The sequence below is a fragment of the Hyalella azteca genome, unplaced genomic scaffold (assembly GCF_000764305.2).
Source record: "Hyalella azteca isolate HAZT.00-mixed unplaced genomic scaffold, Hazt_2.0.2 contig8032, whole genome shotgun sequence".
In the NCBI taxonomy this organism is placed as follows: Eukaryota; Metazoa; Arthropoda; class Malacostraca; order Amphipoda; family Hyalellidae; genus Hyalella; species Hyalella azteca.
In genome coordinates, this window is record NW_025938138.1 from 112,135 (window position 1) to 184,223 (window position 72,089).

The following is a 72,089-nucleotide window of genomic DNA, read 5'->3' on the forward strand; positions in this document are numbered from 1 at the left end:
GGCACTAACTCCCGCACGATGATTTCAAACTTTCTTACGAAGCGACGGACCACGGTATTAATCGTATAAAATCATTGAATTTCGATCTTTTTCCTACTTCTAGAGCCTAACTTGTGACTAGCTGCCCCTCTTATTTTTGCCATTCCTCATACGGCACCACCACTCTCTGCCCGTTGACTACGATTCCTTCAGCCACTACTAGCAGCAAGGCACTTTACGTAGAAGTGGCTGTGCCTGACCAGTACCTAACTAGTCCCATACCGAGGTGCCAAGCTCTGCCGCTTCTTTATTATCTAGGAGTCTATGACAGCACGGGCATTAGATATCTTTGAGGGGTAGACGTCTACTACTAGTTGGCGTTAACAGATCGCTACAAGTTTGTATTAACTGAACGATGGGTGAATTTGCAGCTAGCACTCAAGGTATGATCGCATTCAAGAACTGACTAAGCGTGTTGATATAGCAACTACATTTGAATTGGAAGCACTTCCGGCTCGTAAAATATTTACCACGACGACGTATGCATGTTTTTTTTTTACCGGGAACTATATCTATTGTGGTTTTTCGTTTCGGCGTTTTCTATTTTCAGCTTCAAACTGACTATAGAAGAGCTGACTGTGCCTTAAACCTGACCGTTACTGTCCCGACACTACGAAAAGACCGTTACTGTCTCGAGACTACTGTAGTGGGCTTGTTGCCGGACCGTTTTTCTGTTCTTGAAACTCAGGCAGCTTGCTTGACGCAAACTACGTCGATCGACGTTTGTTTTTGACTGGCAGGACAAATTTGTGAGTATTCGGTTTGGCGTTCGCTAAACTAAGCTTTGAGCTGACTGTAGATGAGCGTCACTGTTATATGACCCAAGCTGAATCTGGCGCCGGCCAGATTCATCTATCGGTTAACGCCGATAGCTAACGGCTATCTATGGTGCCGTTAGCTTACTTGACTAAGCGACTGCTCGGCCTGCGGTCCGCTGCTGCAGCCCTTAATCCATCCGTCTCTGAGAAAATAGATTAACTCATCGCGACATTCCTCGCGCCTCTCAAAGCTCGCATGCCTTATCGTGGATGCCGTGCTGACGGAAATAGGCGTCCTGTTGCCACCTATCGAGCAGTGCGTGACAACGGTGTGTTCGTTATCACAGGCGATAGGCCGTTGCTACGGCGGAAACCATTTGCGACAAACTCAACGTCTGCGAATGCTGCTGCTGAGCATTGGCCTATGTCGACCCGTGGTCCTCAAAACCTGCTTAGTGTTCATGTTAATCGCCACTGTGTGCAGCCGTGTCGCCAGTTATCGTTCGGCTGCCTCAACATCCGTTAGGTGAATAACAAGGTTGATGAGTTTCTTCACACTTGTCGCTCGCACTCGCTAGATGTCTTCCTGACCGAGACCTGGCATGACGCTGACTCTGTTGGCATCGCGCGTCTTCGCGCTGAAGGACTCAGGGTAATCGAGCGCACGCAGCCCCGCATGCAACCCGACACCCTGGCGACGAATTAAGGTGGAGTAGCTACCGTCGCCAGTGGGGGGCTTGCAGCTTGCCGTTCTTGACATCGGCCTCCTAACCCATCACTTTTGAACTGCTATGTGCTAGGCCAGCTAGGGTCACCTCACCTGTGCCTCGTTTACGGGCATTGCAGTCACCATCTACCGTCCTGGATCGGTTGCTGTGTCGCGCGATTTTTTCGTCAACTTGGAACGATGTCTCCACCGTGACTTTAGCCTGATTATGTCCTTATCACCGGCGATTTGAATGTTCGACTGAATCGCATCGAAGACCTATCGGCTCGTCATCTGAACGACCTTCTGGTCACCTTCGGCATGGTTTGTCACGTGACCTTGCCGACGCATGACATGGGCGGACTGCTGGACGTTGTCATCACGCGTGCTGACCTTTAATGTCTGCCTGTCGACATCATCGAGATCGCAATATCCGACCACGACTACTTTAGTGGACGGTGCCATGTGTGCGCCCGGTGCCAGCGTACTCGACTGTTACCTGTCGTCCGTGGCGCGGTCTCGACGGCGATGTCTTACGTGAAAAGCTGCAGTCGTCCTGACTATGTCGCTCTGACTCATGGTTGGCACTATCAGTAAACGACCTAGCATTACTCTACAACACCGAGATAACCTATGCACTCGATGACCTGATTCCTGCACGCACAGTTATGGTATCCCAACAAGTCTCCTATCCATGGTTCGATGATTGTTCCATGGTCCAGTCTCGAAGCGGGGGATTCGACTGCTCTAGCGGGCTGTCAACCGGGCGAACTGACGCGGCAATCCTGATGCTGCCGCTGATGTGGCCTCCACCTGGCAAGATGCACGGCGCAATTATGTCGACCTTCGTTCTAAAAGAGGGGGCGCCAGAGGGTCGACGCGCAACGCAGTTATCCTCGCGCGCTGTGGTGTTCGCTTGTTAAACTCATGGAAAAGGTCATACAGAGGCTTCGGGTGACCTAAGCGTGGAGGAATTCCATGCGGTTTTTTAAGATAAAATTTCTGCTGAGCGAGCAACGTCAGCCGATGCTCCGCCGGCAGCAATTGCCCCGTACCCGTTTGACTGCTTGCTCCAAGAATTCACTCGCGTTACAGCTGACGACGTCATCGCTGAAGTGCTCGCGCTGCCCAACAAGCGATGCCAGCGCTGCCAACGTCGTTACTTGAGGGGAATGTTGTAACCCTAGCACCATTTCTGGTCGAACTTTTCAACCGCTGCCTCACCGACGGTGTTGTTCCGAAGAACTTCGAATCAGCTTACATTACTCCTCTATTAAAAAAACAGACCTTAACGCATACGATCCCAAATAATGTCGAAAATCTTTGAACGCGTTGTGGCTAGACAGCTAAACCATCTTCAGCAGTCCGGTCTGAGGCCTCGTCTCCGGTCTGCATACCGTCATCTCCACGATGGAAACCGCTGTGATGAAGGTTCTTTCAGATGTTCTACGAGAAGTAGACCGCAGCGAAAATGTGGCACTCACTAGCTTTACTCTACCTGGCGGCCGCGTTAGACACGGTCGACCCCGCCACTTTGTTGCGTCGACTTGACGTATCGTTCGGCCTGCGCGGCACAGTGCTGCTGTGGTTCTAGTCCTATCTCGACAATCGCTTCCAATGCGTTTGACGCGGGAACACTCTTCTACGCCATTTTTGATCACTTATGGCGTACCACAGGATCAGCAGTTCTCGGCCCGATCCGCTTCCTGTTATATACTGTCGACGTATTGCCACGGTATTGCATATAATTGATTCACATAGTTTGAATCCGCATATTTTCGCCGAAGACACCCAAATTTATGACTACGGTGCACCGGCTAACGCCGCAGCGTTGCAGTATCGAAGATCTGCCTGCATGAAAGCTGTCTCAGACTGTATGCGCTCCAACAGGCTCCAGCTCAATACATCAAAAACCGACTTTATTTGGTTTGCGACTGATCGGCGCCAGCATCAGCTTTCAGCCAACCCTGTTCGCGTGGGCGACGAGTTAGTCATGCCTGCGCCCGCAGTTCGCAACCTGGGAATTCTGCTGGACTCTGAACTTTCAATGAACAAGCAGATTGCCATAGTCACCACCGCTTCCTTTGAAGCTCTGTGACGAATACGTAGTATCAGCCGATGTCTTTCGAGGCCGGTCTTTGAGGCCCTTGTGGTGGCACTCGTTCTAACCAGATTGGACTATGATAATGCCACACTTTATGGACTTCCGACCATGGCACTTGATAAACTGCAATCTGTAATGAACGATGCTGCTCGAATCGTGTGCAATGAGCATAAATTCGACCAAGTGAGTGATGTGACGCCGATATTGCGCGATCTCCACTGGCTGCGCATTCAGCAGCGCACGCAGTTCAAGGTCGCTCTTCTGACGTTCCGATGCCTTCACTGTCTGGGGCCTCCTCATCTCTGTAAGGCCTACAGCGCGTTTCGGATCTGCCGTCTAGAAGACGATTGCGCTCGTCATACCATCTACACGCCTATCTACCGTCGGCGACAGAGCTTCCCCGGTCGCCGCTGCTAGAACCTGGAACAGTCTGCCGGCTTCCGTAACTTCGGCTCCTTCGTTGCAAATGTTTCGTCGACGCCTAAAGACGGAACTATTGTAGAGCCTATGAATCTAGTGCTTAGTCATTTCATCCGTTCCCATTACTTCTTGTGTCTATTTATTTTTCGTATGCTATTAATCATATGCATGACGTGCCCTCGAAGTTCGTTTGAACCAGACGCCACGATAAATGCTTCGTGGAATAATAATAATAAACTGTGTCGTAACAAAGAAGCGATTTTGTAGTGATCTTGGCAGAATATTCTCGATTTCTAAATCCACTTGATGAAGAAAAAAATCAGAGTAACCAAGGTGTTGAATTTATAATTAAGAGTAGCATCCCGTAGGCCGTAGCAGTGTGCGAATTCTATGGGTTACGTGCAAGGATTTGTGTGTGTTATGCAGTAACTGCATAAGGAGTCACCGTAGAACAAGCCGACATCTACGCCTTGCCGCGTCTGTGCTCTAATTAACTTTAATCTAGTATAGAATAGAAATGTCGGCATTGAAGAAATAGGCCCATGGCCTGTTGCCGATTCTTGTACTTTTCGAAACTTATTCGACAAGGGATCCGGCCTTTTGAACCCGATCTTTCCATGACTGACGATTGATTGAGATAGCTGGTGGACTAATTGCAATGTCCGTAAGGTGCTAGGCATTTTAAGACCGAAGATACGCTCCTGCATTGCTTCGTCTAGTCTATTCTTGAAGGCTTTTATAATCGGAGCGTCAACAATGCTATTGCTATCAGGGAGGCTGTGAATCCGATGTTCCACATTTGGTGACTAGAAGCGAGAAGAAATGTCGCAGGGATGTGTCATTGTTTCTGAACGCAGATTTTATTTGAACCTCGGCACGTAAGATCATTAGATATGGGGCTCGACCAGGATGTAAAATTCATGCATCCATTGGATTAGAGTAATTGTTGATTGCCTTTTGTATCAAGATTGCATTCGGAAAAGTTAGTTGGGTAAATCTATAACTAGGTGGGTACAAGGTAAAATGATCGTGCCGAGTGTTTCGATTCAAGTAATGGAGGAATTGGATCTTAAAACTCGTAGTTGGTGAGGAACTAAGGATTATCTGATAAAGCACTACTTAACCTAGCTAGTAAGAAAGGAGCAGATGCGATAGAAGGGGAGAAGGAAAAATACCGCGAGAGAAAGGGAGCAACACCACTGTTGAATTGGTTCTTTCTGCGAACAAAATGGTCAGATCCTGTTGCGATGTCGGCATTGCATAACGGATTTGCATCGTCGAGGGTCATTTCATTAATTGTAACCTTACCTGCTGATATTACGTACGAAGAGATGAAGAAAAAAATTGTAAAGTTTTGGCTCTATGGCGTATGACTACCAAATATATTTCAGAAACACGAAGCAGGGCAAAGAAAATTTCCGTCAATATATCCTGAGAGTGTCGAACACTAATGTCCATTCGTTGGTATCAAGTGAGTGAAATAGAACAAAGTTTCAATTGTATTAGAGAACTATTGCTGAAGGATCTCATTATTAGGGCAGTAGAAAGCGTAGACTAATTATAGATCACAGTCTGAAAAGATAATTACGGTAGCAGACAATTTTTAAGCCATCCATCCTTATGCTAAGTGCGGTTATGTTAATGACAAGGGAACAGTTTATAATGTCTCATCGCGAGCATCATGCTAATGATAGAAAATGCTACAATTGTTCCATTCCTGGTAATATTGCTAAAAACTGCCGCAAGTTGAATACTAGCATAGACAACATGTATATTGTCAGCGTTACCTACCCACTTTGTCATTAGTCTCTTACGTCACCTTCTGTGATGTCACTGTGGTGGGTCTCACTCTATATAAAGCGCTTCAAACTCACCAGTGTCACCACCACTCAGTCATTGCCAAAGCTTCGTAGCTGCAGCCCGTCCGCAGCGTCCACTACGTCTATTCTATCGACTCTGGCACTCGCTACCAACTCGCTTGTCGTAAACTTCGCCTTCTTATTTGCTTGTATAAAGCTTCATCGTACCTTATCCTGTAATCCAATCTACTAATATTTACTACCAATGAAGTGCCCGTCTCATCATTTATTCATGCGATATTAGATATTGGAGAATTAATTGGAACCCAGACCCTCGGTAAAAAATTATATTAATTAGCGATACAATTTAATTGATTTTTCAAACTAAGGTTGTCACTGAACCGACAACATGACGATATACAATAAGGACAATATGAAAGTATCAATTTATTTTTTTATAACTGAGCTTCAACCGAACTCAGACATTTATATTTAAAACTCAGCCTAAATGTTGCTCGAACAAAACGTGAATATTCAATGTTCGTCAAAATTAGTCTTGAGAGAGAGGTGGGGCAGAGGTTGGGTTGTTTGGAACATGCATGACGGTTGAGGTGCAAGGTGTGGAAGCGAGCTGAGATACTATGGGAGTTGTAACCATAAAGATCCGTGTGGTGCTAACGCCACCCGGAAAGCTGAACGTGCTTGCTGCTGGATTCAGGAACGAAAACAGAGGTATATCAACAGGGGGCCAGTTAACGAGACCAGCACCACGAATGAGACCACTGGAGGAGCACCGGCTCCTTCAATGTCACAGGCTGGCCCGCTAGACCGGCTTCTAGCAGATTTTCGTCGAACATGCTGGGCTGGTCGCTGGATTCGCTGTACAAGTCGCAATCCAAACATCTCTCGAGTCCGGATCTCACTGACTCAGCTGCCATAGGCTTTATAACGGTGCCCGTAATCACGCAATTGGCACTTCGGTGTTCATGTTTGGCCCTTCAAGCCAGGATGCGTCTTGCTTGCTCCTCTTTAAAGCTTCTTAGGTTGTTCCTGTTGCGGCTGTTGGTGTTGCTGTAGCTCTTGATGGTCGGGCATACCAGGTGCAAGCATTGTCAGTCATACCGTTATTTTTTCCAATTTGGTTCAGCGGTCTTACTAGGCTCACAAACTACAACTACAGTCAGACCGGCACAATTTGTCCAGTGCGAAATTGCCTCCCGAAACCAAGCGCAGTTCGGGCCGATGCACGTCTTGCCTTCCAGGCAAGTCTTGTGTGGGACTAGAGCACAAAACGATCTTTACTGTCTAGCAATCGCGCTGGTTGCACTGAAACATTAGAAGAACGTTACCGACCTAAATCGCTGAGACAAGGCTCGAGCACGCCGAATTCGAATGTTTGCAGCTGAAATGCTTGCAAATTTTTGTGCGTGGAAAGATCAAGAGAAATCTTCAAAGTTTATGGCCCGGCTCCACAAACACGTGATACACTAGTGACTAGACGTATACTTAGGAAGGAATGCCTGCTACTTTTACCCTATAGGGACCGAAAAGGTACATTAGGCATATCTACCCTAAAATCACGGTAGGGGCTCTGATTCAGCTTAAAGGTTCCCAAGCTTACTATACGGCAATTGATGCACGTTTTCTAAAGTTCTTTTAATCTCACAGACTTAAAGCTCTTTTGTGTAAAGTCAGTGATTTTCTTAACCGCAGAAAAGGAGTGAGGAATCTAACATTCGCGTCGCACCTCGGCGTATCTAACACAAAAGTGACGTTGACACTTCTGCTGTCCCTGCCTAGTAATGACCACTGGCTCAGGGATTGTCGACTGAGTTGGCCACCTGCGCTGCTCTGGCGCACGGCGACGTCAAAGCCGTGACCTCGCTGAGGACGGTGTACAAACTTGCGTTTCTGTGGCGCTATGTACGTCTCTAATAATTTTCTGTGGCAATGCACCATTTTTTGGACAACACCATAGGATAATCGTAGCTGCTGATCCACCTTTTGAATTTACTTTCAACTCTTTATGGAGTCCGTGCTCATCTTTGAAGACGTTGATCATCGAAACGACGTTCGGCATGCTCCTCGGTGCTTTGTTCTTTTGAACTAAAGTACGCGAACACGTCTGGAAAGTTTTTCCGATGATCAGTCATTATGGTGGATCTATGAGCCGCGACTGACAATTTAGCACTCGTGCGAGGCTTCAAAATGCTGAAACTTTACCGGGTCTCTTGCGATCAGCGCTGCCTTCAAATTATCTGCAAATGTTAATACAAACTTCATCGTGTTCACGAGGGTTTTGAAAGACTAACCCGAATCCACAGCGAGTAACGGCTCGCTGCACGAGTCGCCGGTAACCGTTAGTTGTAAGTGCAGGCGTGATTTAAGGGTGAGGAACAATTATTTTTGGCATCTCGTTGGCTAGGTCAATGCCTCCAAGTTTGGTCAACTGAAATAATTTGACTTGTTTTCGGAATTTTCTGCTCCCACACCGAACAGAAAACAATTTTCGAAATTTGCGCAAGACGGTTTTTCACGAAGCTTGAACGCTTTAAGCTGTCCAATTTAGTGATATGTAGATTCAACCAGCTCAAACAGACAAAGCTATCTGAATAAAGTTTAACAGCTCTAATTTTGATAGGAACAACACAGGTCTCGCCTGCTAATTCCTCGGAGGCATTTGAGAGGGTCGCGGTGCCCAATGAGATCGCCTGTAATTCTAGACACGGTAGTCGTCTGGTTTAATTTTTTGCTGATTAGGTGTCATTACGTTTGCCCACGTATCTTGCGATGGAGATTTGAGTATTTGCGGTGATCTGATTGGCAATATTGACCCATCCGAGCAGCATGTCAGGGTTCAATTTGCAATCCCAATAAAGCACAGTGTCACACGGTAATTGATGCCCAAATAATCTTGTACGATTCAACGTGGGACCATTGAAATTGAACCTCAAAATTTGATGCGCTTGAGGAATGTAGTTGTCGCTTAGTGGTGGCCGCCGCGTTCAACTGAAGTTTAGGGGCAGTAATGCAACCAGTTGAGCGGTTCCATTGGAGGCCAAGCATATTCACTGTAACTTGAGTCTGAATTTGAGACTTCTCGTCAACGATTTCCTGGACGCCAGGATCGTTAATAGTAAATTGTTGCAGAGTGAATCAATAAGGGGAGAAAATTGAAGGAATGACCAACATTTTATTCAGCTCTGCTGAGCTGTTGTAAGCGATGGCACCATAATCCATGTACATCAACTCGTAAACACCGCGCTTCATGTCAATGAGTGCATCATCGTCTAGAATTAGAATTTTATGCAGGGCAAGCATGAGCAATGTTGGGGAACATTTCAATACAAATGGGGGCCTCTTACATTTATAGTCTACCATGCACGGAGAAACCGTCTCGTTCAGCGTTAACGTACCACAAGAAGCATAATCTATTTTGATCGTAGGAGGCAAGCGCTATTTGAGGAAAGGCCTTAACTAAATCAAAACAAAGACATTTTCATCAAATCGTAGAATCAACAGGCGGGCACCAATTTTCCTGTTAAGAGCATGGTCTGGCAAACTTGCACTGGTTGTGGTTAAGCGCCAAAAGCCCACTATGCGACTGCCCACATAAATTAGTCAAATAAACTACTGGGCATTTCGTTGAATATTTGTCAGGTCCAAATACTGGCATGTGAGCGAAAAATCTCACTGACGGATTTTCTTCCAAAAATGCGTTCACAACGTTAACTCTCAATGATAACCCAAACGCTCCTGTTCTTGGATATTATCATTTGCCATGGACAGGGTGTTTTTTTTTCGCAAACTTCTAAGATTACTACCAAGAATTTGCTGGGCTAGTTTCAAATTATGACCAAGATGGGCTTGAATATGAGGTCTCGAAGTAGTAGGTGCCCGCTCAATACCCATCACTAGGCGCTTTAGACGTTGATCGAGTCCGATTTGTTCAAACACAGTGCTAATCTCATTTTCATATTGAAAGTAATATGTGAAGCACCATCTCTTGGCTCGGTGATGCGGCATATTTCCTGAAGATTTCTGCACAACTCCTATCTTATTGAGGGCCACTTGGTCATTCCACAAAATTGGCATAGTTATTCGCCCACTGTCGTCTGGAGTGCTGTTCGAAATGATTCTCTCTACCGACGCATTTTAAAGCCCGCCCGATTCCCCGTCTCTACATCTGCGCTCTCTAAAATTCCCGAACACAATACGTCTAGCGCTTGCACAATCGGCTTTTCGAGTTCTGACTCGATCGTAACGCTATTCAGCGACACCTTCCTGGTGCACCAATTAAATTTGAGAATCGATCCCTCTAGTAAACCGCTGGATGTTTCATCGCCAGAAACATCCGCGGGTGTAGTCACTTGCCTAGAAGAGGTTAGCGCCGGACTGTTATGATCACCATGAAACATGGGTAACGCACCAGAATTCCGCAAATTCTGGTCAATCAAACCAATGTGCAGAACGGCGCAAGCTGAATCAAGGTATACCGATCGACTATGCTTACCATAAGCGACGGTTTTGCACGGTAGGCAGTGACTGGCGCCAGCGCCTAGAATCAAGTCAATGTTTGAAATTTGGTCTCTGCCACCAATCAAATAATCATCGCCCAGCGTATAATATTCATCAACGAAATTATGAACAGTAGGAAGTTCTGGCAGAACGACGGCTTCCAACGCGTGAAGTTTCGAGGCAAAAAAAAATTTCATTTCTACCAGTTAAGTATCTACACTCCCTGACGAATTAAAACCGTTAATGGTCAGGGGAAAATCCTCTTCAGAGCCCTGGGCTTTTCTCCATCAGCTACATTACATGAAATGAAGTTAGTTTAATGACACCCAGAATCTTCAGGTCCGCGTATCTCACGACCATTGTTCAGCCAAGCCGAAAATGTTGGCAGAATCACCGCATCTCCAAATCGCAGGTGCAGAATTTGTGAATGCACTAGAGCCGCGCAACTAATTTTTTCATTTTGTTTAGCCGAGGGCTGCGACGCAGATAGCCCGGACGCAGTCTTTGCACTAGGGAGTACACTCCTAATACGCTTCGCATAGAGGAAAGTAAAATGCTGGCCTGCACAGTGCTTGCATGAACGTTTGAATGCAGCTGCTTTATTTGTGACTCGCTGAACTTGGCTCAACTAATGCCTGTATAAAATGTGCGAATCCAAGTTCAGCGATATTAGGTATTTGAACATGGGGTGTGAAGACTCCTTACCATGCTTGGAGTACAAGATGCAATTATATATTGTAGGTGGTGGTCGGCGCTTGTTTGACGGGCTTTGGTCTACCCCAAACGTCTACCGCCGAGCTCGCAGTTATATCCTGTAAAGAAGAGAAGACTAATTGCTATTGGTGATGGTGATAAAGTGTTGCTTCATAGATTCATTCATTCCGCTCCAGATGAATTACTGAAGAATCATTTCCGAATCTATTTGCAGTGTCTTAGAGACATCCATAATAACTCATCTCCCTAATAAAGGCATATGGATCTCCGCCATCCTTCAGCTTGAGAATCTTTCGATTATCTCGTACTTCTGGGTAAGAAGGGATGCAAAAGCTTAAGTGAGGAGATCCTTGGCTGCATCATATGACTGGTTGGCCTCTTCGAGAGATTGAATTAGAGTTGAAACTTCCCCGCTGACCTGATTCCCCAGAAAGACAAATTTTTCATAGTTTGACAACGTATACTTGTTCATTAAATTCCCAAATTTGGCAAAAAAAGTCTTCAGAGGATCTCATCTTTAGAATGGCGGTAAGTCGGGAGAGTAAATTGAGGTAACCTTAGCTGGTTGCTTACGCGGTTAATTTCACAAAATTGCTCATGGCCAGATGCGGAAGTTGTAACCTGCAGCCTGCCCTCTAAAAGCCTTACGGCAGCAATTAGCTTTGAATCGTAAGCATCGTAATCTTCCAACTCTGTCCAGCACCCCTTTGTCTTTTTCGTAAATCCACAAGCCCGTGGATACATTCTCATTGGCTAAATCGAGTTTCAAACGCAGGTCCTGCAAATCATCAACCTCTTTCCTTATTTCTTGTCTAGAAAAATTATTGAGGTTGGAGTCAACTGTGCTGCGCAGTTAATGTCGCTTTAGAATAAATTGAAGACTGCACAGCAGACCACTAAGAAAATCAAGCACCTAACGAATTTGATATTTAATCAATAAGAAGAAATGTCCAGTCAACATCCGCAAGCCGCCAGAGAGTGAGATGTTAGTTACCAAATCATGAAGATGACTTTGTGCAGATGCACCTGCCACATATTAAAGTGCTTCCTTAAGAGGAGAAGGGACTTGCGAGCAGCTACTTATTCTTTCTATTCTAAACAAATTTTCCATCTATAAAAATCCCAAAAGCTAAGTAAACGTTGGTTGAGCATCAACTAACTAGCAGCCTGTGTGGGCCTCTCTGATGCTGGCCACAGTATAAGCACTTAGAAAAAGTGAATTAGTCACTGTCTGTCGTATCAAATTGCTCTTCACCTGTCTTCGCGCTGGCGCTTGTACGCATGCCTGAGCTGCACGAGTTGCTGCTCCACGGACGAGCTTCTGCTTCTTCTCTGTGTCAGCATCTGTTATGGACAGTACAGCAGCCATTTGCTGCATATTCAAAAATATTAACATGATACAAATCTATGATATTACAACAATGTGTCAATGATGTTATAAGTTATAACAATATGAATACCATTCATCATTTTCATGTGAAAATTCGTAGGGTGAAGGGGAGCTTACAATTTTCAAATTAGAAGGGTTGCCAAGAATTAGTAGTAGGGTTATAATATAGTTTTTATAATCTGAAGACGTAGGTATATCCAAACAAAACACGTTATCTGGTAAACATAATCTATAAACGTCAATGCTATACAAGAATATTTAATTTGAAGTGTTTACCTCTATTTTTTTGTTCCAGCTCTTGAATTTTGTGCAGCATGTACTGCAGCATTTGCTGATGAGGCTTCACATGTTGAGGTAGTTGCTGGTTCTCTGTATTTTGTTGTTGCTGTTGATTTTGCAACAATTTTGTAATTTCTCCCCAAGGCTCTGCGGAGACAAAGAGCACTTACTATTTGCTAACCATTGGGCCATTTTTTTAAATAAAAACTTCTGAGCCATTCTTTAGGAATTTAAAAGCAAAGAAAACGCCAAGCAAATTCACCACATCGATATTGAAAACGTTTCGGAGTCCAGCTCCATCATCAGTTCAACAAACTATAAATGAATACAATCATTTTATAAGTCAAAATTGTAAGTCAGACAGAAAACCTAAAAGAGACCGAACATTGAATCGAAAAACGGGGACTGGCGGGACACAGACTGACTCTGTGAACTTGCGATATAAGCAGACTGATATTTAATATAAGTAGCTATTCTTTACTTACGCATTGTGGTGCCAATCCAGGACCAGGATCTATATAATTGAACTTATATCTACGAGTCTGGAAAGAGAAAAGCAAAAGTGAGTGTGTATAATCTAATCTAGTCACACAAATAATAATTGGCAAAACCAGTAGAGCATATCAAAGCATAGCAACAACCAGTTACCCTCCCTTCTCGAAATTACTTAACCCTTCAACGATGAAATTTTTTAAATCTAGTAAATTTTTACGAGACCCGACATCAAAGGCCACTGAATGATCCATTTAGTCGTTTGCGCGCAACTGGCAGGCGTTTATACGATTACTACGATTATGTATACGATTACTACCGATACTCGTCGACCTAATTTTTTAACCAGCGGTTGCTAAAGATTGTCTCTATACAGAAAGAATAGTATGTATAGGCAATGTCAAATATCATTTTATACATTAAATATTGCCTATTACGTCTAATGCTGCCGTTTACGATGCTTCAAGTCTATTTTGTACGTAGGGTAAATCCGCTACTGCGCCTCTGGAGCGTAAGGCTCTGATTGGCGTAGATTGTTGCAATCCTGGCAGATCAGTTAAAATGTCTGAAGTTGAACCGCAAAACAGCGCTTCCGCAACCACAGTCGCACTTCCGGTACTCATTCTTCGTAATGTCTCAGAAAGTATCTCTTGACTTCGTAGTCTTCTCCGCTATAAATCTCCGCGATTCTCTCACCATATCTTAACGCTGTGCATGCCGTGGAAACAGGTGTTTTGGCTGACCATGACCGATCCGGGCTAGTCACGGTCGCGTGAAACTTCGGCTCGGCTGACACCGCACCAACCACCTAGGACTGAACCACATCACCCCCGAGCACACCTTCAGCTACTAAATAATTCGTGCCCAAACCACATGCCACAGCTAGGCGTGCGCGTGCCAGTCTGTTCACCTACTTCATAACAAAGTTCTGTACGACATGAGGGACTGCATTGCTGTGACCGCGATGCATATAGTTGTGGTCAAGGGACGCAGCTCGTCTCGCTGAACTATACGTGTCGGGCTGGTATTGGAAATACACATCCCTGTTTGTGTCAGTGATTTTTACCTCGCTGGGCCATACATGGTACCCCGGGTGGCGACCGTGATAGGAGTGATTTCACGGTAGACTTTTGAAATGGCTCAGTATAGATCACCGGCGCCTCTCAATTTTAGGCGAGGGTGCACAAGTTGCAAGTCTCAAGTACTGTGCGGGAACTGAGGCAGAGGACATATTTCACACTTTCGAACTCGGTGAAACAGACGGTAGAAAATTAGAGATAATGTAGAAGTATGACGATTATTTTAAACCCAAGGTAAACATAATTCGACCAAGACGAATATATTAGCGGAGAGTACAACAGCAGAATGAGAATGAGGAATCTCACCTCTGTGCACTCTACCGTTTTTTTTCTCGGGATTGTGATTTTAGCAGCAGCGCTAGAGAATACGCGACCAGTTTGTTGAGATGAAAAGTTGACAAAGAAGTTGGAGCATCTCTAATTGAGTAATATGCAAAATTTCACCTTGGATTTGGTTATAGAGTTCACCAGATCATACGGCAACGTGAGAGAGGGACGTCGGGCAGAGGAGCGGAAAAGCATCGATGCGGTCAATGTGCGGCATCAACCCCAAAACATTAGATGTGCGCCAACGAGGGAATCGAGGGTTAGCGATTTAGGGGACTTCCTTGCACCAACTGTCGTGAGCATGATCCCAACATGTCCAGCGGCAGGAAGAAGATGCTACAAATGTGGGAGAGACAAGCACTTTAGCAGAGCGTGTCGAAGCGGGAGCTCTGGGGCCAGGTCTTTCCAGGCGCCTGCCGCCTGCACGTAGAGGAATCAACGAAATCATCGACGTCGACGCACGTACGGACTCCAGGGACGAAGACAAAACCGAACCAACTTACTTTATAGGTGAATGTGGGGTTGAGGGTAATTCTAAAGGGGTAATAGATCATAAATTGAATAAGAATGAAACCTTCCCATTCAAAGTAGACACAGGTACCGATGTGGGCATCCTGAATTTCGAGTCTTTTATCAATAAGACTAATCCACCTTGTCCAAGGCCCTCTGATAAGAAGTTAATTACTCCTAATGTGGAATTGGTTGTTTTAGGTAAAGTGACTTGACGAACGTTTTATGAAGGTGCCAATTGCACAGAGACAATATTTTGACTTCTAAACATTGTTCGTCGAATCTTTTGAGCAGAAAAGCCTCCTGTACGTTAGGAGTTGTACAATTTATCGATGATGTCACCGTTGACGATTTGTTGTTTGGGTTCGGGGTTTGGCGCACGGAGCCTGTAAAGTTTCACTTGAAGCCCAGGTTCGATCCTGTGAAGTTGCACTTTGCTCGTCGTGTTGCTGTGCCTTCGAGACCACTGCTGCGGCCGAGCTTGATAGAATGCAAAGGGAAGGTGTGATTGAATCTGTCTCGAGTCCAACCAACTGGGTAAGCGCCGTTTTTCCAGTTGTCACTAGTTTAAAATCTGGGAAGAAGAAAGCAAGGATTTACGTGGAAAGGAACAGATCTCTTATGAGAGAAACCTTTCAAAATCCAACATTCAACGAACTATCATACTATTTTTCTGGAGCTAGTTGCTTTTCAAAGCTCGGTGCTGCGTCTGGGATCTTCAAAATTCAGATTTGTGAAGTATCACGTGCTCTCACGACGTTCATAACCCCTTTCGGTCGCTGTCAATTTAAGCGTTTGCCAATGGGAATCAGCCTTGCCCCCGAAGTTCACCAGCAGAGAAACTTAGCATGTTATTGGAGGGAGTAGAGGGCAATGTTGTGTATATGGATGATGTGATCGTGTTTTGGAGAGGTAAAGAGAATCATGATAGAGCGCTGAGGGAGGTATTACGTAGAATAAAGAACTGTGGGTCGAAGTTGAATAGGGATAAATTTATTTGCAATGTGCCTAAAGTGGGGCATGTTGTCAGAGCGCAGGGCATTGAAGTATGCCCTGAGAAAGTAAAGCTTTGGATGACCTGAGTGCTCCTCAGAACGTGATTGAAACCAGGAGGTGCTTGGTAATACTAAATTTTCTCACAAAGTTTGTTCCCGATGCGCAAAGTACGGAATACCATTGCACGAACGTTTAAAGAAAGACTCGTGTTGGGCTTGGGATATTCAACAGGAAGCTGCCTTTCGTAAGATTACGAGTGTTCTTCGAAACGAACCAGCCCTTGCTTATTTTGACCCGGAATTGCCGAAATTCGTCTCAGCAAGTGCTAGTTGATTCGGTCTTTGTGGTATCCTCTTGCGAAGACATTGTTAGTGTTTGAGACCAGTCAATGTGTCTGAGACCTGTCTGAGACGCTTACTTGGATTGCTCTAATGAATTGTAGAAACACGCCTTTGTACACTACCGGCTGTTCCCCCGCCTAGCTGCTGCAGGGGCGCAGATTACACACTAGGCTGCGTGTGTTGTCATGTGCACTCCTGCCTCGCTGGCCAGACATTGATAGGGTCAGAAGGGTGGCCGCCAAGGATAAACTGAAGTCAACAGAAAACTTTAATAAACGTAATGGTGCTAGTCCTCTGCCAAAACTGAGACCACGTAAAAAAATTTCGAGTCAGATTACCGCACGATAAAGAGTGGAGTGATATTACACGATTACAGCGCTGCAAAGGAGCTCGTCGTACCTGGTTCGCAACAGAAAGTTTCTGCAAGCTATACCTGACCCAGTTGTACCATCAGCAAATATGGCGCAGGATGTTTGGCCCTGTGCTGCCTCTGAGGTTAAGGACGCCGGTGGCCGGGGCAGCTGAAACTGCTGGAGCGCCACATGTGTTGACTAGTGGTGTCGAGGAGCGCTGTGCGGACCGACCTGACGTTGTTGGAGCGCCGCTGCAGGGCGACTCCCCACAATGTCTAATATCGAATAAAAAGCCTGTGTATCATTCGAGATATGGTCGGGTAGTTAAGCCAGTGGATAGGTTGTGCTATTGATATTCTAATCATGACGACATTGTTTAACTTATAAAAAATATATATCCTTCAGAAATCTGAGCATTGAACGACGGTAGCATTGTGCGTGTTGGTGTTGGCATTATTTATTTCATTAGTTGATAGTATTTATGTAGGTGGTAAATATTTCTTAAATCCATAAGGGCCTCTTGTGAAAAGGTGGAGATGTACACCGGAGTGACTAAAACATAAAGGACTACATTGCTGTGACCGCGCTGCATAGTTGTGGTCAAGGGACACAGCTCGTCCCGCTGCCTCTTATGGGAGCGCAGCCGTGCACCACCAATTTTGTGCACCAATAAGCCCTGAATCGAACGCCTTGGATCTCTCCGGACCTACACCAGTCAGCCGTGCACCACTCGGCTTTGTCCTCTTCCGGCCTTGACCACCACCTGCCGTGCACCACCAGGCTGCGGATCGAATATGACTTCCAGGCATCGTTAAATTACGTAATTTTACGTTCATCGCATCTAAGGTTAGGTTTCAGATAGCATAGTTCTGTTCCAAAATTTATCGTCCTTCGACAAGTGGCCGTTCGACCGAGGGCTGGTTCGACCCACGGCCTAGATACTGTCTCTTATACACATCTAGATGTGTATAAGAGACAGGTTTTAGTGTTGGCAACACCCCCCGAAACATCTCCTCAGTCTCGAGCTCTTCCTCTCTCGAATGGTTCAGTATGATCAGTTCACACTTCCCCTGGTTTACCTTCAGCCCTACGGCTCTAAAGTCCTCAACGAGTTTTTGTACTGCCCGGAGAACCGTCTCTGGTTTACCGCCCAAAGATCCATCATCCAAATACCAAACGTTAAACTCAGTGTTCACCCGGCGTACCACCTCGTCAATTCCTAAAGAGAATAAAGCAGGGCCAAAAAGATCGCCTTGCTGTATGCCGGTCGCGGATACCAAACTCGACCCTCCAAAGAATAGAGGGGACGGTTCCGAATATGCTTGGCACAGCATTCTATAAATTCCCTGCGCTTTCGCCCGCGCAGCAGCAAGGATATATATGTGGTATATGTGCCTAAATCTGGTATTTTCTGACTTATTGCAAATTTACTGCATTAAATTCCACCTCTGAAGGTTGAACTTCATCCAGCGTAGGCGTCGATAATATAGATTACCTTCAGAGCGGTGCGACTAGAGGTTTCCCGCCATTTTTGGAACCGCGAGTGTACCGCTTGATGAAATAACCTCAATCTAATTGTTAACATTTAACAAAAGTGCTTAGTGCAATATAAGCACGAGAGTGATGATCCTTGATTGATTACTGATCAGTGATGATATGGCCAGTAAGGTTGTCGAACGGATCTCTGCGACGCAAGCTCCACCATTTTTGTTTGGCAGTTTTGAATTCTAGAGTGCCACTTGAATTCTGGGGTGCCATTCAATATTTCACTGATTTTGAAAATCATCATCCATTCATAGAACTGGCTGCCTTCTGCAGCACTTAGTCTACTTTGACCTGTCTCCAATGCATTCGTGGAGCGAGTGTTTTCACAAGTCACCTATGTGAAAAACAAGCAACAAATAAAATTTCAAATAAGGTACTGGAGGCCGCTATTCGGACCAAAAGCTATCTGCTCAACCGCAACAAGTGATCACACCCGAAATATTGGTAAATGCAATATGCAAGCTTGTACGAAAATGAGCAAAAGGAAGATGACCTGTTACCGTGGCTTGCTCATGTTGAGCGAAGAGGAAGAAGTGCCACACTGCGATAAAAAAGGAAAAAGTGTCAATGTAATCAAACACAGGAAAAGAAAAGTGTCAAAATGTTCCAAACAGAGGAAAAAAATATAACGTGTTCAATTTGGCTAATTATCGTCAAGCCTGATAAATGCACAGTAAATAAGATAAAAGTTGTCTCTGTTTCTAACCAACGTTTCTGACGAATAGTTTCAGTAAATTTGGAGGTAATTTGTTTTTGAACAATAGAATTTCTGGTATTTTGAGCTAGGCAAAGTGGTATTCTCGCCAAGAAAAAACTGGCAACACTGGTCTGCCATGACAGGCCTCAGAACCCGTGGCCCCACCTAGAGGACTTCTTTGTCTTTGAGTCAGTGGATTAGAAGAAAGCCAACCTCTCATCCAGGGGCAACAATCATCAACTCGAGGAGATGAAGGGCAAGCCAGAGTAAAAGCAGAGTGGAACCCTGCTTTTACCTTTGTGTTTTTATTTCTCAATGCTTCTTATGCGTTTAATACTATATTATTCGTTTTATAACTGCATGTTGTATGTCAAATAGTGCTTAATTTCATTTGTAAATATAATTATTTATGTACATCTTAATCATCGTTTGATTTTGGCATGCTACACTTTTTTGGACGCTTCTTGTCAATGCTACAACATATTAAAAGTTCAGCTCTCTAGGTCTGTTTTTCTGAATTTTCGAGCCCCCACCCCCCAAGTAAGTAAGCCAAAGTTATAATGTTATTGATATACTAAAAGTTAGCAGTAAAGTCAGTTAAATTTTTTGGCGATTCATCGGTTTAGCGTTATAAAAGCTAATTTATCAGTTAGTGGATTAACGGTTATCGAAGCTAACTTTTCGGTTATGTGCCCACCAGTAGTACTCGTGTTGTCGCATCGTCGTAAAGATTGGCGGCTGACCCGGCTGATAGTTCGATTGGATCGTAGATTTATATTGAAACACTTAAGGAAATATTTTTCTGCGTGCAAATTACCCTTAAAATGAAGCAATGTAAATGTAAGATGTGCGAATGATCAGAAAAAATTATTTGGTTTCTGCAGATGGACAACAATGGTTTTCATCAAAAACTATTAGGATTAATTTAAAATATCGGCTTAATTTAACAACTGTTTGGGAATCATGTTTTGTCAATTTATGTAATCGACGAATTTATATATATATTGTTGACAGAAATAAAATTATTTGGACAGATAATAAAATTGTTTGTTACCCCGAGTTACCCTGAAACTGAAAAGCACCCCGAAACGCACATTTTAGTTTATATATGGAGAAATCTAAACAATTTTCAAAATATGATGAATACATTAAAATTTTGACAACCCACGTAGGCAGTTTTATATGAAATTTGAATTCGTTCTGTGATCTATTCCTAAAGATATGACACAATACTGAAAAAAGTTTAATTGAAAGATATTAATATACTATTTTTTCTCGAAACAACTCCTATATCAAAATGTTCGTTATGAATCAGAAAACACATATGAAAAAGTTTTAGAATTTTTGCAAGTCGTTCAGCAAAGATATAGACAGAAAAGTGTAAACTTTTCCAATTGAAGTTCATTAAAAAAAATATTTAACGATTTTTTTCCGGGACATGTTATATATCAAAATGTTCTTCGTAACACAGAGCATGGGAGAAAAATAGTTTGAACTAAATTGTGATGTTGAAACCGTAGATTTGAGCCCAAGAAGGTAATTTTTTCGAAAAACTCGTTTCAGCCCTTTTTTATAATGAAAAAAAATATTAAAACCCATAGGCTCGAGACAAACTATATACAAAACTGTAAACCAAATGGTTGCCGATACCATTTATTATTCCTCCTCAATTCATGCCGACATAACCTTTTGGTGACTGTGGTAAGAGAAAGGATTGAAAGTTAAAAGTTATGTTGCTACATGTAAGTACTACCAAAAGTTGATATTTAGTGTTGTCAATTCACTCTACAAATCTTGCAAGTGTCAGTATTGTTCAGATTCAAACCGATTCTGCAATGTGTTTATATCCTATGAACTCTGTTACCGTACATTTGACATTTTTGTCTAGCCATGTAAGTCCATGTAAGTCACGGGTCTTCGATCAATTTTGTTTATACTCTCTTCTTGTTTATGTACTGAATGAATACTTCTGATTTTTTCATTCATCTTGTAATGATCAAACCAAGTGGGGTATTTCTAGTTAATGTTAGTAATATTCGCATTCGGCGTCATAATCCGAATCCATTAGTCAGTCATCAGCCACTCTTATCTGGCAGCCAGCGCCATAGGTTAGTAGCATAATGTGTGATCTTGTTGGGAAATCTTAATTTGCCAAACCCATATTCATTAAATTCTGCCCAACGTTTGAAACATTTAAGGGGCCATGCTGATGCTGATTTCTCTTGTGTCTATTCCAGTTCCGGTTGGGGAGACTATCCGGTACACCCGAGTTAAGAGCAAGACTACCACAGCAGTGTTCCCGTCACTCGTCAGTACGTATATAAGACCTGTTGAACCGCCCAGTCGTACCTGTCGTCTATGCTTCATCCGTTAGTCGTCTGTGCTTCATCCGTCAGTTCTATACCGTCAGTCGTCTGTGCTTCATCCGTCAGTCGTCTGTGCTTCATCCGCCAGTCGTCTGTGACTCTACCGTCAGTCGTCTGTGACTACCGTCAGTTATCTGTGACTCTACCATCAGTCGTCTGTGACTCTACCGTCAGTCGCCTATGACTACCGTCAATCGTCTGTGACTCTTTCGTCAGTCGTCTGTAACTCTACCGTCAGTCGTCTGTGACTCTACCGTCAATCGTCTGTGACTCTTTCGTCAGTCGTCTGTAACTCTACCGTCCGTCGTCTGTGCCTCATCCGCCAGTCGTTTGTGACACTACCGTCAGTCGTCTGTGACTCTACCGTCTGTCGTCTGTGACTCTACCGTCAGTCGTCTGTGACTCCACCGTCAGTTGTCTGTAACTCTACCGTCTGTCGTCTTTGACTCTACCGTCAGTCGTCTGTGACTCTACCGTCAGTCGTCTGTGACTTTCGTCAGTCGTCTGTAACTCTACCGTCCGTCGTCTGTGCCTCATCCGCCAGTCGTCTATGCTTCATCCGTCAGTCGTTTGTGACACTACCGTCTGTCGTCTGTGACTCTACCGTCTGTCGTCTGTGACTCCACCGTCAGTTGTCTGTAACTCTACCGTCTGTCGTCTGTGACTCTACCGTTAGTCGTTTGTGACTCTACCGTCTGTCGTCTGTGACTCTACCGTTAGTCGTTTGTGACTCTACCGTCAGTCGTCTGTGACTCTACCGTCAGTCGTCTGTGACTCTACCGTCGGCCATATGTAATCCTTCAAAGTACCTTGCTTTATTCCTAAGTTAAGTATTCTCACCTACATCTTTGTCCATTCGTTTATATTCCATTAAAATTACTGTGTAACCTGTCCATTATTACCCACCGATTCGATTGATGCCCTTCAGCCTCTTCGATACCCTGGCACATCATCGTTTCATTAGCCCCCAAAAATGGTTGGAGACTGAGACTGCCATGAGACTGTAAAAAAATTGTTTGAGACGTTGAAACTGTCATGGCTGCTCGGCGTCCAAAATTATTATCAATTGTTGCACGCTTTCTCGGTTCATATTAAAATGTTTACGCATTTTTTTGCTGGCAAAATTCCGACAATTGTGCATGAAATGTACTTTCTGTGAAATATTTCTGTGCATGACATGTGACCACAAATAATGGTAACTGAGTATCTTGTTCATTCATTTTTTCCGTGAAGTAGATTACAATTAAACAACACTTAATGAAGAGCATGGAAATGATTCAATTATTTAGTATGTCCTTGCATATACAGCAATTTTTTCATATTATGTATTATATTTACCGCAATTATGGTTTGACCATAATTCGTTGGAGTCGAAACTATTTTTCGATTATTACCTCCTTCATTAAAACGATCCCAGATCTGCCTACTCAGCAATTTGGGAATGCACTGAGAAGTACGTTATTCCCTATATAATGCAGCAATTTAGTTCTTGTAAGCAAGTTAATGTACAGGACCAAACTTCCTTCCCTCAAATATTGCCTATGAGAAGCCAGATAATTTTGACTGTCACGTTAAGAAGGCCAGTGATGCAAGTTAACTATCTCAAAAGCTGCCCAGATTTTTGTTCACAAAATTGGGAATTTGAACACTCCAAAAATGGAAAACCTAAGACACAAATCTGCAAAACACGACGGAGCCATTGAACATTGCTTTTGATGATATCATTTGCGCTGCTGTCGTTTCCTCGACAGCGATTGAGGAAGAGAGTAAAAGCTGTAAAAATGACTTCCATTACTCTTACGCAAAAGTTGCATCATTCTCAGTATTCCTTCTCCGTCGTTTTGCGTAAAATTGGTTTAATTGCTTCCAGTCAGAAAGTTGCGAAGAAAAGTTTCCTCGCATGAAAATTTTGTCTTGAATTGATGTATTTTTTATTGCCTCAGAAAATTCTGCACGTATAATCCAAGTAAAATACTGTTATGCAGATTTTTCTTCTATTTTAGCGATCGATTTTCCATGCTGTTTTATGTTACGTCTATCTTCAAGTGAACTTTTTAATACATAAATGCGTGACCAAAAATCGATGTATGTGAAATGCAGTGTACAAATTCGCTAATGAAATTTATACAAGGACAATGCGTTTAAAATTTCGATGTTGCATATGAAATAAAGTGGGTATTGCTTATTTTGGGCGTTTCAAGAAGATTGATCTTACTTAACATTCTAACTCGAGTTATAGTATTAAACGATGCGTACACTTATTCACAGCATTTCATCGATTTTCATGAAAGTCCGTATAATCATAAATTCTATGTATGAAATATTCGTATTATACCGTGCAATTTGATATAAATATTTAAACACAAATCTTCAGGGGAATGTTTAGAGTAGAAAATTTATTACAAAAATCAGCGCTGTCGATGGAAAGGTATTTTTTTCGCGACCTATTTGTCCATTTTCTCTCACTGCTATGAAAAAGTAGATAATCTCTAAGCTCCACAGAATCATGCCAGAGATCCATTTTCATCTTTTTCGCATCAGATCTCTTAGCAATTGTTTTCTCTTCTGTTTATCATCAACATGAGGAAAAAGTACGAAATTCTCTATTTCTGCAGAAATGAAACATCTGTGTGCCGTTGGCCAACAATGCACTAGCTCCATGACTCTGGCTCTCATGATATTCCAATGGCCAGAAGATCTCAGCGAGCTCGTAAATTGTAGATATTCTGAGCTCTGTAATCTTCTGGCTCTAAATCCGATGAGTCATGCAATACCAGCAACTGCAGGAGCAGGACGGGACAAACCGACGTAGCGGAGGCGGCAGAATATTGCGAGGTATGCGGGAATGACTCAACCGCTGAAAATTTGCAGGAAATTAAGTTTGTAGAATCGTTTCACTTGATATTCAATCTCTGCATGTAGTCATCTTCATGTGTCTTTATCGATACAACTGCCAGGAAAGTTCGATTAAATATGCATAAGTATCATGCAAGAACTCCGAACTAATCCGGGTGTGTTATTTAGATTTTAGAGGGAAGACCGTTGAAGTGTAAACTGTATGCAAACATGACCTTCTCCTGTGAGATTTGCTTTTAAAGATCTTCTTACGGTCGTCCTCCAGAAAATTGCAATCTTTCGAAACAATCATTTACCAAAATGACGTTCGTTACTACAAGCGTAGGTGCGAAAAATGGAGACCATTTATTTCTATTCGACTCTTGAATCATTTAAAGTAGACCAAGTTGTAACTCTTAGGTTGCTGTTAGCTCTGCAAGAATTTCCAAAAACGAGGATATAGTGTTTACAGAGACTTGCAAGTCATCACCTTATCTTCGTTGCTTCGTTCTCTTATCTCTATTGCCAAGGCTGCTCAGGATGCACAAGAATGGCAAGGTTTCATCCGAGGACTAAACCTTAAGACCTTTATAGTGCCTTCAATTCTTCCGATTCACGGATCTTGAAGTTCTTATTACGGGCTGAGTGCGTACGTATTCAATCTCACAGTCAATGAACGTTGAAGACTTCTTTGACTTTTTGAATTACAACAGGAGTAATACGATCTCATTTAAAGGATTGAGTTGAAATGGTTATGCTATGAGACTGTTGCCCCTCGTAACACTCGGAACCTTTTCATTCTTGAAAATTTATTGGTGGAGAATGGCATGAAAATAATCATCTGCTGTAGTTAGTATGGGTGGAAAGAAGAATCAAAAAATAAATTTTTGCACTATTGATTTTTTTCATTGTTGCATTTACGAGACAAGCGAAGTTGTGCACGTGAACTTAAAATACACAGGTAAGATGTCCTTCATTCAAAATTTTCGTAAACCGTTCGTCTAAAATGAGCGCGGAACACGGATTCACTATTTCTTAGCATTATTTTCAGCCAAAAAGCAAATGCATTCAAAGGATAAAATGGTTTCAAATGAGAACAATTATATTTTATATTCAAATATATTATATTATATTGCAAAACTTATATTTATAAGTTTATATTTCAACTTATATTTCAAATGAAAATTATTATTTTATATCGCAAAACTTGGCATTACATCGCTTACACAACGAATGAAATTCATAGTGATGGAATTTTTTGCAGTTTCAAAACAAAATAAAAACACGGTATAAACGGGAAATGTAGGACTCGCATTTGTTTCCCGAGGTAAAATATGCTCTATTGGAAGTAATTCCTCAATATGCTTTTCCAAAAAGTGGACCGAAAATGAAGACAGCCCCATCACGAGGAGGCAAGTGACGAAGTAACAATTTCCTGTCTTGCTCCACCGTGGGGAGAATTTCACCGCTGCGATAAGGTGGAAGCAGGTCAGATATTGTATAGTTCTTCGAGGTGGGGAAACTAGAGACTATAGGGACAGGCACATGCATTTCAGCAGGAGGCAAAGACAAGATGAGACTGATAGACGCGCCGCGACACAGGGATCACACCTACGCATCGAGGTCGCTTCAATGTGTATCAAAGCTTCATGCAAACTGTAATACAGCAATAAAATACTAAAGCATTAAACCCAATTGAATATTTGAGGCCAACGCAGTGCTTATTACTTCCGTCATTATGAGTCCAATTAAGCACACCGGAGGCCTGCGTCTGAACTTAACGAGCTTTGATGAACTCAATTCGTAATGCGCGAGCAAATAATTCAAAACCTGCCTTGTAAACGGTAACGATCACGATTTTTTTGTCATTTTTGTTTCGAGGGATGCAGTCCCTTGACAGCTAAACAGAAAAGTTATTTAAATTTTTGTAGTGTTTCCCGTAGACTTAAATAGAGCCTCATTTTTCATTGTCATAATAATAATAATAGCGGTTTCAGCGTTATTAGGCCGTAGGCCTGTCGCCGATTCTTAGCTGTAGAGGTCACCTGGTGGATCAGGTCAAGGGACGAGCTTCAGTTGGTCGGAGACCCTGACTGTGAATGGTTGTGTCTCGGCCTGTCTCTGTACCGAGAAGTGATGACCAGAAAGCCAGCAAAGTGAAAGCAATGTAAGCCTTGCGAACCACACTGGCGCAGAAACTTTACCCTTGGGCTTCATTACTAATAATTAGGGTCATGCTGCCAGACCGTAAATAACATCAAGCCAATGTGTCCCGAGTGATGCATTCAGAGCTCCATCGTATAGGAAAATAAAATATGTATGTATTACCTCAGTCATGAACTGTAAACTGACCTTAAGACGAGATTATTTCTCATGCCAGGTTATATAATTCAGTTCGCGTAATATTCTTGTTTCGGATTTGGATTTTTTTCTAAAAAATTTGATTTCTTATTTCAATGTCACTCCTCATTCAATTTCTAAGGAATGAATTCTTGAACTTTAAAAATTGTTTATGCCACACAGTGATTTAGAAATAATTTATTTAATCATGCACTTGAATACTCATTATTAGATCGAATTTTAGCAAACACAAATCAGATGTCGAAATAATATCTTTGGAAATTGTACAGTATTTGGTCTTCTAATCCAAAAGTGTTCTGATCATTTTACAATAGTGTTCATGTACAAAAGTGCTCTGTTAAAGTGCTCTGATAGCGATCCTAAAGCACTCTGATAATGATTCTTCTGACAACAAAACGCTCTGTTCCTGGAGGTTACGATCTTTATATGGCAATGTTCGATGCAAAAAAAAAAATCCCTTTAGTGTATAGTTATACGTTCGTTAAACTCCAGCTTCTAACTTTCCCCGGTATTTCATTATAAAGTTACGTTAAGGCAATTTGTTATAATATTTTTTTTTTGTAATAGTAAGTTACAATATCTATACTGAAGTTTGTAAATCAGCAATTTAAACGGTTAAGAAACTGTATTTATATCATTTTATTAATTTTTATCATTTATTCATTTTTATATCATTATATTCATTTTTATATCAATTTATCATTCATTTTCACCCCAAATCAACCCAGGTACAAGTGAATGGAATTTCGGGTTCATAACCGAACAATGAAGTTTTATGTTATGCTTGAATGTTTGAATTATTATTGACAACTTATTCCCAATAATCCAAAAATATTAGTTCCGTCAAGCTACATTGTAAAAAATAATTTATGTACTATTTGTGTCTTTAAAGTATGTTTATGTCTTAAACAACAGATATGCGGCGATAGACTCTAATATAGAATTCCCATGTAGCTTCATTCACGCAAGATTTCATATGAATCCGGAACATTTCATGTCCTTCGAGTAGCGTTTCCCGGCTTTTAATTTCATGCATTGTTAGCGGGAATGGGAAGTTATACTTCGGTAAAATAATAACATTAGCGCCAGGAAATCTCACCTGGGCTGGAACTTAAGCTTGGTAGCACGTGGAGCTGAAGTGGCTGAAGCAGAATTTGTTGCATGGAACCGAGGTCATAGAAGCGGCGGCTCGCAATCGATGATTGCTAGTAGTGCTTGTGAGTGGGGCGCTGACCTTTAATAATTTAAAGATATTTCAAGCGCAATTTCATGGCTCCTGATGACATGATGAATATCAGGAACAGACTTAGCTCGTTTGAATGTCAACATAATATACAATTTTTTTATAAAATGTAGTTTTTTAGTGCCAATAGATACATACCGTTTATACAGTTGTAATGCATCAAAGAATGACAGATCGGTTTTCTCGCGAACAATGTGTATTGAACAGCGTGTATGTCAAATGCATTGAATAAAGACCGAACAAATTTAGTTCATTGGTGTTGGTCAATATAATCTTCATTTTTTTCTATAGAAGATAAAGGAACCGTGTGAGCATCCGGTGATTTTGTGTCCCATGAAATCTATGTTTGTGCTCACCTCCGTATTTATTGGTGTTTTACTCTGTGAATTTGTATATGTGTCTTATTCCGTCATTTTCAAAGTGTAATCCACTTTATAAGATATTTTAAGCTTGGAAATGTAATTGTGCTAAATTGCAATTTGAATCAGCGCAATAAATAATCATCTTCAATCATAATAATCTTTGATTGCACTTCAAATCGTAGGGTAATGTGATTATTTGCTGATAATCTTAGTTTCTGCTGAGCAATAGCAGTTAAATTCTGTGACAGGTATTGACCTTGACTTGTAGATGAATAGTAAACCCCCTGGCCTCTCTAAGGGGAGGGGGCTTGTAATCAACATGTAATTAACATTGATCGTGAATATAAGAATAATTCGCTGTCCTTTAACTTAATCCACAACGCTAGGCTTATGAAAGAAGGAAAGGAGATATTGGTGGATTTGAGGCAATAATTAAATTTAAAATTCGTATTTTTCAAACGCAAGGATGCAAACCTTTCAAAATTTATGAATGTGTTTCAATTACATTATTTTGTAAAGATCTTCAAAGAGCCATGACCAAAGGATCTCATGTTCCAGCAGCTCCTGGGCCAGTAATCCTTCCTTCACAATAGGACCACGAGGTCTTAGATATTTTTCCCGATACACTGCAATTAGTTTTACCTCGTTTAATAGACAAGTTTGCAAGCCAATACCGCGGCTTCGTACGGCGACCTTCTATCAAGTTCACGGACGCGTAAAATGAGAGCATATAAATGCGTGATAAGAAAGAGAGCATAAAAAGAGAGGGCATGTAAAGAGAGGTCTGTGAAAACTAATATTAACAAGACATCACAGCCAAAGACATGAGTTTTATTGATTAATCCAAGTGGGTAGTTATTTCGCTTGCTCCTGAGAATAGAGGTCCCGTATTGTAGCTGCATTGACATTATCATTAACATGCGCACTCAAATATCGTTTTTAACGAGTATCATGTAGCATAGACTAATGAGGTAGCCCTTTTCAACATCGTACAACTAGGGCAGTTGAGGACCTTCTAGTATGTAACTAAAAGAACTGCCCAATGGTTGTATCATCCTTTGATGAGTGTCCAAGTTCCCAATGTTCGTAATCAAATTGAATTTAATTTATTAAATTAAAAATTATTTATTATAAATAACCTCCAGTTATTCTGAGATCAAAATAGGATTGTAACAGAAAGAGGTGAAGAAGGTAACTAAATTTTTTTAAAGGCAAGTCAGCCATCACCTTTAAAAAGTGTTTGGAATTTGCAGGTTTGAAATGGTCCTAGTATTATGGATACTCGTCTCGATAAAGGAGCGAGAAATTATTCAGATTAGTGTAATGTTCATTGCAGTAATAAGACGGAACTTCAATTGATTATAACTGGAATTTAAGACAATGTGGTGAGGGCGAGTGGAGCGACAACTGTTAGTGAGAGCTCAGAACCTTGTTAAAAGTTTCAAGTTGTGTTCGATAATACAATATGTGGTTGTCACTAGTGTATTTTCATAAAGCTATACCTATGATTTTCTTTTAAGAATTTCTCCAATAAATATATTTTAAAAATTATTATTAAGCTGAAGTAAATTTTTTATTTTCGTCTTACGTCTTTTCTAACAATGAAAATGTTTTTCTTTTTTCCAATGCAAAAACAAATGTTATTGTCAAAAAAACCCATTCGCAGCGTGTAATAATTTTTATTTTCAGAGATTCAAATGATGTTTTGCCTCATTTTTGACCGGATAAACTAAATCTGGAATTTTTTAAAAGTTGAGCATGATTATATATATATATAAGAAGCGCGCTTGTGAGAAAAATTTTTCAAATGAAATAAAAGTCAATAATTCATACACAGTAACCTGTCTCTAAGCTGATGTTTTTATCTATAAAATGTGATGCCTTCCACGCCAGCAAATGTGCTATGTCTCATGATTGGAATGATGGCTTCGATCGGTGAGTACTACAGTTGTAATGTTAACCAATAGTTTTAATTTTTATAGTATTTGAAAAAACGCTCGACAAGAGTCTTAGCAGAAAAACTTTATATGCAATAAAAGTTCACCCATGAATAAAAACTGAAAGGTTCATCAACTGATTAATAATCTGAACTACGAATTTTATGCTTCGCCATTACGTAGGTGGATTTTTTAGGCAGCGTTTGAGTAAGGAATATGACGGCATGATAGTTATAGGAATCAAAATTTTCCGCCAGCATGAATATATTGATGAACACGCGACGCTGCAGTTTTCGATAAATCACAAATCTATTCGATTTATCGCTGGGATTTTTTAATCGTAAACGAGTTTTCCAACAGAAAAATTTGAATGCTGCTTGAAATTATGTAAACGGGCATGGCTTCAATAAATGACCAAGATTGAGGTTCGTCGTAGTTTTAACTTTTTCAGTTGCGAAAAACTAGCGTAGAAAAAAGTCTTGCCACTCAAGTTTTCCATAATTGTTTTTATACTTATCTCTTTCATTTGCTTTATTAAGTAATTAACAACCAAAGAACTCCTGTATCCAGGGTGCAGCGATGAATTTTATCCCGTCACTCATCGTTTGAATTTTCCTGTCCGCTCAATTTTTGTATTTTCCAGCAAAAGCGACAAGCACGAAAGAATACGCTCCTGCTAAAAAAAGTTATGCACCTGTACCGTCGAATTTTTTGAGAGGACGAGCAACGAGCATTTCTGCTAGCATATTTCTCGACATTTCAGCTAGCACAGGCAAAGGCAGTGTCAGTGACAGAGCGCTTCGTTCAATGCGCGATATCGATAGGAAGAATTTACTTGAAGAAAAGCTAGCCCTCCATAGATTGCCTACGGTCATGTAATCAAAACTAAGGAAATTCAATTTTCTCGTGGAATATACATGCTCAGGCATTTAAATATAACACGACGCCAGTTTCCGAGCTAACGTGGTTTGATCAAGCTTGTAGAAGATAAATGCGAAATTGCTCTGCTGAATTTAAACCTTCTACCACATAAAAGCGATTTTCTACGTTTTACCATATTCAAATAGCTCAAATTGTTTCACAAAAAGAATGAGATTGAAAAATAACGAAATAATCTCAGCTTCCTGAATCAGATAACCCAGTATTTTTCTGGCGGATAAGCGATAAGCCAGAGAAATTCGGTCTCCATGCAGGAAATTATTCTCTTGACTTTACGACGTTTTCGAGATTCAAGTCAGATTCTTCGCTCAACCGGCCTAAACAAGTTGTTTCAAGGGGCAGCAAATATGTAAAATTCGCAAAAACTTTAAGTTTCATTTTCGCATTTTTAAAATTTTCCGATGATCACTTTTGAATAAGGAAAATTTTACGTTTAATTCAACTGGAATTTTTTAGCATGGTTTTTAAGAGCTTTAGGAATGACGAACAACAGGAAATTATGTCCCAGAATTTCATACCTGTTTTGCTAGATCCAACTCGATAAATGAATAAAGAGGATTTAAGTACCATTATTTTAAGTTATAATTGGATTTGCCTATATAATTTATCATCGTGTAAATTGCCTATATAATTTAACAAGTGCAAATTAAGCGTGTGGCAATAAATATAAATAATCGAAATCTTCGAGAAGTGAATTTTTCCATCGTGAACAGCTATAAGGGCAAGAGACTCAAGAGACACACGATCAAACTTTAGCCGTCAACTGGCAACAAACTGCCAACTCGTGAGCCGCTCAAGACTTCATCTCAGAGTCAGAGGATTTTTTCTGCTTTTCATTTCCCGAAAGTCTAGGAGAAATTGGAGAAATTTTGCAATCACTTCGATCCTGTTCAATCTGATCAAACTTGCACGCGTGTCAAAGTCATTGGCGCTTTAAATAATCCGCATATCAACACCTGGAAATTGAGCTTACAAATTATCCCAATGATTCAGGTTTATAAGACCAGTAATTGTTTATGGAATTTTGAGCAAGCCGCAAATAGAAGTAACTTGGACGGACTGCTGGAGCGTCACCAAGTTACTTGCTTATTGCGCGTCCTGTCCGGACGCTGCGAAATGAGAACTCCACAAAAGAAACGACTTAAAACGCAGGAAGGGACCGGTTAAACCGTACAAATTTGGTGCCTGAAAGCCTGTTAAAATTAATTGCAACAAAGACAAAAGTGTAATGCATTAAATGACGACAATAAAAGAAAGTGCGTCATTAGACGTTACGAGAACAAAATACACATTACAAAGAACGAATCCACTTGTTAAATATTGTTAAGAATCAATATACGCTGGGAAGCGTTGTAAAAATGTAAAACTATACCCTCTTTGTTTGTGCTGTTTCAGGTGTGTAAAAGAACTTTGTTAACGAATTGAATTTCATTTGACAGATACAGTAATTTAGTGGAATGAGCTCTGAATTCAAGCTACTATACAAATATCTCACGTTTAGCTTCCAATAAAAGAAGGTATGAGCGTATGTCGCTGCAGAGAAGACAGCGTCGAGCAGGCCCGACATAGATGCCGGCTGAGGGCCGCATTACAGACTGCCACCGCAACACTTCATTTGCTGGGCTTCCGGTGTCAGTTGCTTGAAACGTGCTGCCTTGTTATGATGCTATTTGCGACCGACTTGGTGTACTCGTATGTTGTTCTCAGCAGGTCCCTTCGATCGCCTGTTGCTTTTGGGAGTACACTTTATTGGTCTGTTGTTTACACCAGTGCCCTCGTTTCATGCTCTCGTCGCATGGTCTACTGTTTGTTACTCTTCCCAGCGTCGTTTGCTCGCATCAGTTTCCCTGGAGTGTAGCTAGCACGTGTCAGCGTGTCGCTTATTGTCCTTTGTTGTTATAAGTAATTCTGTAGTTTTTTGGGGGTCTCTTTGTTATCGGCTCTGTGTCACGTCTGTGATGTGGCCGTTAATATTAGATAAAGATTTCAAACATAGCGAATTGTTTGGGTTTGCTTGTTAACCTCTTCCCGGATGGTCGAACTCTTATATTTTGCTTTTTCCTCTTATGTTTATGTCCGCCATCGTGCTGCTCCATGTAGTTCTATTTCATGTACTTTATTCTACAGTCTGTTCGTTGTTCAAATCTCTGTGCGGAACTGTATAGATGGGTATCCACATCAGATTGCTGAAGTTTCCATTCCTCTAGCTCTATATCCATATTTTAAACAAGCAAAGTACATTTTTAAAAAATCTTTGATGGCACTATTACAGAAAACATTTTGATATTGTTCGTGGAAACGATTGTGATTCTTTTTGTCTTGTGGAGAAGGTTAAATTCCCCGCCGAATTATGGATAACGAGTAACACATGTCATATTGAGTGTATTGTATTATATCGGGACTGGTGCAATTATTGCAGCTTAATTCGAGACACCAGGCAAAGGAGCCAGCAGCAGGAGTCACTTCTGCAATAAGGATGCACACAGACTGGCAATCTGTAAGCTACACAAAGCCCATCTCTATCACCGGATAATCAAGCACTGCATACGGCATTGTTAGACATCGCTCGAGATATCCAGGCAGAGCCTAAAGTCCCCGATCTATAGTGCGGAGAAGTCTGAAGGCGGTGTATTCAGGACCACGGTGTGATGTCAGTGCTCAGTCCTCGCATCAGGAAGTTGCTACTCTCGAGCCTGTTGTCTCTGTAAGGTATTTTATATGCCAGCAAGGACTTTTAAGCCATGGGCGATTTTCAAATGGCCGTACCTATTTCTTCGTTTCTTGATGAGATACTACTGTCCACAAATAGGTATCCTCGTGCGGTTACAGCTGTGAAGTAGTTTCCGACACTCGTGCCCCCTTAGTCCCACCGTCATCGGAACTGTTCTATTCGGGATCTTGACTCCAAATATGATCATTCATTCGTTATCATATAGTTTTTGTTGATTAATCTTTACAGGAAGGATGCTGATTAAGAAATGAGGGGTGTAGCGATTGGTTTAAAATAAAATGTAAAACCCCAGTGACAAATAAGGAAGGTATAAATGGCACAATTTATGAATATTAATATGAAAAGTTTATCGAAGTTTTCCTATATAACTATTAATGAAGTTATATATTTTTTGTTACTGTCAGAGAAAAATTTGTGGTGTTATCACATTTAGGAGTAGAGTTAAGTTGAACCTAATTAGTGCAGGAATCCCAAAGGAACCAGCCAAGCTATCTCGAGGTCGTACGGCTCTCTATACGCCCCTAACTAATTGTAAAAACGTTAAATTGTGATAGGAGACGGGCGTTGCAGCTTTGAATAGCATACAAGACGTGCTTCTTTGAGTTGCATTTGAAAAACTCAGAGTTCTATAAATATTATGTCGTGTGAAAAGGTACGAAAAACACAAGTTTAATCAAATGGCAATAAAATTGTTTTGGCATTGCTCATAAATGTTAGGGTACAGAGACTGGGACTGGTTCACAGTATAGCTAGTATATTGATGAAGAATTAAACAGCGGAACTCGTCAGAACAAATTTACTGGTTTATTTTATTATGGTAAAAATACGAAATAAACTGTCCAATAATTGTGATTTTAACAAGTAAAATTTACTTTTTGGAAATTCAAATAAGTTTTGGGATGAATGTAATTCGTTAATATAGACCCACCGTTCCTGAAATTAGCAGTTTAATTTTGCTTTGATTGTTTAGTTTACCACGTTTAGTTTTACCACGTTTTAGTTTAGATAATTTTTTATAAACGTTTATGCACAGAAAAGCCTAATAATTCAAACAACTAGCCACATTTTTATAGCACCTCAGGAATAACCCGAAGAAATAATAAAATTTTGTTTCTGTCAATCTTTTGAGCGGGGCCATAAATGCTTCTCTCCAAATAATTCAATCTCCTGCGTGCAATTAACGTTAAGTGAGAAGACCTGAAATTAAATAATAGCCTCTGAAGTACTGGGATTGTGGAGCACGAGGTGATAGCCATAATTTGTGTACCTCTTATCTTCATGAAGAAGCTCCTGAAATTGGTGCCGATCATGAGTGGATCGATGACCTCGAGGCTTTGAAGCGTTTCATTGAATTCACAGCCGCTGCTCCTAATAAATATACCTGCGTATCATCTTCACGTCATCGTCATTGAGAATAGAATGCTTTCTACATTTTCAAATAGCGTAACACACCATACATCGATTTTCGTCATCATTTGGACTGGTACTCTTTGCAAAAATTTATCACTTGAGTCATTGTGTCATTAAAGTAATAGATTGTTGTGAACGTAACATTTGCGCTGGAATAAGTGCTCATTTTCGCGAGTCTTGTCAAATCTCTGTTTAATTTTTCGTCTGTCAGCCGTAGAGTTAACCACTGGGTCCGGAGCAGGAACAAATTGTGATGAGCTTCTTAGCAATCATGCTAGAAGATTTGATTATCTGTAAATGTTCTTCGTACATTTTTGAAATGCACAATTTGGCACATGTTTATGAATATTAATTGCTGTGAAAGTAAACCTGTGTTGTGAAAATACGTAATGTTTGTTTACGGGTTTCCTTAGAGAAACCGTGTTCATCTGGGAATAAAAGAGAAGAAAGTACTTCTGGATGCCTGCGCGTATTCAAATATTTCTCAATAAATAAATAAATTAAAGTTGCACTTAAAGCTTCAAATAGTCCGCAACATAAATTATAGGCAAAAATGAAGAAAAGCTTAATAAAGCTTGGACTGATGGCTTAGATCGACATGTTCAGAAGCGATTCTGACAGGAGCAACTTGAAATAATTGAGAATAATGGCAATATCAAAGGTATATTGCATCTTTCTTAAATTTCACTGCATGCTGTTATTGTTCCAAGTACGTTTGCGTATTAAATTTCTGACTCGATTCGCCAGCACGTTTCAGAAAATAAATTCATGAAATATATTTTGAAGTAATTTCATCACAAAGTAAAATCCGAGTTTTTTTAGTACCACAAAGTACTGAAAATATGATAAATTTTGCTCCGTACAGTCGCATGGGCAAATGCTTACATGGGATTCGTTGCCCTCGGTTAACATCCATAGCCGGAGCTCGGCTCCGGCTATGGCGGAGCTAGGCTCCGGCTATGGAGCCAAGCAACGGAATTTCCAAGCAAATCGAAGGAAAGGACTACGGTACCGAATGCGGAATGCGCTTTGACGGAGAGGCTATTCTAGATATTCCATGATATCTGGCAGAAACTTTCATACACAATCCCTATTACCATATTTCTCTCTGATGGATTCTAATGGAGTAAATCAAGTTCTCGCGATAAACTCGTAGCAGAATATAGAATTTTTCCCGAGGCTGCCATCATATCCCTTAACCAGTTCAAATTCACTCTCGATTGAGCTTCAAGGGTCTCCCCACAATCCGGCAGACAAAAGGGGCATAGGAAGATACAAATCATCAGAATGGCCAGAGTTATAGAAGAGCAAGCCACAAAATACCGGCCCATCGTAGGGTCCTTTTGTTCCTTAAGATTCGGTCAGGTTTTTGTGAAAGGCAGCTCTTCATTTTGCGTTGCCGCTGCCCGACTGGAAGTGACGCTGTTTTTTTTTTCGCCTTTAGACTTTCTATTGTTAGCAGCCCCAGTTCCATGGAACAAATTAAAAAAAAATAACGATAAAACCCCAAGTAACAAATTTAGTTTAAGCTTCACAGAAAAATCTCAAGTGAATTCATTCCAACTTCGTTGGCCGTGATAGATGTAAATTGTTGTATGCAGCAAGCGGTTGCAGAATTATTTTGAGCACTCATTTTTCTAACAAATCAACTATGTTTGCAACTGCATTAGCCTGACCCAAAAAACTATGTTTGCAACTGCATTCGCCTGACCCAACTAGCCATTAGCCGGACGCAACTGCAATAACTTGACCAGTAATAATATAATAATTAACTACCCTTGAATTGAATCATCTATCCCCAATTTTACCTCACAGAAAAGTCAAATAAATTTTTTAAAACCTACCCGTTCATATCGTACCGCACATAAATTATTACAACTGTTCCGATTCTTCAAGTTCGAGGGCAAGTGCTAGCATCCGTTACTTGATTTGTTGTTCTTCGGCCACAGCGACTTCCATTGCAGCATCTATGGCGGTCTTGCTGCTAAAGTTGAGTTACCGGTCGGCCCATTGTAGTATGAAGTATTGCAGAAGTTCTATATTTTTAATAATACAGTATTCCACGGATTGAAAGCCAAAAGCGGCGAGCGTATCAGGCTTTCGTGGAAAATTTTTTAATGAGCAATGGCATATTACGTAGGAAGATGTCACCAGGTAAATGCTTCAGTAAGTTTTTAGACGGACGATTGCCTAACCCTAAAACTACCAAATATCGGCAAGGCGCCAATCGTGACTGAATGATGGCACATTGGATGACAATTCTTGACGAAAGTGTCCAGAAAACCTTTCAATAAATAAAAATTGATCTTCATATCACACTTTATGAAAATTTTAAATGAAGATGAAATGAAATCATATGAGAATTTAGAAGTTTACAATCGGCAAACGGCATCCTCCTGTTAACGGATTGCAACGAAATCATGGAATTACATAAAGAATAATAAGTAATTTTCTGAACAATTAAGCTTAATAAATGCATGGTAAACTGAATCATTTTGCTCTTCCTATCAATCACGCTATTTTGTGAAGTAAATATCATCAAAGCGGCCTTATAACATCAAAAATTCGGCAAAGCGACCATGAAATCAAAAACTCAGACGAGAGATTGTACTTCTTCATATATGTATTGATATTAAGGTTAAATCCAGTTTCTGTCTTGCTAATTAGTTTCTAGCTTGACATCTATAACTGAAGTTGTACTTATTGGAAATTAAAATTCTATTTTCAGTATATAGTTGATTGCAGAAAATAAAATAATGCCTTGTTTTCTCATCACCGACGCGTTGTAAAAATTCCATGCTCAAGAACGTTCGCATTTTATTTTTATTCTGCTTTTATTTTTTGTTAATTTTTATTTGAATTTGTTCTACATGAATGGACCATTTGATTGTAGAATGAAAAGGTTACTGGATGATAAAGTTTATACAGTTAGAAATTTCCATACATCTTCTTCGCAGCACAAATTCTTTGATATATTATCTTCGAAATTGGGTCTTCATATTAACGTGACTATAACCTCCAGATTTCGAGAATACAGTATTTATCATTAGCTCTTCGAGTGAAATCCTTTTGGATCAAACTTGCAGCTCCAGAGAAAAATTTTTACACTCGAGAAAATGTGCCGCTAGTATGAATGAAATGCTCATAAAAATACATATTATAACAGTTTCAGATGAAACAGTGATGAATTTTGTTCTACGAATCATTTTGAATGGTTTAAATGAGAATTTTTTTTAAATAACTTAAATTGTAAACGCCATTCATAGAAAATCTCTGCAAAACACTAGCATTTGCAGTCACGTCGTCGGCTTTGCCTGAAGACTTAAGTAAACAAGTCGAGCTTTCCTCGGATCGCTTTCCTTGAGGGTTCGTGACTCTTATTGAAACCAAAAAACAAATTTGAGTACAATAAATATTTACTTCCGTTTCGGATCGCCATGTCCTCATGGCCTCACTCTGAGATGTTTTGGTCTTCAAGAATTTGAAATCTAATGAAAGAACTTTCAGGAAATTTTGTAGTTAAAATTTAAGCAAGTTATGTTTTATATGTTTAATTTATGTTTAATTAAATGTTTTTAAGCTTATATATATTATATACCCGTGGTTCAGGGTTAAATTTTTTATTTAATATACGACACACGCAATCCATTTCTTTTATTTTCAAGTTCATTTTTCCAGCACGCTAGATGAGCACCGAGACATTCAGGCACATTAATTTCTGCTTAATTGTAACATTTTAAATGATCTATTTATTCTTATACCCAGAGATATTGAAGTATGCACCCAGTGAGGAAAAATTGTCTGCACTTTCATGGTCTATTTCAGACTGAGAATGCAAATGACCGTGGACGCCAATACCACCATATGTTGTAATTGATACTACGAATCAAAATTTGAAAATAGGAACCGAAAATTAATTCAAATCTGTAGTCACGGCATGCTCAAGGCTCTTTGTCCTGCTCCAATACGCTGCAGTTTTTAAAATTTTAAATTTGGAAATTTAAACTCGTTTTCACGAGCATTTTTATGACTTTTTCGCTTAGATTTTAGCGATGTGTGAGTTTCTAACTCTGCGGCCCAAGCCCCCTTACCATTAATTTATTTGTACGTCCCAATTGCTATTGTGCTTGAAGAAAACTGTAAAATTTTGGTTGGAGTCCGCAGGCGCCAGCAGTAGCCGGCTGCAGGCGTTGGAGGTGCCACAATACGCCTAAAAACTCTAACTCTTTTGTTGATGTCAGCAGGCGCTAGCAGCAGCCTCCTGCAGGCGTTGGAGACTTTGTTGATGTCAGCAGGCGCTAGCGGCAGCCTCCTGCAGGCGTTGGAGGTGCCACAATACGCCTAAAAACTCTAACTCCTTTGTTGATGTCAGTAGGCGTTAGCGGCAGCCTGCTGCAGGCGTTGGAGGTGCCACAATACGCCTTCGTGTCGGGCACCGCGACGCTGCGCTGCGTCTACGACATGAGTGACACCAAACTTTACTCCCTCAAATGGTATCACAACAACACGGAGTTCTACAGATACGTGCCAACAGAGAGGAATGGGCCGGTCAACATTGGCCCCACGGACATCTTCCTACTGCACGTGAGCTGAAACTAATTTTACAGACTTAAGAGAAGAATATCTACAAAATATTTTACAGCTATTGCTACACAAAGGAAATGTAACGTCAGATAACACATATCGATCATTTTTTCAATATGCTGAATTTGTATTGATTGTCTAAAAGAAATAATATTTTGAGGTGAACTAAAATCCGCCGGCGATCAGTCAGGTAGGGTGATGCCATGTACACTCCTTGTTACGACAACAAATTTATACTTATACTCGTATATTAAAAGATAAAATACATATTTTAATCATTTAATAATTGAAACATTACCTGGTAGAAAAGCTGGTAATGTGTCCCGCTTCTACAGGAAGTGTCCCGTGACGCCCGCCACGTGACGCTATCCTTGGGACGCCTGACGGCGGCGGCGACAGGGACGTACAAGTGCGAGGTGCTGGCCGAGCATCCCTCCTTCAGGACCAAGTCTGCCCAGGCCTTCATGACGGTCCTCAGTGAGTGCATTGCTTTATAACAGTGGTTCCCAAAGTGGGTGATATCGCCCCCTTTGGGGCTGTGGGAAGAGTTTGGGGGGGGGGGGGGTAAAGAAGGAAAGGGCGGCAGGGCGATTTGTACACAACACGTGCAGCACATGACTTCTATCGATGGTTTTTTTCACCCAGATCTGATTTTTCAACCTCTCCTGGGTTTAAGTCAAGGACAAATAAACGGCCGGACTCGCGGCCGGTATCACAGCCAATTTCCAAATTCAATGATCAAGGGATATCTCTCAAACTAATGAACTTGACTCGATGAAACTTGGTATAGATATTCATTAGCACATAACGGTAATGTTTAGCTCGTTAAAATTTGTTGAATTTTGCCTTCATTTGTTTTTGCCATAGTTATATCAATGGCATTACGGGCCGAAATTCACAGTGATCAGGGAATTTCTTCCAAATTACTGAACAGATTCGAACGAAGTTTTAAATTTACAGTCCTAACTACCGAACGGTAATGTTTAGCTCGTGAAAATTTTTTTCGATTGTGCCTTCATTCGCGATTTTTTTTCATTTTACCTTCATTTGTGATTTAAACAACAATACCTGCTTAAATTTGCAGTAATAGAGAAATTTTGATTGCCGTGAATTTAAGCGACAAATTACCCAGTGATACGGGCCGAATATAAGAAAGTGTGAAATCGAGAATGAAGGTGAAATGAGAAAAAATCGCAAACGAAGGTAAAATAAAAAAAAATTATAAGCTAAAAAATCACCGTGTGGTAGTTAGGAATATATTTTCAAAGTTGCGTTCCAATCTGTTCAGTAGTTTGGAAGAAATTCTTTGATCACTGCGAATTTCGGCCTGCATCGCAATATAACTCACGAAGGAAGGTGAAATTTAAAATATTTTTACGTACTAAACATCACCGTTATATAGGTTCTGATGAATACATGTTCCAAGCTTCATTGAGCTGCGTTCATTATTTTGGGAGATATTACTTGATTATTGAGTTTGGAGATTGATCGTGAGACCGGCCACAAGTCCCGCAGTAAATTTGCCCAAAACGTCCTAGTTTCTAGTGCTGAAACAGTTAAAACAGCTGAAAAGGTATTGGTTCATTAAATAGGGTTCTATTTGTGAAATACACCTTTGTGTTTAGCCTTTACCTTTTAAAATTTCTGCGTACTAAATTTCAAGAAAGAGGCGTATGTTTTTATATGTGTCTGTGGGGGGCGATAGAAATTCACTAGGGAGCCAAAGGGGGCGCAAGCCTGAAAAAGTTTGGGAACCACTGCTTTATAACAATATTTCATTAAAACATTTATCATCTTAATTATTTTTTATAATTCTCTCAAATTTAAGCGATGTGCATATTGCGTGGAATAGTTAGGAGAGTAGCAGAACACAAGAATTTATGCTCTCAGGATTGTTGTTGTTTGAAATTACCTGCTAATCCTCGTAATCTGGATCGGCTTCTATATGAATACAATAGCAAACAACCAACTGTAAAATCATGTTAATCATATCCAAAAGCTGGTAGCCATTTAATAATAAGTAATACTTGTAGGGTAATCAGAAGGGCAATATGTGTCTGAACCTAAGCATTCCTGCAATGAGTGCCAAGTTATTTGGATTGCGTCGAGAACAGATCATTTTTCTTGTTCTTTTCGTACAAGATTTCTACCATTTTGCGTTGCACAAGAGAATGATAATAATATATAAGATGGGCCGCTTGTGAGAATGTGAGAGAATGGCCGCGCCTCCGTCGAGCATTTATTCGGCAGCCGTTTTTTTTCTGGACTAGAGATGTTATGAAAGCCCAGGATGTTATTGTAGGGGGTATTCTCATTTTCATAAGGGAAATAATTTCGTCCCATGAATAATTCTTCAAGATACAGATACTTACGTTACATACGTCGAGAACTTTATTATTTATTTAATTAATATTGATAAAATACTGTCGGTTTTAATATTGTCAAGGAGATAACTTCTTTATCTTGTCACGTTGGAGGGTTTCACTTGGTTGATACATGCATGTGTTGATGTGAAAAATCCTTAATAATAAATTTATTAAAGTCAGAGCATCAAAAAATTGTACCTTAGTTCGTGAATATGATTTTTATAAAATTAAATGCCACGAGATCTTATAGACGGTTTTCAGTTAGGAATATCAATCATCGTAAAGAACTCAAGTTTCTCTGAAAATTTTGTTCTGAAATGCGTGGTTTCTTTTCATTTTGATGTTATTTAGGTGCTGTCACTTAGTATGATAAATTAGCGTCTTCACAAAACCAGCAGGCAGCTTCTCTTCATAGCGAAACCTACACAGACCGCCATTTTATGAAAAACAGACGCGCAGCTTCTGAACAAAAACTAACTTTCAAAGCGCATTCAGGGATCCTTGATACCAAATATAACTCTGTTGGCAGTTGAAATGGCAGAGAATCTTTCTGTAACTTCTATGGAAATTATTTGATAAACGTCATTGATTTTAACTCTTAAAATATTTCATTTATTAGCTACGAAATTTGCTATAGAGGGATGAAGTGAATTTTTAGTAGAATAAATTCAATAAATCCTGGGGTTGTTAATTAATCTATATGCTGAATTGTTTACACTTATACGCTAAACGATGGGATAAACACGCGCTGGTCGAATAAAGCAGTGTAAGGATATTGGGTAGGAGCCGTTATTCAATATTTATATAGAGTTTCAACAGTTTTTCAAGTTTTCTAAAAACTTCCTTTTCAATTACACTTAGGCGTCGAATAATGATTCTGGATAAAAAAGACACATATTCGACGCCTAAGTGTAATTGAAAAGGAAGTTTTTAGAAAACTTGAAAAACTGTTGAAACTCTATATAAAAATAAAGTCCGATTTATTATTTCTGTATTCAATATTTCTAAATTAATTGCCGGTTTTTTGATGTTGCCAAGAGCGAATAAACATAAATCTAAGCGGAGGAAGAACTCAATCTGAGAAATCCTTCAAACGCCTAGTTTTATTTGTTTGATCATTAAAATAGTTTCAGCGGGAATTAAGGTGTATCATAATGCAGAAAAATTATGTTTGAAAATGCAAATGCTAATAATTCTTCTGGTAAATATCTCCAGAAGTCCCTATCTTTCTAAATTGCTCCAATTATGAACTCCCAAAGGACGCTCGCGAGACGATGATTAAGCCCGTAAATGGCGAGTCCAGCAGAAATTATTGATCTTTTCAATCGTGCCAGAGAATGCTTCAGAAAGAGGCGAAAAAAAGGGAGACTTAAATATTTCATGCAAGATGTAAAGTCTGACACGACAGTCGCGGGGTGCTTCTTGGTTCCGAAGTTAAGTGAGTCTGATAGTTGGGTGCCTGAGTCAAGAAGTTGGCGTCTGAAAGAGAAGGCAATCGGTAGGCAAGAAAGATGATCAGCTTCACGCAGTACCACTATTCCAAGTTAGAATCAGTGTAAGTTTCAGTAAAATCTTGAAAAATATTTTTAAATACGTTAAAGGGGTAACTCGTTTGAATTGAACGTAATTTTTGAGCAACCATTGAACTCGTGAAAAAACATGTACAGGGGTTAGACAAAACAAAGAAAACACCTGAGAAATCCACAAAATACATTTTAAGAGGGTGGAGGCCCATTTTTGCGGCAGTTACAGCCTCTATTCTCCGAGGAATTGATTCATGCAAATTGTGAATTGTTTCAAAGGGAATTTTAACCCATTATTCAGTTAAAACTCCCTCCAGCTCCTTCACAGACGATGGCGGTGGGTATCGACTTCTGATTTGCATCTTTAAAATCGACCATAAATGCTCGATAATATTCTGGTCTGGTGATTTTGCTGACCAAATAAGATGCTCAACTTCATTAGAATGTTACTCGTGCCATTTTTTAACAATTATCACCTTGAAATATGGCGTTCCTCTACGGAAACTTTGCTTGAACCATTGGATGTACTTGGTTCTCAAAAATTTCTAAATAGTCACGGCTGTTGATTCTTCAACGAAGAGAAGTCACTGGACAGCCGGATTTCCAAGAAATAGCACCCCATACCTTTACAGATCCCCAGCCATGTTTTACGGTTGGAAGGAGGCAGTCGGGATTAAATGACTCTTTCGGCTGTTACCAAACGTAAACTCGGCCAGAGGTTGGAAATAAGGTAAACGATGATTCGTCAAATCACATTTTTCACAGATTGAAGGACCAATTCTGGAGGGTTTTCACCGCTTTAAACGCTTTGCAGCATATGTATTTGAAAACAGAGGTTTTCTAAATGCAACTTTTCCATAGAATCCAGGTCTGTGAACCTTTTGGCGTATAAACTGTCTTTATGGAAACTGGGTTCGGTAGGTGTCCATTGAGGTCTGCGGTAATTTTAACAGCCGTGGTCTCTCGATTGTCCCTCACAATTCGATTTAGGTGCCGACAGTCTCTCTCAAACAATTTCGACTTTCTGCCAAACCTGTGCTTGGCTGAGGACGTTTATCATTCGCTCTCAAAAACAGTCATCGCCTTTGAGACAGTACCTCAAGAAACGTAGGGCATTCCGGAAATTTATGTCATACTAGCATCAGTCATACGGGCACCGACAATTTGGCCTCTTTGAAAATCAGTGAACTTTGCCATTTATATGTTCGATTATAGGCACAAAAATTTACTAAGAATACCTATGCAAGGATAAAATATCAATTGGCAGCAACAATAAACAATAAAACGTAAAAATATCTCACCTTTTCGTTGTTTATAAGATGTTCGAAAATGACGATATCAAATTGTCAGGTGTTTTCCTTATTTTGTCCAACCCCTGTATCTTCTCATTATTAACATGAAGTAACAATTAAAATACTTCACATGCATTAAATTAGTTAAATCGTTCAAGTTAGTTAAATCGTTCAAAGAAATATCCGAGCAGCTTACGTGAATTACCAACATAAAAGCTTAAATCCGGTTAATTAAAATAGAAAGAGCTTATTAGAACGAGCTTAATTTGAATATTTTAAGGGTGACTTGCGTTAACGGCTTTAACGGTAGACATGGTGAGGCGGCGTCAGTTTTAGGTCATTCTAAAGCGGACGCTGCTTTACATAATCTCGCATTTCGCTAACACGCCTCCCGGGCTTGCCCTCGCCGGGACAGGCACTGAAACCAGTGCCTGTCTGCAGACAAGGCAAGCCTGTGGTCAAGATGCTGCGTCTCACCGAGGATGCAATCTTTTAAGAAATTCGACCATTTGGCGCCAACGTTTTAAGTTTCCCTGGCCGGGTGGAGAATTAAAAAATGATGAGATCAGAGCTCAAATGGATATCATTTCTGATGATTTGCTCTATGAATATGAAGTTTTATGATGCACTAAGAATTTTTGGTGATTGATTTCCAAAGTTCGGACATATAATAAAATATTTACCGGGACGTCGAATTTCAACATACCATGGGCATGCACGTTATCTCAAGCAGTAATAATAACTCACATATATATAAGTAATGTATATTGAAACCCGGGTTAAACTCCCACCTTACCAGAGTCCTCCATTGAAGTACTTTTCTCAATATAATCAAAACTATAATTTTTTTAGTTTACTGCACAATGTGCCTTATATGGATGTTAGGTTACAATTTTATTTTGAAATTCAACCCGTCCTTCGCAATGTCTTTTTTTCAGTTTACCCGCGCTCGAATAAGCTCAATATAGATTTCTAATTTCCTTCGTAAAACATAAACAAACACACACAAACTTTTAAAAATATTTCCTAAATCTCAGAGAAATTTAATTTGAGGCAAGTGTTATCAATAATTATATTGTTCTTCGTCAGGTGCGCGCTTGGGCCCGCCAGAAGTAAGAGGCGTGCGCGACATGTACGAGCCCGAGGACACCATCGTCGTGACGTGCCATCACGGCCGAGACTCGCCGTCTGAGCCGCAGCCTCGGCTCAGTTGGTTCATTGACGGCAAAGAGGTGAGCGCTGCAGGACAAACGCGCATTTAACTCACCGTCCGAGCCGCAGCCTCGACTCAGTTGGTTCATTGACGGCAAAGAGGTGAGCGCTGCAACGCGCACTTTCGGAAGTTATGATAATGAATTTGAAGATCTTAATAAAGAATTTTTCAGTAAAATTCACGCGTTTCTTCGTGAGAAATCCATCAGTCAAACTTTATGTAAGCTGCAATAATATCAACTTGCGGAATTTCTTGGTACGCTTCAAAGGGATGCAGTGTTCTGAATCACAGAATAAACAATATGTAATGTCACATGACAACTTGTCAAGTGTTATTGAAACCTTCACTGTGCCTTTCTTCAAACGCAGTACCCGGAAGCAAAATTAAAAACTATATGATGATGCTTAGGTTGAAATTAATTTAAGAAATACACCAATCAATGGAGTGAGGATTCATCATATTCAAATAACATACAAGAGTTATAACAATACGTAGGCAAGTGAGCAATTCCCGATTACATTATACTAAATTGCTGAATCTGTTCAGGAGCTAGGCGTCAATTCATGTTAGAATATTACAATGGGAACAGGTTCATAACTGAACTGATAGCGCATGGCAGGAATGCTTCAGAAAATGCTGGCTTGAATAGTATTGCAATTTCTTAATTTTCTTTCATATGCATTTGGATAATCCGTCTTATACTTTATAGTCGAACGCAGGAGTCGAATTTTCCAAGTTTAGACCAACTCAAGAAAGCGAAATAACTGAAGAAATATTCTACCTTTTCAATATATGCACCGTCTTGCAGAATGCAAAGCAGAGGCAGATTCCGTCCCGCGGTGCCGATTGCCCTGATACGCTGTAAATCCTCAGTTCTTAAGAGGCAGTGCTGAGCTAATTAAAACAATACGTCCTTGACGGTCGTGCTGCACTGATTATTTATGCACCAGGCGCTTTTGGTGGGCCTTCATTTCCTAGAAATGATTAGGAAAAATTAAATGTACAATATAACGGAACTGATTTTTTTAATTCTCAGCCGTTCTCATGCGGGTATGTATTCAAGTCTAAAAAATATACATAAAAATAGGAGTATTTTTTTAAATGCAATACGAATTTACAATAGCAAAAATATCTCTAACAAATGGTGATGTCTGGATTTATATAATTGATAAATAAATAATTAAAAATTCATGTCTAAAATTTTTGAAATTTCGATGGGAAATAATTTTCTCTTGAACTTAAAACGCAATAAATTACGCAACAAATAATTGCAATTTTATCATATTAATTCCAATTCGGGAATATAGACTCGAATGTTGATGCGAACTTTCGTACCTAGCTGTGCGCGACTGGACATTAAATCTGATCTTCATCCAAATTTATTCGATTCACATTATATTCTAATCACTATATACAAGGTTTGGACAGATTTTTGTTTATAAAAGCTAAATTACTGTACTTGGAAATTACTATGTATTAAACTGTCGCTCCCTTTTTTGTTAAAATGATCAACTTGAATTATTTCTTCAAGCCTCTTTCCACTTCATTCACAACCTCATTGAACTTCGATCATCTCGCGCCAGACTTGAAGGAGCCCCAGAGAGATAGCTAGGCTACCAGTTTAGGGAAGGTACTCGCATTTACGCCCATACAGCCATATTTCTCCCTGGCTCGGCGTTTGCATGATACCGAGTAGTCTTATCGATTTGATTTCGCTCCGTGGCTCACAGCGAGGTTGGCGGCTCGTAAATTAGGATGAGGGCGTTCATCAGCTCCGCGCATCCGTCATGCAAAAATATAGCGAATAGGCTTATATAGGAGCAATTTTTTTGACCGCATACATGGATGGCATTGCCTGCATTTTAAACCTCGCCTCTGCACACCTTATATATCACGACAGCTAATTCTAGTATTCTTTCAATTCCGACTTCCACATATTCTAAATTTTTTCACGGTAAGAATATTTGCTTTTCTCGATCATTATCCATCATAGTATGATATTGTCTAATAAATGTTTTTGCATATAGTTTTTAAAACCAGTAAGTACTCGTCCACAAAGTCGTTACAACTCACTCATCGAAAACCAGAGAGAAAATCCATTAAGAATGAAAGTTTTTCCATCAGATATCTAGGGAAAATATTTTCCTTCAAATTTTCGCTAGAGGCTCGAATTTTGCATTCGATTTGTGTGACCAACCGTCAATGCGTACGATTTACACTAAACGCTCATGACACCGACCATCTCCAGACTCACGTTACGCATTAGATAATAAGTTCACCTCCAGTCTCAGTACTTAATACTCATCTGAATACTCCATCTTGTTCTCAATACCGTGCCTCGCACTCACTCCTCTGGTTGGGGCCACAAATAGCCCGTCTTGCCATCGATTGGGGAGCGTGACAGAGACACCGATAAGTGACGTCAGATCTTGACAGATGGTTGACAGATGGCCGCTGCCATCCGCAGCAGCTCGCAATGAAGTGTTTTAATGCTCACTAGTATGGCGGATCAATAAATCTTCAAGCAGGGCCCTGGTACTGAACAGGAGCGCTAGAACCGTTTAGCGCATGTTTCGAACTTTCAAATAAAAAATTGGAAGGAGTTAAGGATTCACAAGTCTATTGTTAAATGTGCCATATTCTTTGAGTGTTCTCTTTGGCTTTGGAAAGTCTATATTTTATTATTTTCGACCTTTCACAGTAAATCTAATTCGATGTCGTTAAATCATCCTATCCCTGCGCCACTTAACCCCGCCAATCATACCTGACCCGTTTGCTAAATTACCCCGCCGATCATTCACAAAATCCTTATGCTAAATAACCCTGGCAATCTTTTTTACACTCTCCATAGAAAATTAGCCCATGTATTATACTATTACTAAATCATTTATCAAGTTCCATCCAGCTTTGGAACAGAAAAGTTAATTTTCACGTGAAATATACTTTATATCTTTATAAATATACTTATATTCATAAACATATTCAAATTTCTGACGCCTAGAATTATCGAATTTTCTGTAGTAACTGAAAAAACTGAAACTCCTTAAAATGAAAATGATACTAAAAACTGAAATTCCTTATTGTCTTCTCTAAAAATAATGCAAGGATTCACATATTTCTTGAATATATATATAGAGCGCATTGGTACTGATCGAATTGCTAACTAGAATTTGAGAAATTAACTTAAGGTCTTCTGAACAAAATTTAATTTGAGCAGACAATCAATATTTTACGTGGAAATTGAATGACAGGAAATTTGGTGACTGCAAATTGTCATTCTATAAACTAAAAAATTATTATCAAAGTTATTATTCGTTCTGGCAAGGATAATAACAAAAATGAATCTCTCACCTCCAAATTGAAAATTTGTTTGTAAATGAATGAATTTGAAATCATTATCATTAGTAAATTTTATCAATAGTAAAATTTTAATCACCTCCTAGCTTATGTATCATAATAACCTCTCAATATTGAATCGTAAATTCATTCCGATAATCAACAAAGAACTTCTCTTTCACGCCACAGGTCGGCTCCCCGCTACTGGAGGTGCTTGGCGGTCACAGACCCGACGGTGGCACGGAAGCTCTGAGCCTCAAACTCCCCGCCCAGCAGGTCAGACATGTTTTGTCGCTCATGCTAAATCATGCGGTGCTCACACCTACTTTTTTTCTTCTCGATAGGCAATAGTTACCGAATAATCTAAGTTCTGTTTTAGTACCATTTTTATCAGTCTTTCCCTTGATAGGATACTGAATAGGTATGTGTTCTTGCGTTCAGGTGGTCGAGGCCGGAGGCAGCGTGCAGGTGGAGTGTCACGTCAGCCTCTGGCCCTTGCAAGACAGAGCCGTCAAAACCCTCAGGGTCAGGATGAGGGATAACTTCTTCTCCATATCAGGGGCTCGCGGTGAGTCACTTGTCTTGTCGTGAAGGTTGGGACAATTTGCCAAGAGGATGTCCCGACGCCAGATAGACATTAGTCGTCTAGTAAAGCTTGGTCTTCCTACAGATCTATAAGCATCTTTCCGTATTTCTTCCGGCTTTCTCTAAGGAACTGAACATCGCCTTCTACGCACATGCCATGGGCTTTCTGGTATTTAGCTACTTTCGCTCTTTCTTTCGACATCTCAGAACTAAACTGCTTCTTCGGTCTCGCTGAAACTATTTTTTACTGATGAACCTGTCATGTACTTTTTCTTTTACTTGCATATTTAGTAATTAAAATTAACCATGCACTCCGTCTCCGATAGCTTTCAAGTATTCGTATATGATCTCCATATACTGTCGCGGCGCACGTGCTGCCGCAGTTTACAAGTGTCATCCCATCCACAAAAGCCGTTTGTGATCGTTAATTTTTGGTAGTACGCTTCTCTTTGAAGGATGAAAACAAGATACTGGTGTTTCATGACCGTAAAATCAGACGCTTTACATATGGGACTTAGATTTCTTTATTCGACTTAGACTACTCAACAGGTTACATCTAATATAGCTACCTAACGAAACTTAGTTCTACCCAAAACCATTTACTTAGTTCAAAAGTATGACGATTAATTAAGAGAAAAATAATTTCAAATCAAGGATAACCCAGCATTAATTATTACTGTTTGAACTTAATGAGGATCAGTGAGGACATAATTAATCAGTTAATTATGTACAGTCCAGTTTTTTACATTAGAATGGTCTCCTATATTGATTACTCATTGAACATTTTCTAATTGCGTTTATCACTGATATTACACTCTATCACGCAAAACATATCTCATGTAATAATTTGTTGCGGGATGCAACCAAAGAGCAGTTGTTCCAATACATGAATTACGTCCCGATATGCTCCTGCATGAGACTCTGGGGCGAGATTTTAACACTTAAAAACTCTGGACTAAATATAGCTTTGCGGCAAGAATAATAACAGAAAATTATTTCAAAAAAATCAATTTGTGTAACATGCCGCTGAAGTTGCAAGCTTCAATTAGTTGTTCAAAATTCAAATCTTTACAATAAATCATATATCAGAAAATAAAGATGACGAGGATGTCGTGTTAGTTATCGTTGCTTTACGGAGTGCTGTTATCTCTGCAGGTGGAGGTTGCGACGTTGTGAGCTTCATGGCTGCAGCGATGCTTGCTGCGGCGTGTCCATACTTCGGCATCAGCTGAAGCTTCGCCTGTTGCCAGGAAGATTGTTAGAACAAAACCACGCAGTTTGGTAAAAGATGGCTTAAAATTTTGCTGGAGGTAAATCCATACGCAATAATATTTATCCACAGAAAATCGGGATATTTCATTTGCATTATTTGCATCAAGGGGACAGAAAAAAACACCAATGCGGATGCAGAATCACATAACGCATTAGCACTTCGATGAGCGCAGTTTGATACATTGAAAACTTTGATGTCTATACAAGAGTTGCATACTAATCAGACAGCAAAATGTTATAGTTTATTAGTGCATGTGAACTTTATTGCAGTTGATATATTGGCCAACAAATTTATCTTTAGATACGATATTATCAGATACGATATCTCGTATATAAAGGCACTTTATGGAATCAAAAAAAACATCCGGAGTATGATTATTCTATCCAGGAATCAATGCCCGAAGAATGATTTACTTCATAAAACCACGCCCTGTTTATATCTTCCCGCATCTGAGATGTCGCTGTGCGCGTGATACATACCGCCATCATTTGCTTCGTGCCCGCGTCTGAATTCATCTTCCTCCATATGTGGTCTGCTACGTGATAGTATCAATAGATAATGAGTTTTCTAAGCCCTATACATATATATTTATTGATAGTTTTGTGTTTGTACTAAATACTTATAGATACAGATATTTTATTATCTTCACTAATGTTTGGTTGTGACTTGTGACAGAGCGCCAAAGATAGTGTGCCGCTTGTTTGCGGTTGAGGAGAGCGTGTTGGCAGCACTGCAGATCGTACGCAACATCTTCGAATGATTGTGTAAAATTTTAGCCAAGCTTGTGCCAGGTGAACATTCCGTTTAGAAATAAGATGAGTAGTCTTTATCGTCTGCTTATAAGCGTTATTTTCTCATTGATTAATGATATGTTACAAATCATCATGTTGACGTACTTATCCACTTATGAGCTAGTCGGAGGATTTCCCATTATTTCGTACACATTTTCGCACAACAATGTTATCATAGTTATTTTGAATATTGAACTTGCATTTGGACTTTAGTTTATTCATAATATTGGTCAGAGGTACGGATGTCGTGTATTTAAAAATGACTGGTAAATCTAAGTGTGTCAAATATTAGTCAGAGGCATGAAGCCTAGATTCACTGGTCTGGCAGGGATAACAAACGAAAATGTAAATTCAATTATTGAACGAAAGCCTTAATGGAACAGTTCTGTAATTACCTATCTTTCGTTATCATTTAAGCTACTCGATAAAGTGAGTTCAATTCAATAATTTGATATCTAATTCGAAGACGTGGTGGCCAAAAATGTTTCATTTTTTGCGTATTTTAAGAACTATAAATTTATAGCTAGAAAACTTGAACTCGGACCAGCCAGAGTTCTGGGAGTCGCATCGCTGCCGCACAGAAAAGATCTTGTAAGAAGTATCGGCCACTTAGTTGTATCTAAGCTACCGACCAAACTGAGCAGCGGTGTGACTCTTAGCGAAGTAGATGTAGCTTCCATGCAATGATCACTTTAAAATGCCTAACTTTGAATCCTGATTTATAGCTTATAAGTGATTATAGAAATGATTATCGATTCTACTCCATTTTTATCTTAATATTTTCTCTTGGATGGTAAGCGTAGTGATATGAATAAATTAAGTTTCAAATATCGATTCAGGTCCAATAAATGTTCGAATATTTTAGTCTGCCTAATATAAGGATAGTTTGCAGTGAGTAGAATGAGTAGTAATAATATGCGTTTAAAAATACTTTTTAAATACCACACCTCTAAAGAGGCCAGTGTCTCCGATGTTACACATGTGCTTATTTTATTATTTTGAAATTATTGCATTAAAAATATATATTTCATTTGATTATATTTGACGATTCTGTCAATTGATTTGTGAATTGTCTTCGACTTTACGCCAGTGTGCAAAATCGCAGATCGATTGGAGAGGTAGAAGTGTGTTAAATATCGATTATAAGATTTGTAGCAGACAGACAAACAATAATAAGTGGGGATAAATAGAAGTGCGGTAATAATAATATGCGTTTAAATATTACTTTTTAATGACAACACTTCTGAAGAATCCAGTGTCTTGGATGTTAAATATGTACAATGAATTTTTAATTTTATTTTCAGATATTAAAAAAATGATTTTTCAAAATTTGTTTAAAATATCAAAAATTTTTATATTTTCAAAATTATTCGTTCTTTCAATTGATTCATGCATTGTCTCTGACTTTATGCAATTGTACAAAATTTTAGATCAATTGGACAGGTCAAATTGTGTCATATATGGATTATAAGATTTGTAGCAGACGAAAATATTTTTTAATTCTTTTTAATAATAAAAAAAACAATTTTTAATTTATAAAATTATTTATTCTGTCAATTGATTCATGCATTGTCTCCAACTTTACGCAAGTGTGCCAAATTTCAGATCGATTGGACAGGTAGAAGTTTGTTAAATATCGATTATAAGATTTGTAGCAGACAAACAAACAAACAAACAAGAAGAGAAGTTAAAGAGAAGTGTTGTAAAAAGACAAAACCAAATTTCAAGATGATCGTTCTACCTCTCCAGTTTGTGGAGTTCACTGCCAAACAGCGTTTCACTTGGGATATTTATACGTTATCAGTAAACTTCCCTTACCCCATGATCTCTTCATCAGTTATTCCTGTATTATACTTCCAACTTCGATCCAGTGCCAACTTCGATCCAGTGCCAGCGTGCGATGAAGCTTTTGAGTAAGATTTGAAGGCCTCTTAACACTTTGACTGCGACGTGCGCCATATATGGTACACGCATGCTTGTCCCAAACTGCGATGTGCGCCATATATGGCGCACGCTTGAAAAATTTAATTTTTTAGAAAAAGTTCTTTAAAATATCAGCCTGATCATAAACTTGTGAAAAATATGATGGATAATTGACAATAATGTTTTCAAAAACCTATATGAACGTCGTGCAATCGAATCATAAGAATTTTAGTAGTTGGAATGTAGCCTGAAATAATGAGTGAATACGAAAAAGAAAAAGTATTAAATAAATGGGGTTATCCTGTTCCAATATGTTGAAAATCATTTTTCGGTATTGGTATGGATTACAGCAGTAGAAAATCGAGTATTAGTCATTCGAAAGTTGCCTAAGCTCACACAGAAACAGAATGGCACTGTAAAAAGCAAGATAAACAGTGATACGGATTCCGAGTACTCAGTACTGGGCTAGCAATTGATAGTTACTTTTCTAGCTTTTAATCTCACTTTAGCACCAACTAACTTCCTTTTTTTGCAATTATGTTAAAGCAAGACTCAGATCAGTAGCTCGTCATGGCATGAAGTTCAGATCCTCAGCTTAAAATACTTTAGAGCTGGAACACCAACATCTAAAATCATTGTGATTTGGTTATAGAAACATTTCTTCACGTGTCTGACCTTTTACTAGTGAAAATACATTCAGTAATCTTCAACGACTTCAGCAATTCACATCGATTTTTACTGACTATAGAACTGATCACCAAGCACCCAGGCATTTGCTACAGTTTTTGCCAATAACTTGAACAGTTGTTGGTACCACTTCATGCTATGCTTAGAGCAGTTTTGTAAGAAATCATCTAAATAAATTATAAACTTCCCATTTAGCAGCATTTTACCCCAGAATGATTTGTAGTTTGATTATTGCAGTCACAATCCGATTTCATTTGCACAGAAAATGTTTTTTTTCAAGCGTTAGTACCCGTGTGATGCAAGTTTTTTATTGTAGTTGAATAATAAATACCGTGTACCTCATATGGCGCACGTTGCCTAGAAATATGAAAGTTTCCATCCCAGGCGACATGCACCAATAGAGGCTCACAGTTTTTATGTCAGAAGCTTGTAGAGCTCGCTCAGACAAGAGCAGCGCACTAGCCCTGATCTTGCTGCCTTGTCTGTAACTAAAGTTATTCAAGTTTGAATGAGTCGCACCACAGGACAACAGGCTATTTTGTGAGTCGCAGTCAAAGTGTTAAATCACGCCTGATATTTACATAATCCATGGAGACTCCAAATTCAGCAATAAAAACGCTTCCATACGATTCATCAATGAGCTATGGTCCAATTCAGAAGTGTGTTGCAAAGAGAATTACTTTTAGATCAATATTTATATACATCAAAAATATCTCACGAACCTATTAATTTAATGATTGATAGTGCAATACCTGTAAAGTCTGGCAGTAATGAAGACCTTACTACTGTGCGTTCTGTATGAATTAGGTTATTCATTTGTAGTGTTTTGTTATTGCTAGCCGAACGCTCTAGAAAATCTACTCAGTTTTAATGAAAGTTTAAAATTTCATTAATCTTCAGCTGTCATTCCCGAAAATTGGAAATAGAATGAATCGTGAAGTTTGAATGAGAAAAAAGTGTATGCCACTTTGGACAAGATAAAAGGTCCGATGGAGTCCAAACGGGTCCAATTAAGACGCTTTGCGATTCATTCAGATTAAATATAATTTAGAACCAATCAATAACGCTTAGTATCGATAGATCCTGCTTTGCGAAAGATTAAAACGAATATTGATATTTATGAATTCAGTTAGTCGAAGGTTCAAGAGTTTGTGACTGACGAATGAAGAAAATATAAAATTTGATTTCTATGCTAATGAAATGTCATCAATTACGATTTGACAACATTTTGCAAATCCATGAACAAACAACTGCTCAATTAAACTTGAGCGAGCTTGTAATAGAGTGTAGTAATTCAATACATTTTCAGTATGCATGAGAAATTTTCATTTCTTCATTCCAGAGTTGAAATCGATAGTCGCGCGATGCGCTTCAAATCGTTCAAATTATTCATTAATTTTTCATTGATTGCATATTGTTGCTACCTGCAGTTAATTTCATTTTATTTTAGAAAGCAAAAATCCATCCTCAAAAAAAAGTGGCTGACTCGCTATAGAAGGTTTTACTAGTGCAGGTGCTTCATAGTTTTGGAGTGCAAATTTGATGGATAACACAATTCGTATTGTTTTGAATAGCGTTCGGATTTATCATGTCATGAAAGGCTAACAGTTTCCAATCTATGTTTTGTTGTAATGTAAATCCTGAAAGTTTCCTTGTAACACGAGCCAAAAAATATACAGTTTGGTAAAAAATGCTTCACGCTGGAATATGCTTCACTGATTTTATTTTGACGGCCTTAAAGCGAATAAGTTTGGATCTAGGTTTGATATTTTTCTAAGCTACGAATATTACATTCTACAAACACAGAATTTACATTGACAGGCTGCAAATTTCATTCCACCGATGCACTAGTGATATTTGCTCCTTTCGTCAAATAAATTGCAATAATTGATACCTTTGATATTGTTTGCGAACGAACAATTGATGGAATCAAGAATCAGTAAAGCCAGTAAAGCACTCGAGCTTAGAGTTGATTATTTCAAATTTCAATAAACAATTTAATCTGATGGCAAGTCCTTATGTGAGAATTTTCGCTACAAATGTTTAATTCTTACCTTTAAATGACTATGAAAAACACATGAACTGTATATATATATATATTAGCTGACGATTTGTTGTAATCATTTTCCCTCAATCCAGTCAGATATTAAGATTAATCAACGCTTTTAAGTTACGACTCCAGATTCTCTATTGGGTTAACTCGCTATACTTGGGTTAAGGTTATTCTGGCTCTGCTTGGCCTACCGATCGGAATCAGGAATTATACAGAATCTCCATACCGATTTTATAATCTCCTGAGAGTATGGCAAGACGGCGGGACTCCGATTTGCTTGGCCAAGTCTACCGCGCCTTCAAGCTGTCAGGGGGCAATACTTTCAAAATTCGCTAAGTGAACGTAACTACTTACGCTCTATTTTCTTGTCTATGATTGGTGGATTTTGCTTGAAAGGCCGTCAATGAATGGCTGATGAACTTACGATCTCTTAACTTTTTTTCGAAAGTATGGGCCCAGGTTCTTCACTTTTAAGCCTCGAGCGGAAGTGCACGACGCAGAAGCCTCATGAACGCTCTTATTATAAGAGCTTGTCCAGCGTCTGCAAAACTATATACTCTTACTTATGAATCAAGAGGCGGTTGACCTGCCTTGTTACTGAACGTATCGAGAAGAAACTTTTATGTTGTGAGACAGAGTCACGCTGTCTCAGCACTTGTATGTTTGTGAGACCGAGTCACGCTGTCTCACCACTTGTATGTTTGTGAGACCGAGTTTTCGCGTACTATATTTCGGGTTAGGTATGATGAAAACAATATCCCTTTGACTCGTACTACTGTATTATATAGGCAGTCGAAAATTTTAAAACTTGACGATATGTACAAATTTCAGCTTTTAAAATTCATGAATAGGGCACTCTTATTTTCAATTTAGTCACTTTCAGTTCCCTTTTGTCTTATCCCATCGTCATTATATGTTATTGTTTTTCGATTGTATAATATCGCTAATGTCGCCTGTGAAGCTTTTTAGCTTATATGGGCATTCGCATGGAAGCATTTTGTATTTTTTTCTCCAAATTTTTGTCAATTTCTTGTTATGAAATTTTTTTGTATGCTCCTGTGTGAATAAAGAATAAAGAATAAAGAATAAAGAATATATATGCCAGAACCCAGTCGGTGCCCGTTCACGCACGTGTTTGTTTTATAATTCATCCGCATTCGTTCTCTATTGCTTAAATTTGCGATATAAACAATCACGTGAACTTCATATTTGCACTTATTCCTTCTTAGAACTCTGATAGCGAATCAAGTTAATGTTCAATTCGAATTTAATTAACGGCTCGTCACTGGGACTATGATGGCGACATGTAGCAACTGATTTCATTGCTAGGTCGATCATGGTTGAATTACTACATGTATTAATTCAATCATGAGCCAGGTAGTGTTAGGCAGGAACCCATGTGATGTAATAAAATATTTTCTGACATTCCTTCCCATTCCACAGTTTGGGAACCACTATCTTATTTTCTGCATGCTAACGAAAAATCGCTATTATCCATTTTTACCGAATAATGGGAATGCAAGCAAATTATTCACAGTAGCGAAAAACCAGAGTTGATGAAACGTAGGCTCAGCAGTACAAGGAAAGTATTTAATTTTAACTGTGTATTTTTATAAACTATGATATTTATTTAGACGCTTAAAAATTATCTTCTGCATAGTCAAGAGATGAAAAGTTTTTTTATTGTCCATAGTCGTCAATAATTAGTTTAAAAATTTTTTAGGAAAAGTAGGCGTTTTTTAGGCGTCGCGATAAGGCGCTAGCTATAACAATCTAGAACCGCGTTCGAGTCTTGGGAGCAGTGCGTCGTTCTTTCTCGGGACTGCAGTTGAGCTAAGTATATTTGAATCTCTTATCAACTCTTCACTGTTTACCGATATCGATTGCACTGCAATACTGGGTATGTACGCAATTGCATGCGTACATACCCAGGTAATGTATACTTTATGGCTGTAAATGTTTACCAATGAGGTTGCATAGAGTGGAAAGCCGTAGCAATTAATTCATACTAATTTTTCGCCTATTTTCCAGTGCTTCGGTAAATTTCGGTATGGCAATGTTTCTCATAGCAGAAACTACACAACACTGATATTGTTTGGTTTACCATTAGTTGATTATTGACTACTTTTTGCATTATTTCTCCGGTTGTGAGGGGGAAAATGTTTTTCCCACGAGCATTATTACCCACGATTCTGAGGTTTACAAGTATGCTCTTTGTATTCAGCGAGTTAAAGAAATAGGCATTGATAGTAAATAACGTATACATTTAATAACCCCTTTCTTCCTCTCACTGCGTAGGAAGGCGGGCGTTTTTTTCACATTAGCAGGCTCGGCCAGATCGAGCTGCCCTGGATGCGGGGACAATTCCCATATGAACATCTCAGAGAGTCGGGGCCAGACTCTCGTAGCTGTCTGATTTGCATGGGATCGGAATCTTGACCAAAAAGCTGACACAGAGAAGATGATTTGCGTGCTCCTCGAGTCCTTGGCGTTCCCTATTTCAGAGTCGCGCCCTCGTCAAAATTTTGGTAGGGCTGTATGAGTAAATTGAGTATATTACATAAATAAACTTCATTAAATTGCACATTAATGACGCCTTAGAATTTTTTCCCGCCTCTATCACGTCAGAGCAGTTTTCCCGTTACTTAAGAAAGCGCGCGGTTTAAGCTTCGTTCCCTTTAAATGACCTGGCTATCGAAATGTCAACATCAATATCAAATCTGGAGATATGGCAGACTTAGGTAAAGCAATTAGCTAAACCATACAGCATGTTCCTCGTCCATTGTTCCTCAAAAGGACTCTGATTTGACTCATCATGAAATCCGCCGCATCTCAACAAATTGTGTAGAAATGAATGGTTGCCAAACTACGATTTATTGAACAAAGACAAGAAAAAGATAATTAAAACGGCTATCAACTAACAAATTTCAACGCGTACAAATTACCCAATAAAGAGAATGCACAACTAGCACAGCATTGAAGAGACCTGGTACAGAAGGCACTCAGTACAGAAGGTATGCGTTGCAGAAGGCACTCGGTACGGAAGGTATATGGTGCAGAAGGTACATTGTACAGAAATTACATAGTACAAAAAATACACAATGCAGAAAATATAGTTCGGGAGGGTTAGGCTCAGACCAAATCTCAGCTACCGAACGAGAAGAAATCGTAGCGCGGCTTCAGCCCTGTGATGGCACGTCAGCACGCGTGACACGGTAGCCAACCATAATAATAAATAACAAACGTTACATCGATTGTTGTCTCAAGAAGGGTGAATATCCCTTACACCTTCGTTTCAGAATAGTACTGTGATATATTATCTGAGATAAAAGATCAGAGTACCAGGATTGGAGCGGAGAGGAGCGGGTTCGATCCCAGCTCTGGGCGTCAGTTTCTGGTCAGAATCGGCAAGGAGGCCGGGCGGTTAAGCACAGCAGAATTGGAGCAGTGAGTTGTGAGTTGCGAGTTCGAGACCGCAAACTGCTGTGAATGCTCTGCGATGTTAAGAATCGGCGACCGGCCTACGGCCTACTAAACGCTGAAGCCGCTATTATTATTATATTATTATTATTATTATTATAAGAATGCTCTGCGATGTTAAGAATCGGCGACCGGCCTACGGCCTACTAAACGCTGAAGCCGCTATTATTATTATATTATTATTATTATTATTATTATTATTATTATTATTATTATTATTATTATTATTATTATTGGATAAATCTTTGTGAGGAAGGTGCGATGGCAACATGCAGATAACCCAAAGCTGAAGTAAAAACGGCAACGGAAAATGATAAAGAAATGCAACGCTCAACTTAATTAGTCACTTGACCAATCGATTTAATCATGATTTCCGTTAGGATCTTATAATCCCTAAATCGATTTTCAATGTTTGGTAATATCTCAATTGATAGTTATAAAAATGTTGTTTATTTTAGGTCTCAAAACTAATTAAGGAAGGAAAGGATTAGTTCAATATTCTATCGTTGCATAGATTGAATTTGAGAAAATAATTGGCACTCTTAATTTTTTATTTCAGTTGAGCCACTGCAATTGACGCAGTCAGTCATAATTAGGATTTCATTAGAAATGCAATCTCTTAATTAATTCTCTGGAATTCTCTTCGAATGCGACTCAATCACCACCCCGTTAGCCGGCCATCTTAAAAGAAAGTAATCGTCAATCTTGAATTCTAATGACCTCTCTCCTGCATCGACAGCTTTACGACGTCATGAATATTTCAGTCGACATTTCCGATCAAAGAATATTAAATCAGACGATGGTAATCTGGCATTTATTAGCGGAATTTCCGCCTCCAGACCCAAGACTTTCCGCTGCACGGGCCGTCGCGGGCACTTGGCAACTGTTGGATAATTCATTAATAATTATAAATTAATCATGTTCCAGTCAATTTCAGGCGACAGTTAATAGGACAAAAGAGGAGCGTTTCGCTAGGAAAATTATGCATTGAAGTTGTCAATAGGGCGGATATTTTTGCGTTTGAATAGGTTAAAAGAAATTTGAATAATTCTCTTCACATTGGTGTATAAATTATTCATTTTTAATTTTTCCATTAATATATACACATTAATTAAATTTAGACATCATTTGGAATAACCCTGTATTATAGAAGCAATAAGATCGCAAAAATATGTAAACAGTGATATGTTTAGTGAAATATGTTCATATAAACTCAAATAGTAACCAAACAAAAGGTGACCAAAGTAGAGATACGTATTATGTAAGCGTCAAGTGTTTGCCTAGAATTTCACTATTTCTTCACTTTAAGTACGTACCCAAAATTACGTACGCCAGGAAAACCATCCTGCTACTAACGTCATTGAGAAGTTCAAACAAAAGATATACTAATGAAAGGCAATCAATTTCAAGTCACCCAGGTATTTCAGTGGCTCTTTAAACTTCAATTAGAGTAACGACGAAGTTCAGCATTTTTCCTCGTACAGAATAACGAGAGGAACACAACGACGTGCTTAGCGAAACTGGCCACACCGGCGGTTATTTTTAACTGCTCCGCGGACCCTAAAATAAGGCGCACTGCAAGCGACTCTATTCCTCCGAACGTCTTTTATGTGATCAGTGAAAAGAAGTACCGCACCTGCGGCTGAACCTGGGTACTTCTATTACATAGGTTATTCTCAATGCAGGAGGTCGTATTTCAATCCACAAAAACCTGTGTTATGGCTTGCACCAAACCGGTAACGAAATCTGAAAGCTATTGCTACAAAATTAATGAACCTGAATACTTCGGAATGAAAGTCATTTTCCAAGTTCTAATGGAAGAAAATAATTCAGAGAGAATAAAAATACTTGAAATATTGATGACCTACACGCAAAAAGACGAACACTCTCCTAAATTTTAAACAGAACAAAACTAATTGCGGTTACTATCACTCACAAATTACACTAAACAACAAGAATATTAAATTTTTGGCCTAAAATTATTCTCGACATTTTTCGTCTTCTCCTCAATCGCACGGCATTAGTTTGAAGTCCCACACGAGAGAATTAATGTTTTATCTAGGATCTCATTTTCTCTGAGAGCCAATTGATGAATGCGAGAGGAAAGACAGTTAAGCAGTTTTTATTTTAGGCTGAACCCTCGCGTGATTTGAAACTTATCGCAATAACGTTCTTTTTGATGCCGGAGTCTCGTCCTCGCATTAATCCTCCCAATGAGACTAACGATGGAGACTGGCTAATTGGAGGCTAATATTTACTTGGGCTAAATCGATCGCTGCATTAAAGGAGATGGAGACAGAAGTGGCGGCGAGCGTTCTCAGTCTTCAAATCGACCAGTGTAATTACAAAAGTTTTACGTCTGGACACTGGAAGGAAAATTAAGAAATTGTTTAACTTTAACCGAATAATATGTCGTGTTTTGATACGAAGTCTGATCTACTCTAAAGTGGAAGAATATTGGCGATGTTATCTTGAAAACAGCCGATTTAGAAAAAAATGCCAACTTTCTTTGATTACGCTTCATTCACGTTGAATGTAGTCTATTGAGATTCGATAGTATTGCTTTTATAATGAAACCGCACACATTCCATTCAATTGCAATATATGTTTTGTTTCGAATGTATTTTTGTTTTTGACGTCAATTGTATTTTATACTTAACTTGATAAGTTGTTTTGAAAGAGGTTCACCAAGAACCTAACGACACTGTCAGGAAAATTAACTATACTCTGATGTTACTGACGCGTGAAGTGTCCTCTTCTATACTTTTCATAACGATTTTAGCATGAATTGCGCACAACGGCATTGTTAAATTTATTCTTCATTACTTCCAGTACTAGTATCTGCTATACTCACGCTTTCACTCAAAATATCCTCTTCATAACACTCAATATCTGCTCCTCTAATCGCTCACTCACTCGGAATCTCCCTTTTATAACTCGGTAAATCTGCTCCACTCTCGAGAAATTTCCTCTTCATAACCTAGCTACTATATTTGCTTCATTCACACTTTCGAGCTAAATTCCGTCATCATTGCCTTCAATATCTGCTACGCTCGCACAATCCCGCATATACATCACATACAGTATATCAAAAATCTCAATTTAAACCGCTAATTTCAGTCGCGTACATTGCTAACTGTCATAACCTACCTTATCCACATTTGCCATTTTACATATCCCAGGCAAGCACAGAATTAATTATTTGCAAGCCCCAGCTATAAATAAATGCGAAACCCAGTCTCGAGAACAGGGAACTCTTATACTTAACCAAGCAACGAGCAAGCCAAAGCCAATGCTTCATTTCCCTCAGCAGCGGATAATGGCGGACTAATTAGCGACGTCACTGGGGCGACTCTGAAACAACGATGGGCTTTAGAAGGCACCCTTTCGACCCCTTGCATGATTTCCAGAATTAAAAACATTTAGACGGGAAACATTTGAGAACTAGGGAGCAGGATGAAGAAAACAAACATCCATTCGCCACAGAAAAAGAGGGGAGGGCCTTGGGAATAATGTTTGAGTACATAGCTACTTTCCATCTGGAAATAAAACAATCGAGAGAATATTCCATACACACGAAACATTTCCGTGTTAAAAGGTTTGAAGAATCCTGTTGTTCCTACTTTTAAAGTGTATTATAAATAATCGTGGGATAATTTTGGTTCATCGCGACTCTGGACGCAGGTAAGTGATACGCTAAAGTTTTGCCCAGAACAAGTGCAAGCATACAACATTTAACATACATTTGCCGGTGCCCCGAACCCAAATTTTAACGACGTGTTAAGCTTTTGGATTTAGTTATCTGTTAAATGTTACTTTGATCATGAAAGAAGCAGGATGCCAACCGAGTTTAAAACATGCGCTGTTATTTTAGTGGCTTCAGCCAACAATAGCTTAGATATTTTACTTGATAAATTTCAATATATTATATAGTGTGAAGTAAATTTCTCTTGTCTGAAACTTCACCTTTCGTCGATGCTGGAGTCTTTCCCTAACAAGTAACACTTTGAGCATCGGTTTATGGAGGACGCCAAAAAGCTGGAGCCCTCAATGCTCGTTATTAAAAGCTGCATCTCAGCATCAACTCCCATATTCTGTTCATCGTAAACTGAGCCAAGATCGCTGCAACGTCCCAAAAATTGAAGAGGGGCACCAGCAAACGCATAAGCTGCTTGAGCTGAACGCTACACTAAAACTTCACGGTCCCGAGATACGACTTGTTCACGGGACGCGGGACAAGATATGTTGAATGTAGCCACTATATTGAGTCTCGTAATGCAGTTATTAGGTAATGCCGAACTTTATCCCGCCTAATAAAACCCCAATCCTGATAATAATTTTTTTTCGTTTACTTATTTTGTGAAGCTATATTGCCCCAAATTGTTTGCACCATTTGGTCTCTGAGGAAATCGGCAGTTATGATCGATAGAAGTGCCCGTCAGATAAATCATTGTTGCGGTAAAAATACTGTTCAACGCAAGAAAAGCACTTCAAGCGATTTATCTGAATCAGTTATTGATATACTGAAATAAACCTCCGTGTGTAGGCTCTGATTCTGATTTGTTAGGAAAACGAATTGCTAGAACACATCCCTGAACGGACAAAGCGCCGCAACCCGTCCATATAGAGACCAGCATTTGGAAAAACCTGTATCTAATTATCAATTTGATTCGTACATGACGTACGCATTTATGCCTGTAACAAGTGCAAACGTTCGTGGCGTTTGGTTGATTCTTTTATGAACAGAGGTAAACATATTAACATTGATTATTATATTCATTATTAATAACGTTTGCTAATAAAAATTCTAATGGAACTTCATTCATTAGCGTTGCTTCTGGACTTTCATGTTCCATCGCTGCGCTTCGATTTTAACTTTTTAGCTCGTAATAACGCTTGTTGGATACCACAATATATTCAATGAGTTTTAAAAAAGTTAAGAAAACCTCGAGTTGTTTGCTTATTGTCATTTATATTTATAGGTCGTGGTCGCAATTTGGACCATCAGTTTCGGAACTCAGTCGGTGGATGAAATCGAGGCGTGAAGTTGCGGTTGTAGGTGTGACGTTTTCCGTGATTTCCAACGAACATTCTTATCTTGATTGAAAATCATGGAGAGATCAAGATGTTCACTGCCTAATGCAGCGAAGAGCGTAACGATATTTGGATACAGGCCTCAAAACTAGCGAAATAATAAAAGCATCGCGTACATATATTCGCTAGTTTCTTAATGTGTATGGGAAAATTCTGCATTGACGATGGAACTTAAAATTTGTACGAGATATTTTGGAATTTGGTTTTGTCTGCAGATGGATTTGGATATTTTTTAATTCATATGAGATTCAAATTAACAATATAACATGCACTAACTCTGCACGGAGCGCAATTAAACATGGCTGAAAACAAAATCAATTCCTAGAGTATATATGTAAATGAATGATCTGAAGCATATAGCCGTTATACGAAGTGTAAATGAACTTTCATCAAATCTGAACGAAGGACAGATTTTCGAGGAGCATATGAGTCAGGAGCGCGTGTGAGATGTATGGTGGTAATGCAATTGGCGAGCCGAGGGGCAGCAAACTCCAAATGGCGGCAAACTGCCCCTTATTTTGTGGAAGCACTGAAAAATCGTTTTTCACTAAAGACGCAGCAGAGCCCTCCAGTATTTTGATTGCGGATACTTTCCTCTATCTCCTGCACTGTATGAGTGTTGTAAATTTTCTGGGACCCAGAGGATTTAAAAATACATTTAGTGTTCGACTAAAATATGAAGAAAGCAACGCGAAATTTCACTGCTTGTAAGTACTCATTACGCCAGTGAAAAGAATATGTAAAGCGTTTGGATATACCAAAGAGTTTCGCTATAGAATCAAAATTCCAATCAGCATGAGATTTCGGCTATTAATATTCTGTAAGCATAAGAATTATTTCCAATTTTAATTCGTTAGTGAACTTGTATGCGGGCCTTTCATAAACTAATCTTTTTAAAATCACAAGCATTTTTCGTCTGAAGTTATTGAGGTTCTAAAATTTGAGATTATAGATTCCTAATAAGATGGAAGTTTCGTTGCTCCCTGGTCAAATGTCACAGACTTAGTATTCTGCCTAATGAAGTGTGGGTTTGAGCTTCATCATGACTAGAAACGGAATATCCTAAAAAAAACTGATTAAAATTTACTTGGCATGTTCATTATTCAAATGTTTCAGGCACAATAAACAATAATTAGAGTTTTTGTGGCATTCAAAGGAGATAAATCCTATCACAATCTATTTGTTAATTTACCAGACTCAGTATAAGACTCTCCCACTTCGCACGTTTCTTGTCAACTAAATTATACTTTTCTTCTTTATCACAACTTGCGATCATATACAGCCTACAGTGCGGCCATGTCGAGAACACCAAGTTGATACTTTGTACGCATTGGAGATGAACTTTGCAGAACATTCATTTCATCAAAGTAAACTTCACATTTGAAGGCATGAGGCAAGACGTGCAGCGCTGATGTCCATGCAATCAAGACAACTCTTGTAAGGGCCCCAGTGATGACGACGTGGTAATCCTGAGGTACGTCGCTTGTCGCTGATCAGTTTCCGGGAACTTCACAATTAAAGGTAAATATAGGCATAATCATTTATTTACTCACATAAAGATGTTATGGATGAATTCGCTTGCTTACAGCAAATAGAATCGGCAGCGTTTATAAATAATAATTAGAAATGTAAGTGTGAATGGATATCTGAGGAAAGTGCTTACTTTTCTGCAAATAATTGCATTGTTCTCCTTAAGACGGTGGAGCCCATAAATCAAAAGTAGAGAGCTCAGCCGGCAATGAAGTATTTTGCTACACCGATAAAATTTTATCGACAAATGAGGAGTGAAATGAAAAACTGGATCTCCTTGAGAGCTCGTTCTAGTACTTTTAATGCTAAATTGTGTTCCATGAAAAGTATATTTATTGAATTTTGCGAAAGTCAAAATTGCTACAGGCATCAACAAATATAACTGCTTTGAGTGTGACCTGTATGCCTCATGCTATGCTGCATTAGGAACTAACTAGTTTAATTGGTACAGGTCGTTGCGTACAACCAATTAAAATTGTGTTATAATAAAGGAAATGTTTGCATCGGAACAAGTTTGGCAGTATCACCATTCACCAAGCAGTGCAGCAACAAATGGCGTAGAAAAGGCTTCGCATGCATGCACAACTCGTGCTAATTAAGCCCAAGCTGTTAGCGTTGCCATCTACATTGAGGTAATTCCCCCAGAAAAAATAATAGATGAACATAGTTTTACTTCTTTATCGTTTATTGCCCTATTTCCATTCACATTTATTCCCTTTATTTAATTTATTGCCATTTCCAGTTATTCCATTCCATTTATTTTCTCTTAAGATGAACTTTTCTGCCTTCATTTTGACGACGCACAAAAGACTTTTTTACCATTCCTTGGAGAATTAGAGAACATTTTCGATTAATTCATACAATGTACAAGTAACTTTGAATTGCGCTGACAAAGTCGTTTATGGCGCAAAATTTAGAAGAAGCTCATTACATTTAAGGGTGATCTAACACACAGAATATATTCGTCTGAGGAGATTCCCAGGAAATACTTTCTGGTCTTTGATTTTTTTATTTGGTTCACGTTTCTATCAAATACTTCATCGTAATTTACATTGCCAATGGAAATTATAGAATAATTTTGAATTTGTTTAAACCGTAAAGCAAGCGTTTGCAATTTTCTGTGACTTCATTACTGCACTTAAGCGTTCTTGCAGTGCGACGTATCCCCCGTGCAAGTTGATGGCCTCGTATCTTGTATTTCTGCATGTGTTTATTTCTCACGCGATTGGCCTTTTGTCTATAACCTCAAAAGATGAATACATGAGCAGAAAAAAACGACCGATTTTCTAGCGTCCTAAATCAAAATTTTAGATAGTATTTTAAACAAAAACTCTTCATGAGGTTAAAATTGTGGACCTAGTACTGTAAAAAATATTCCTCCGACACATTCACTCCTCCAAGGAATAAATTCGTTACATTTCATCGAATCTATTTCATAATTATTCTATTTTGACTCAAAGAACACAGGCTCCCACCAATAGCTGGGGAACCGCTGAACTTTCTTCCCGCAAGCAGAGCGCTACAGCCTACAACTCTCCAATCCTCGTATAATGAATGAAGCTCCTGGCAAAAGGACACTGCGCCGGGCGTTAGGACTGTTACCTAAATTGTCAGCGGCTACGCCAATCTGAATGCGTTATTAGAATCTCAAGCAACTGAATGCATTGCTCTGCGATCTTGAATGTTTTTACCGCTGGGGTGTCTGTAACTGGTAAAAAAAAATCAGCAGAAATATCAAGGTTTTTTACGCGCTCTTGTTTGGACGATGGTTGGATACGGAATTCGTAAGTCAGTGTCTTCATGTTCACTATCTCGTATAGTGAAAGATTTATACAGTATACGCTATCGTAGGAACAAGCCAACATAAATGAAACTATAAACATTTTGTTCTGAAAACCTTCAGCGGATACATTTGAGCATAAAAAAAGTTTGCTATGCAGTCGCTCAAGCGATGAAATGCGAGTATTTCATAGCTATAGATTGGCGACATAGCTATCGAGTAATCCAGCTAGAATTTCCGAAATCTCTTTTCCGTCTAACTGCCACTTAAAAAAAAATTGCGGAGTATTTTAAGCAAATCAATGCGCTGTCGATGGCTCACAAGATTTTTGGGTACAACTTAAGCGAATATCCCAGTAATTTTCCATTTACACTGCATCATCGTTCGAAAAATTGCAGCATTATAGCGAGACCCCCGCCAAGTTTGCTTGCTCTAAACTGTTCCAGTAGACCGCAGCTTGTTGCACCCTGAAAATGGTCACTTTATTTAGAACATTTGGCAGCAAAAGAGGACTTTAAATATTATATTACAGCAACAAATTGCAATAATGACTTCGAATTATAACTCGAGGGAAACTTCCAGCATCAGCCTAATGAGAGCTTGCACAACTGCTGCTCCTCCTGATATAATGCCTCTAAGATATGCCATTCACGGAGGAAAAGTCTTATGAGATAAGGCGACAGTTAGCGCTGCGTGGCTGTGCATAGATTGCACAGAGAAATTAGGTACAAGCGTTAACCTAAATCATGACCAAAAAATTAATCAGTTTTGCCCTAAAAAGATAAGGTACAACAATTCATTATAATTACGAGTGATCATAGCGTAGTTACTTCCATTAAAAGAGCAATAATTCTTGCGAAGAACCAAGATTATTTTCACATGGCTGCGTAACGGTCCTGCGTATCATTTCCTCGAAATTGGTTTTCGGAAGCGGTCGTAAATTGCTAATGCTATGTCTTCCCGGTACCGACGACTCATAAATGTCCCTGGAATTCTGTTACGACGCACTCAAGTGCTCACATATTCCTTCTTGATAATGAATCGAGGTGCTCATGAGCGCAATGATACCCATGCTTCAAGTGGACGAAATTAGTTGCTTTGTTCAGGTTGTTTCCCAAAAAATAAATTAAAGTGAATAAATGAGCACGAGAAAAGCGTTCATGTATGTACATGGTTAATATCAAACAAGAAAATCGTTAAAGTTGTTGAATTGAACTGAAGGTCGTTCTGTATAATGCCAGATGTTTAAGCCACTTCAAAGACTTCACGTAGAATTTAGACCTAAGAGGACAATCTTTTGTGGTTATTGGATTTTCTTTGGAACTCAGTCTACAAGAGCACATTGTATGTATGTAACTGTGGTAGATTTATTTATTCCTGTTCTTATTGTTTCTGCAATAATTTTTCGGGATTTACTCGCATCATAGTTTCCTAAATTAAAATGTTGAAGCCTCGATCCTAATGCTGCTCTAAATAAATTCCAGTAAACTTAACCGAATGTATTTAATGTTAGTAGGCACTTATTATACACCATACGTGTATATAGTAATGTTTAATTCATGACAGCACATGACTTTTTTTCATTTGCTAATACCCTTCAACAAAAATATAACTTACAAATAAGCTAAACAAAAAAGAATCTTTTAAGCTTAGCAACAGATGCGTACTCTACTCGATCCCTGCAGGATTTCACAACGACGAATGCGAGACGCCAATATTTGACCTGTTTGATTGGTGCTTCAGAACAGACAAAGCAAACCGTCGCACGTCAACTCAATCAGCGTAGTCCCTTTGCGTGAGAATTTAGCCTTGCCTGGTCTCTGGCAGCACTTTAAAAATGCAAAGTTCGCGTACTTTTAGCTTCGCTGTTCGCGCCAAATTGGCAGAGGCGAGGTACCTCTTCGTGCAATTACTGTCCGGCAGTTTGACTGCAACTTGGGGTGACAACAGCGTCTAGAATCAACTAAATCGATATCGCTAGCGGGAGTTTTTTTTATGTCTAACTTATTGTTGTCGGGACGGGAATCAGGAATTTTTTCAACTGTGAAAATTGGGAAAAAATGCTCATCAGCTGCACATAACTGCCTCTCAAGATATATAGCGGATGCAATGAAGAAATCCGATTCGGATTGCTTGACGTCGCAGTTGGTGGGAGGCAAAATTTATATTCGAGGCTATAATATTTTTTTCTTAACAATTCAAATCGTTCGCTTCCATTAGGGACAATAATTATATCTGCAGCACGCAAAGGGTTCATAAGGTGGTGATATTTCCCGGCTGAAAATGCTCATTTGATATGGATGCTTTTTTTCTGTCCTGTGCAGAGCTTCATTATTTTACGAGCCATAAGGGAATTTTTTAATCACATTTGTACAGTGAATACTTTACTGCCATTATTCTGTTCTTAAAACTTAATTCATAATAACTATACTTTTTGCGAAATTAATGTCAATCCAAACCAAAGTCCCACTCAATAATGAAGCAATGCCTAAAATTTAATATAATCTAAACGCCTTCGCTATTAAAAACAATCAATGTCTTAGTCCGTGCGATGGAAAAGAATCGTAATTTAAAGATTAAACTCGTCAAGGAACATCTTTTATGATGATCCATATCACTGTCATGTGGCTTTAGATTTCTAATGAGAACCCGGACCTTCATCTTTCGGAAAATGAAACTTTGCAAAACTGTACTATAGTGTGAATTATCTATTATAATATTTCGTGATTGATTCAATTTATATAAGCATGGAAAGTGTCCGCCCATATTGGGTTCCAACTCAATTACTCGCAATTTGAGGACAGTTGCTGACTCTACAATACTAAACTCGCCGCTGCCATCAAGCGCCCATGCAAGTCGCTGCCATGAAGCGCCCCGGGGCCATACTTTCAAAACTAGCTAAGTGAACGTAAGTACTTACGCTCTATTTTCTTGTCTATGATTGGTGGATTTTGCTTGAAATGCCGTCAATGATTGGCTGATGCACTTACGACCTCTTAAATTTTTTTGAAAGTATAGGCCCCGTATCGTACGCGGTCATCTGTTTATTGCGCCCGCGCGTTCGTCCGGCGCTGAGAACGAGCGCTGGCGCGGCACCAAATTCGCGTGCAATTCATTACGTTTTTCGGTCCCACTTACAGAAACTTCGCACGTTTCATAGATGGCTTTCTTACAAAGGCTGACTCCGGCAAGCCGTAGAAATTTGGTCTCAGTGGAGAGATTCATTTCCTTTAAGTTTTATACTCCGAACGCCAATCCCATCAAAAACCCTATGGGCCGCATAAACTCAGGTCGGCTTAAACTTTTCCTTTCGAGAAGTGTGGAAAAA

The 72,089-nt window shown here is 39.5% G+C and overlaps 1 protein-coding gene across 1 annotated transcript; it reads left to right on the top strand.

Annotated features, from left to right (window-relative positions):
- The first annotated feature begins 14,728 nt into the window (after positions 1-14,728).
- LOC125178220 lies at positions 14,729-51,511 on the top strand. Its single transcript, XM_047881462.1, has 9 exons — positions 14,729-14,782; positions 14,946-15,135; positions 39,627-39,835; positions 40,171-40,312; positions 46,106-46,173; positions 46,262-46,330; positions 49,755-49,841; positions 50,007-50,133; positions 51,306-51,511. The coding sequence occupies exons 1-9, from the start codon at positions 14,729-14,731 to the stop codon at positions 51,380-51,382; spliced, it is 1,023 nt and encodes a 340-aa protein (XP_047737418.1). The 3' UTR covers positions 51,383-51,511.
- The last annotated feature ends 20,578 nt before the right edge of the window (positions 51,512-72,089 follow it).

Coding starts and splice junctions, on each gene's coding strand:
- LOC125178220 (XM_047881462.1), top strand. CDS start 14,729: ATGCAAAATTTCACCTTGGATTTGGTTATAGAGTTCACCAGATCATAC. Junction 15,136..39,626: donor CGAACCAACTTACTTTATAG/GTGAATGTGGGG, acceptor TGATGTCAGTAG/GCGTTAGCGGCAGCCTGCTG. Junction 49,842..50,006: donor TCAAACTCCCCGCCCAGCAG/GTCAGACATGTT, acceptor TCTTGCGTTCAG/GTGGTCGAGGCCGGAGGCAG.